We start from the raw sequence: 56,389 nt of genomic DNA, 5'->3' as shown, positions 1-56,389 counted from the left end.
AAAACGCTCATAAACGCTAGTACAAAACGCTGTTAAAAGCACGTTTTTCAACCAGAGTTTTCTGCCAGCAATCTGGCATCCAGAAAAAGCTTTTTTGAGCTTCAGTGTGCATGGAGCCTAAGACTTCCAAGATAAGAAGTTAGTATGTCAAATTGTTTTCTATAGTTTGCTGTCCTCTAATCCCGAGTGCAATTTTGATGATCTTTCCCTCTGCTGCAGTAGCCCGAGAGGGCGCTAATTATCGGATACAATAGATCCAGTGGGAGCTTACAGCTGATTAAGTGTCCCTCTTGCTCCCTTAGGCTCGGTTCACACTGGGGCGACTTGGGATCCGACTTGTACGCCCTCAAGTCGCCCCAAGTCGCCCCAAGTCGCTTTGCATTTAGATTACAATTGTAGTGAATTGAACCGTCTTAACTGACACTACTGAAGTCGCTCCGACTTCAAAAAAGGTTCCTGTACTACTTCTATCCGACTTGTAGGCGACTTGTACCCATTCAACTCAATGTAAGTCGCCTGCAAGTCGGATCTCTCAAGCGACTTTGCAGAGAAAACCCCTCCCTCCCCCCTCCCTCCCAGAGAGGTGATTGGCCACAGGCGAAGTCGCCTGTCATGGAGGCGACTTCAAGTCGCCTCGTAATTTGCCGAAGTCGCGCTGAAGTCGCGCTAAAGTCGCGCTGAAGCCGCGTTGAAGTCGCGGTACAAAGTCGCGCTAAAGTCGTGTTGCCCATGTGTGAACCGACCCTTACCCTTACATAGTTGGGCAGCTCAGTATTTGTTATGATTGTTACTTTATTTTAGGTACTGCAGTGTTATAACGTTTCTTTTGAAATTAAGTAAAAAGGGCCCTCAGACGTGATGCGGCTCCTTGAAGATTTCCACTGAATTCAGCCCACTGTTTCATTTAAGAGTGACAAGCCTGCTTTTATTCTTTGTAGACTGTCATTCTTTTAGGGAACACAAGAGGGCAGGCTTGCCTAGCACTGCATTATTCTATATGACGTTTTACTGCATGCACTGGAATAAGTTCCTGGGGGGGGGGGGTGTAAGGGCCACAATGTGTTTGCACGTAAAATAAGTTATTGTAGCAGTGCAATGTAGATCAACTATAGCTATGTAATGTAGGCGCTGTCTGGATAAGGCAAGCACCTGATCATTTCCGTTTGTGCACATCAGGAGCAAGAAATCTGAAGGTGCTCATAGTTATTGTGATCCAGCAGCCAGATCATACAAGATTGAGCTGCCAAACATTTCTAGTGTTCTACAAAGTGTGCCCCTTGCTTGTTTTCATCTGGCTTTTGGGGTGCTGTTCCTCCCACTGAATTCAAGGCATTATTCCTCATTCCTCAAACAAAATGATTGGCTGGGAAGCCTCCAATCCACCCTCAGCAATAATTTAAGTAGAGCGAGTGCCAGCATCATTTAATATAGCATGGTGCGTTGTGCTACCTTTATTCACCAACTGGATTCTTCTATACCAGGTGTCTCCAAACTAGGGCTCGCCAACCACATCTGGCTTGCTAGAAGATTTTTTTTTTTTTTCTGGCCCGCAGCTTGGCCCTATCCTCACAGATTGAGAATTAAAGTCAGCAGAGGCTGCCTATAGTCTACTCTTCAGCTCTCTCCACAACCTGCACCTGGATCTATAAAGGGGGACTCTGATAGTGACACTGATGGGGACCCTAATGTTAGAAAGTGATAGGATGGGAATCCTGATGTAAGGGGGATGGCCCAAGAATATTTGTTTAAAAATACCATGTGGCCCCCAAACTGAAAAATGTTGGCGACCCCTGTTCTTTTCTGATAGCTGGGCTTTGAAATTCCAAATGCATAAGCGCATGTTGTCTTTTTACATGTCAAATTGATCAGCAGATGCAAAGCAGAGCTATCAGCAGCTGAAGATAAAAGCCAAATCCTTTTTTTCTTGGTAAACGGAGAGTGGGATCTACCCTAGGAGATTTATAATATGATGGGTAGCCTTGTCGACCAATGGGGACACTCAAAAGTTCGGAAAGGCACAGCCAAGCACCACTTTTACTGGAGAAGTCAACATTTGCACATAAATCCAGCCACCTACAATACTGTATATCCATGGTTCTACTGATCTGTTTGATATGCAATTGTCACAATAGGTGACATTTTAATATGCTCAGTTTGAATTGCCCCTGGTTTTTCTCAGGTTTCTTTTTAATGCTGAAGTTCATTCATGGCAATTTTTACACAATTAACATTGCAACCAGCTTGGACCACTACTACAACGATCTTCAAGAGCTTCTGGGTTCCGAGCGGCTGCCCTGCTGCATTGTGAACACAGAACACTTTTGTATTTATATAATGAATGAAAAGCATTCTCTGATTGGAGGAGGTGGAGATTGTGAGATCACCAGCTTGTCTCCCTTGTTTGTCCATGTATAGAGCCCTTTTAATTTATTGAGAAAATGCAAAGTGTTCCCTGGTGCACAATCCGAGCAAGTGACCTCCTGTGTTCACAAAAAGCACCAGGGCAGCTGCTCAGCACAGTTCTCAGAAGCAAGTAGAGATCACAGTGGTAGTGGTGCCTACTACAGAGATTTTCAGCTTCCATTTGGATCCCACAGGTCCAAGCTGGACAAACTTAACTATGTACAAATTGCAATACCTGGAATTCAGTTTTTTAGGTTCCATGTACACATTACACAATGCACTCTCCAGTGGGATTTTTTTTTTTTTTTTATTAAAAACAAACTTAAACAATATCAAAACTGGAATACAAAATCATTTGGCTACAGCTATGTCACAGGGAGTTTTTTTTTCTCCTGGTAAATAAGAGCTGATTATTTATAATTGTCCTGCAATTAAAAAAAAAAAAAAGTCAGCTCAGGATAAAACATGAAAGACTATACAGCACCACATTGATTTATTGACACAGTACAGGCAGTTTCTTGCTATTATCACAATGGCTTTTCTTTCTACAACGATATGGCTGGCTGCACCTACACAAAGATACTGTGCTCCTATTTTCTACCCTGTTATGAGTGATGAGCTTCATTTGGGCAGTTCCTCGATAATGATCCGAGATACAGAATTCCATCCAGTGGAGGCGTCTCCTCTGGGGTAATCTGCGCACGTCCCCACCCAGATCGCGACATCCACCAGCCCTGCGCTGATCCCTTCACACAGACCTTCCACTGCAAGCAAAAAATAAATAAAAAAGGTATTCGTTAAGACATCAGTGTCAGTCATTGTACATTCTACTAGGTCCAGACCCTGTGTTCTGTTTCAAATGCTGTTTTATGCATCAACATACTTCCTTAGGCCGAGTCTGTCCAGGCGGTATGGTCACCTACTGACTTGGCACCAGTGTTAATTTTGGCAGCAAATTTCGATTTAGTTTTAGGACTAAAATGGCATTTTAGTTTTAGTCCCATTTTAGTCTTCTGCAATTGTTTTAGTCGTATTTAGTCGACTAAAAAAAAATCTCCAGTATATTTTAGTCGTCTAAAATCTAATGGGTGTAATTCAATTGTAATGCATTAGTTAACATTTCTCTACAATTTGCAAACTCATTATATACTGCTGGAGTGAAAAATCTCATATGTTATTATTTATGGTATTGAGGTATGAACATGCACTACAGACCAGTGTTAATTTTTAAATCAAATTTCAATTTAGTTTTAGTCTTTTGACTACAGTGGCATTTTAGTTTTAGTCCCATTTTAGTCTTATTTGACTAAAATGCCATTTTATTTTTAGTCGTATTTTAGTCATTTCAGTTGTTTTAGTCATATTTTAGTTGACTAAAATAATATTCATTTAGTCAACTAAAATGTTTTAATCGTTTTAGTCGACGAAATTAACACTGCTTGGCACCATCCACAGGCAGCTTAACTCTTCAATAAGATACAGATGTTGAATCCAATGCAATTTTACTAATATCTGCATTACAGCAAATGTTTTTTTGAACCTTTTGAAGTGTAGGAAGACAATGACTTTCCTAAGCCCTGTCTGCAGAGTCTGCACTGACTGAGGGATAATTGAGGAAAATAGGAGGGTCTAGCTAGGACTGAACTAACTAGCACTAAACAGGAGTTGAGGACCGAGGGAAAACCAAAATCGCATAGTAAACAAGTTGTAGTGGCCCAAAACCACCACTAGATATCAGCATACTGCAGAACAATAAGCTGATTCAGTTCAACACAACAAATAAAAAAATACATCAAAATGGGGCAGAACCAACTGGTTGACCTATTCTGAAGTTGCTCCAGTCCAGCCACATGATCTATCCTGCACCGGCTTGAGTGAAGAGGAGGGATTGACATCAACGGTGGTGACGTAACCAGGGGCAGACTGACAACTCATGGGGCCCCCGGGCAATAGGAGAAGATTATGGGGCCCCCGGGCAATAGAAGATTATGGGGCCCCCAAGCAATAGATTATGGGGCCACACAGTATACACACACACACATACAGTATACACACACATACAGTATACATACACAGGCACACAATATACACACACAGTATACACACACAGAATACACATACACACACATTTTTACATAGTGTCCCTGGTTTTATTGAGGCTGGCAACCCTGATGGGGCCCCTTAGTGGCATGGGGCCCTCGGGCAGTGCCCGAGTTTCCGAATGGTCAGTCGCCCCAGGACGTAACCCATAGGTTTACATTGTTGGTGAACTCTCCTCTATACTGAAGCTGGCACTGGGACACGATCATGTGATTGTAGCGGAGAAACTTCAGAGTAGGTAAGTATAGGCAGCTTTCCTTTTACAGTGTACATAGAATAGGCTTATGCCCCGTACACACGGTCGGATTTTCCGATGGACAATGTCCGATCGGAGCGTGTTGTCGGAAATTCCGACCGTGTGTGGGCGCCATCGGACATTTTCCATCGGATTTTCCGACACACAAAGGAGATAAAATTTTCCGACAACAAAATCCGTTGTCGGAAATTCCGATCGTGTGTACACAAATCCGACGGACAAAGTGCCACGCATGCTCAGAATAAATAAAGAGATGAAAGCTATTGGCCACTGCCCCGTTTATAGTCCCGACGTACGTGTTTTACGTCACCGCGTTTAGAACGATCGGATTTTCCGACAACTTTGTGCGACAGTGTGTATGCAAGACAAGTTTGAGCCAACATCCGTCTGAAAAAATCCTAGGATTTTGTTGTCGGAATGTCCGATCAATGTCCGACCGTGTGTACGGGGCATTAGAGTAGGGGTGGGAGTAGATGTAAGTCTAGTTAGCTTTTGACTTGCCTGCCACTTTAATTTTCACTTTTGTGAAATGAATTTATGTGTGCCCAGATTAAAAAAAGTTTGGACAATTTTTCATGCTCTTATTCTACCTGTAGAAGTGCGGTGGATGTTTATGGTAGAGTTGAACTCCACACTGCCTTGGTCCAGATATATAATGGCCTCGATGGGGAGGGGTCCAGAACACTCGGCTCCATTGAAGGTGAAGTACCAGCGCTGGCAGCAGGCGGTCTTACACTTCAGACGCAGAGAACCGCTGAACACAACTCTCAGGGCACTTTGTGAGCGCATCTTCGTGAATGTACATTCCTGAGAAAAAGAACAGAGCAAATAAAACCCCTCATCTCATGTATCATTGTATTGTGTTTTTTTTTTTAATCAGAAAAAAAAGATTATTTTTCATAATGCAAAATACATATCATCCAGTGTACAATAGCAAAAGAAAAAAAAAAAAGAGTAGATCAGTACATAATACAGCATAATTCGTATACAAAGATATTCTGCCGGCCAATATAGTACATAATGAAAATATGTAAACCAGGACAATAAAGACTGACATGTACGTAATAACACAACTGAGGAACCCAACGTTCGACCTAACCTAACCCTCAGAGCCCTGAGGGTTAACCATGGACAAACATGACCTACCAAGTCAACCATACTATAAGGCAGTGATGGTGAACCTTGGCACTCCGGATGTTTTTGACTTACATTTCCCATGATGCTCTTGCACTCTGCAATGTAGTTCAGCATCATAGGAAATGTAGTTTCAAAATATCTGGAGTGCCAAGGTTCACCATCACTGCTATAAGGTATGGAGTTCTATGTAGAACCTAGTCATCCTCTTTTCTGGGTCTCCTGAAGAGTTTCACCCCTGAAGAAGCCGGTCTCTAATCCATGTATCATTGTTAATCAACTGTTAATCTCTATTTTTTAACAAACTATGGCAATAGTCATTACATTATGTGGTCCATTCAGGGGATCATCATTTTCTATCTGGCAGACATCCAGACCTGTCAAAACCAGAAACATGGCTGCTTTTGCTGACTTGCTTGGGTGGCCAACTCTGCCTTTCCTTCTGAACAATTGTGTAGATCAGGTTTCTGACTTTTCTGATCTACATATTTGTTCTAGGCCAGTGACTCCAAAAGTATTTAGCCCCATAAACACTATTAGATTTTCTGCAGATTTTTGTATTGAGATTTACCAACCAAACCATTTAATATGAGGTCAAACCTTAAGAGTTTCAATTTGTATGCAATCAGACAGGCTTTTGCACTACATGGTTTTGGTAAATCTTAAGACAAAAATCTGCAGAAAATCTAATAGTGTGTATCAAAGCTTTAGTCAGTGAGCCAGTAAAACAGCCAATTTGATAAGCATATTCAAAAGGAGGTCAACTCCTTGTTGGACAGGATGCTCTTCTACTCTGAAGCCTTTTCTGTTGCGGTGAGATCAGCTCTAAACACTTACAGATTTTTATTCATGTGTGATGAATCTCTGTGTATTGCTCTTTAGGGATGAGCCGAACACCCCCCGGTTCGGTTCGCACCAGAACCCGCGAACGGACCGAAAGTTCGCACGAACGTTAGAACCCCATTGACGTCTATGGGACTCGAACGTTCGAAATCAAAAGTGCTCATTTTAAAGGCTAATTTGCATGGTATTGTCCTAAAAAGGGTTTGGGGACCCGGGTCCTACCCCAGGGGACATGTATCAATGCAAAAAAAATTTTTAAAAACGGCCGTTTTTTCGGGAGCAGTGATTTTAATGATGCTTAAAGTAAAAAAAAAAAAAGTGAAATATTCCTTTAAATATCGTACCTGGGGGGTGTCTATAGTATGCCTGTAAAGTGACGCGTGTTTCCCATGTTTAGAACAGTCCCTGCACCAAATGTCATTTTTAAAGGAAAAAATCTCATTTAAAACTGCTTGCGGGTTTAATGTCATGTCGGGTCATGGCAATATGGATGAAAATCAGTGAGACAAACGGCATGGGTACCCCCCAGTCCATTACCAGGCCCTTTGGGTCTTGTATGGATATTAAGGGGAACCCCGCACCCAAATTAAAATAAGGAAAGGTGTGGGGCCACCAGGCCCTATATACTATGAACAGCAGTATACAGGCGGTGCAAACAAGACAGGGACTGTAGGTTTGTTGTTAAGTAGAATCTGTTTGTAATTTTGAACATTTTTAACGTGTTTAGCTCCAGCCAAAAAATCTTTTCTAAGCTTTTTGGAAAACATAGGGAAGGGTTATCACCCCTGTGACATTTGTTTTGCTGTCTTTCCTCCTCTTCAGAAGATTTCACCTCACTTTTTTGTCCCAATGAAAAATGTTTTTTGAAAATTTGGGTTTTTTTGTGGAACAAGGATTGGAAAGCATCAGTGGAAAGGAGAAATTGTTTTCCCATATTAACTCTTACAGGAGAGAATTTCCCTTCCTAGGGGTAGATTTCATCTCACTTCCTGTTGTCTCCTTCCGTTTGCAAGTAGGAGTCGTTTGTAAGTTAGATGTTTGAAAGTAGGGTCCTGCCCTATATACTCAGCAGAAATTTGGGCCTTAGGTGTTGCTGTGGCCACAACACTGTAAGCCCTCACAGGGCCCTGCTGTGAAATATTAGATCAAGAATTGTAATTACATGCCCCTGTTGAACAGGAGCTGAAAAATTAGGCCTTAGGCACTGGTGCTGGTGCCACAACACTGCAACCCCTCACAGACACTCTAGTTGGAACGCAGGAACGAGCCCTGCTGCAAAGTATTGCTTCAAAAATTGTAATTACACGCCCCTGTTAGACAGGGGCAGAAAAATTGGGCCTTAGGCACTGGTGCTGGTGCCACAACACTGCAACCCCTCACAGACACTCTAGTTGGAACGCAGGAACGAGCCCTGCTGCAAAGTATTGCATCAAAAATTGTAATTACACGCCCCTGTTAGACAGGGGCAGAAAAATTGGGCCTTAGGCACTGGTGCTGGTGCCACAACACTGCAACCCCTCACAGACACTCTAGTTGGAACGCAGGAACGAGCCCTGCTGCAAAGTATTGCATCAAAAATTGTAATTACACGCCCCTGTTAGACAGGGGCAGAAAAATTGGGCCTTAGGCACTGGTGCTGGTGCCACAACACTGCAACCCCTCACAGACACTCTAGTTGGAATGCAGGAACGAGCCCTGCTGCAAAGTATTACATCAAAAATTGTAATTACACGCCCCTGTTAAACAGGGGCTGAAAAATTGTGCCTTAGGCACTGGTTGTGGCGCCCAGAACCAAAAATGTTCTTACAAGCTATCAGCGTGATGATTGAGGAGGAAGAGGATAATTACTCAGGGATAGTCACTCAGCATCAGCATAGGCAGTCTTTGAAGGGATCTGAGATTTCAAAAAAAATTATTCGGTTACATCAGCATCAGGTGCTTGGTAGCTGGTGGTGATCCAAGACTCATTCATTTTTATGAAGGTCAGCCGATCGACCGAGTCGGTGGACAGACGCACCCTGTGATCGGTTACCACGCCTCCAGCAGCACTGAATGTGCGTTCCGAAAGAACGCTGGATGCAGGACAGGCCAGTAGCTCAATTGCATACTGTGCAAGCTCTGGCCAGTGATCCATCCTCAAGACCCAGTAACCCAGAGGATTTTCGGTGGGAAAGGTGTCCAAGTCTGATCTTGCCCCTAGGTATTCCTGCACCATGTAAAACAGACGCTGGCGATGGTTGCTGGAACCGATCATACCTTGGGGCTGCGGACCAAAAAATTGTCTGAACGCATCGGTCAGACGGCCACCTTCTCCACCGCTCCTTCTTTGACTGACCGAAGCCTCAGCAACACGTTGTCCAGAAACAGGAGTTTGTAACCTCCCAGTCTCTGGGAACGCGTTGCACAGACCTTTCTGCAAGGCCTCCCGAAGATGTTTCATCCTCTGCTCCCTCTGCGATGGCAAGATAAGGTCCGCAACCTTACCCTTGTAACGTGGATCAAGGAGGGTTGCCAGCCAGTATTGGTCCTTCTCCTTGATACCACGAATACGAGGATCCTTACGCAGGCTTTGCAGGATCAGGGAGGCCATGCAGCGTAGGTTTGCTGAGGCATTCGGTCCGGAGTCCTCTGGGTCACTAAGAACGACATGGTCCGCAGCCACCTCCTCCCAGCCACGTACAAGTCCATGTGTTTCTTGGGACTGATCCCTTAAAGACTGCTGCTGATGCTGAGTGCCAGGCTCCACCTCCATACTGACACAATCTTCCTCCTCCTCCTCTTCCTCCTCGTCCTCTTCCTGTGTGATCGGCGGGCACGCAGGAACACTGTCTGGATAAAGGGGGCCTTGAGAGCTAAGGAAGTCCTCCTCTTCCTGCCTCTGTTCTGCCTCAAGTGCCCTGTCCATTATTCCACGCAGCGTGTGCTCCAACAGGTGGACAAGGGGGACAGTGTCACTGATGCATGCACTGTCACTGCTCACCATCCTCGTGGCCTCCTCAAATGGTGACAGGACAGTGCATGCATCCCTGATCATGGCCCACTGGCGTGGGGAAAAAAAACCAAGCTCCCCTGACCCTGTCCTGGTGCCATAGTCGCACAGGTACTCATTGATGGCCCTCTGCTGCGTGTGCAGCCGCTGCAGCATGGCCAACGTTGAGTTCCACCTGGTGGGCATGTCACAGATTAGGCGGTTCTTGGGCAGGTTAAACTCCTTTTGGAGGTCCGTCAGCCGAGCACTGGCATTATATGACCGGCGGAAATGCACACAGACTTTCCTGGCCTGCCTCAGGACATCCTGTAAGCCCGGGTACCTGCCCAAGAACCGCTGCACCACCAAGTTAAGGACGTGAGCCAAACAGGGCACATGGGTCATTTGTCCCTGTCGGAGGGCAGGTTGGTGCCATTGTCGTAAACCACCATTCCTGCCTTAAGTTGGCGTGGCGTCAACCACCTCTGAACCTGCCCCTGCAGAGCTGACAGAACCTCTGCCCCAGTGTGGCTCCTGTCCCCCAAGCACACCAGCTCAAGCACCGCATGGCATCTTTTGGCCTGCGTACTTGCGTAGCCCCTTGAACGCCTATGGAGCACCGCTGGTTCCGAGGAAGAGGCCATGGAGGAAGAAGAAGAGGAGGGGGTGGAGGAGAGAGGTGTGTCACAATCAGCATTTTGGAGGCGTGGTGGCGGAACAACCTCCAACACTACTGCACCTTGTCCTGCATCCTTCCCAGCTGCCAGCAGAGTCACCCAATGCGCCGTGAAACTTAGGTAACGTCCCTGTCCATGCCTGCTGGACCATGAGTCAGCGGTAATATGCACCTTACCGCTGACCGCCCTGTCCAGCGAGGCATGGACATTGCCTTCCACATGCCGGTAGAGAGCCGGAATCGCCTTCCGTGAGAAAAAGTGGCGTTTGGGTACCTGCCACTGAGGAACCGCACATTCCACAAACTCACGGAAGGGGGCAGAGTCTACCAACTGAAAAGGCAGCAGTTGAAGTGCTAGCAATTTTGCCAAGCTAGCATTCAACCGCTGGGCATGTGGATGGCTGGGAGCAAACTTCTTTCGGCGGTGCAGCAGCTGGGGCAGGGAAATTTGCCTGGTACAATCTGACGTCGGTGTACCAAAAGCAGATTGCCCACAAGTACTTGGCTGTGACACACCTAATTCTACACCTTCATTCCTCTCACTGCAGGTCTCAGAGAGGACTGAAGGTCTAGTGGGGTTGGAAATCTCAGCTGATGAGGAGCAAGGAGAGATCCTCTTTGTTCTTTGGTGTGGGTCTTTTAGATACGCTTGCCAACGAACTGCATGGCAGGTCAACATATGTCTGGTCAAGCATGTGGTACCCAAGCGGGAGATGTTTTGGCCACGCGAGATACGCTTGAGACATATGTTGCAAATAGCAGCGGTGCGATCTGATGCACTCGTCTCAAAAAAGGCCCACACCAAAGAACTTTTTGAATAACGCGCAGAGACTGCAGCGCCCTGCACATGTGGAGCTTTGGGGTGTGATGCAGTCAATGTGCTGCCCTTAGGCTGGCCCCTGGAGGGCATCCTGCCTCGTTGGTGATGTGCCGCCGCCTCCTCCTCCTCCTCCTCCTCCTCCTCCTCTCTCCTATCAGGCACCCACGTTGAGTCAGTGACCTCATCATCCCCTCCCTCCTCATCACTGGAGCAAACCTGGCAGTATGCTGCAGCAGGGGGAGCATGACTGCCAGATTGCTGTCCTTCTTGGGCACCCCCTCTGTCCGTGCTCATGTTACTGCCTTCATCGAGCTCAGTATCGTCATCAGAGCCTTCCAAACGCTGGGAATCCTCCTGGAGCATGTACCCAACACTGTGGTCAAACAGTTCGAGGGAATCCTCATGAGGACATGGTGGAGCTAGGGAAGGAGTCACTGATGACATTGAGCTGAGGGAAGAGGCCGCTGCTTTGCCAGACAAAGCACCCTGGGCATGGGTGAGAGAGGATGAGGAGGATGAGGACGGCTTGGTCATCCACTCGACCAAGTCTTCCGCATGTTGCGGCTCAACACGGCCAGCTGCCGAAAAAAAGGCCAAGCGTGTCCCATGGCCACGTGCTGATGAGGATGCACCGTCTCCACGACCAGCACTAGACACAGAGCCTGCTTGCCCTCTCTTATTGGCTTGTGACTGTCTGCCTCTCCTTCTTGGCCTTCCAGACATACTAATGGCCTGTAGCTGCACTAAGCTGGGATAGAACACCTGTAATTTTCTTCAGGTAGCTTTATATACTGTAACCAGACAAGCCTGCCTGTCAGTAGGAAGATAACAGGAACGGATCTAGCTGAACACTGTGAGCAGGACGCACTGTACTAAATGTAAATAGTCTAGCTGCCTGACCGTGGTACTAATAGGATCAAATAGAACACCTGTAATTTTCTTCAGGTAGCTTTATATACTGTAACCAGACAAGCCTGCCTGTCAGTAGGAAGATAACAGGAACGGATCTAGCTGAACACTGTGAGCAGGACGCACTGTACTAAATGTAAATAGTCTAGCTGCCTGACCGTGGTACTAATAGGATCAAATAGAACACCTGTAATTTTCTTCAGGTAGCTTTATATACTGTAACCAGACAAGCCTGCCTGTCAGTAGGAATTTAACAGGAACGGATCTAGCTGAACACTGTGAGCAGGACGCACTGCACTAAATGTAAATAGTCTAGAAGATAACAGGAACGGATCTAGCTGAACACTGTGAGCAGGACGCACTGCACTAAATGTAAATAGTCTAGAAGATAATAGGAACGGATCTAGCTGAACACTGTGAGCAGGACGCACTGCACTAAATGTAAATAGCAGGAACGGATCTAGCTGAACACTGTGAGCAGGACGCACTGCACTAAATGTAAATAGTCTAGAAGATAACAGGAACGGATCTAGCTGAACACTGTGAGCAGGACGCACTGCACTAAATGTAAATAGCAGGAACGGCTCTAGCTGAACACTGTGAGCAGGACGCACTGCACTAAATGTAAATAGCAGGAACGGATCAAGCTGAACACTGTGAGCAGGACGCACTGCACTAAATGTAAATAGTCTAGAAGATAACAGGAACGGATCTAGCTGAACACTGTGAGCAGGACGCACTGCACTAAATGTAAATAGCAGGAACGGATCTAGCTGAACACTGTGAGCAGGACGCACTGCACTAAATGTAAATAGCAGGAACGGATCTAGCTGAACACTGTGAGCAGGACGCACTGCACTAAATGTAAATAGCAGGAACGGATCTAGCTGAACACTGTGAGCAGGACGCACTGCACTAAATGTAAATAACAGGAACGGATCTAGCTGAACACTGTGAGCAGGACGCACTGCACTAAATGTAAATAGCAGGAACGGATCTAGCTGAACACTGTGAGCAGGACGCACTGCACTAAATGTAAATAGTCTAGAAGATAACAGGAACGGATCTAGCTGAACACTGTGAGCAGGACGCACTGCACTAAATGTAAATAGCAGGAACGGATCTAGCTGAACACTGTGAGCAGGACGCACTGCATTAAATGTAAATAGTCTAGATAGAAGATAACAGGAACGGATCTAGCTAAACTGAATACAGTGTATATATATATATATGCAACACCTGGGATGCATATATATACACAATACACTGTAAGTGCAGCTAACTGACTGACTGTTCTGCCTAATCTATCTAACTCAAATCAAATGACACTGTCTCTCTCTCTCTCTATCTCTCAGCACACCGGAACACACACTACACAGGGCCGCCGTGCAGGCGGCCTTATATAGTGTGGGGTGTGTACTAAATCCCCTGAGCCATAATTGGCCAAAGCCACCCTGGCTTTGGCCAATTACAGCTCTCTCTACTGACGGCGCTGTGATTGGCCAAGCATGCGGGTCATAGTGCATGCTTGGCCAATCATCAGCCAGCAATGCACTGCGATGCCGCAGTGAATTATGGGCCGTGACGCGCCACACGAATTTAGCGCGAACGGCCCATAACGTTCGCAATTCGGCGAACGATCGAACAGCCGATGTTCGAGTCGAACATGGGTTCGACTCGAACACGAAGCTCATCCCTATTGCTCTTGTGTCCAGACAGACTTGTTATTGTGTACCTGCCTCTGTAAGGCCTGATTCATACATATGCAGGTTGCAGTTTGCATAGAAGTGGGTCTACAGGGACAGCTCCAAAAAGGAGGCAAGGATTGCAGCAAAAACTGCCTTTTGTATTCTGCTGGGCCACTGAGGTTTGAAAAATGTCTAAGTGGAGTTCGCTTTGAGTAACTTTTATAACTTGTTCTATATTCCATCTCTTTACTGTTCACTTTGCACTGATTTAACTAATTGGTGCCCCCTTTGGTTCCTAAACTTTATTTGCTTTACTTTTCACATTTTTTATGTTTTCATGCTATTCACATATTTTGTAATTGTATTTTTATACAAAATTATGAATTACAATGCCTTACTGCTACTTTTTTTAACATGGAGGAACCCTTGAAATAACTTTTAGGTCTCAGGTAACCCCTGACAATATTTACTATATCTACAGCTCATAGTACATTAGTGTGGTGGCCAGTGGGAAGAATGTTCTTTTTTTACAGATCGTTAAAAAGATCATTGATGTCAGTGGTAATTTATCTGAGAGGCAGAATATGCTCCTTGTTTAACAACTTCTCATACATTGCTAGACTTTCAGTGGTTATACCAGGATGATGTCTGGTAACGTCATCCCATTATTTTTTTTTTTTTTTTTAGAGCCAGTGATCAGCTCTCTTGTAATAGCTATCAGAACGGCTGACTTGCCGCTCGATTGCCATTACAAGCAGCAGGTGGGGACATCGCCCCCTCCGCGGCTTGCTCGGGCTCTCCCCTCCCAGTGGAAGACCCAAGCAACCAGCCGGGGCATTTGCCGGCTGGCCGGACTGCCAAGTAAAGCCATGATCGTCTTTGATCCACTGTTGATAACAGTAACCTGGAAGCGATGACATGACATCACTTCAGGTTTACTCCGAAACAATCGGCTCCATTTTTTAAAACTCAAAAGCATTCAAAAACACCGATCTTGGTGTTTTGAATGCGTTTAAGTGCAGAGAAGGGATCTCGGGATTTATTTTAAAGCATGACATGTTTGATATCTATTTACTCGGCATAACATCATCTTTTATATTTTAGCAAAAATTGGGTTATGTATTTTTTTTTTTTGCATTAAAATTCAAAAACATGTATTTTTTCCCAAAAAATTGCGTTTGAAAAACTGCTGCGCAAATACCGTGTGAAAAAAAATAATTGCAAAACCCACCAATTTCTTCTCTTGGGCCTCTGCTTTAAAACATATATAATGTTTGAGGGTTCTAAGTAATTTTCTAGCCAAAAATACTGATTTTTACATGTAACCAAAAAGCTCCAGAAAAGGCCCGGACTAGAGGTGCTTAACGGATCCCTGGCACCCACTGGAGGAACCCTAGTTGAGAACGGCTGCCTTATTGAGTAAAGGTAATGAGGTCATAAAACCAACTGCTTAAAGCACACTCACCGTGATTTTGCCTAGGTCTATGCCGTAGTTTAGGGCACTCCAGGCGCACTGCTTGTAGTTAGGTGTCCAGGGCTCCACCAGGCTCTCTCTCATACATTCTCCTTTCTCTCCTCTCGCACCATCACGTCCCGGAATGCCAGGTGTTCCGGGAATTCCGTTAACTCCTGGAGTACCATCTCGCCCAGGAAGACCCATACTGCCTTGCAAGCACAATCCATTGTACTGTAAAATTCAAAGGGAGGGTGAAGGAGTGGTGTTTAGTTACAATATGCATACTGTTATAATATTAATTAGTTATAATCAGTGTACGATTTTCAGTGCACGATTTTCAGTGCACGATTTTCAGATTCATGTTTGATTGAAAGTTTATGGGTCTTTCAAAGAGCTATAATAAATAACATAAATGAAATATATAGCTTAATAAAAGGGAACATGGGCTTTGCCCATGTAGGGCAAAGCAATGTGTTAATATTATTTTCCACATCCCTAACAACATAAAGGGGTTGAGTTACTAAAGCTGTAGCACTCAGAATCTGGTGCAGCTGTACATGGTAGCCAATCAGCTTCTAACTTCAGCTTGTTCAATTAAGCTTTGACAATAAAACCTGGACGCTAATTGGTTTCTATGCAGAGCTGCACCAGATTTCGCACACTTCAGTTTTAGTATAAATCAGCCCCTGTATACTGTACTTCCCTTTACTTTTGCTGCCCGACATCCAGTTCCACTTTGGAGTTAAAGATACACATGACTGATTACACATGACTGTGACAGCCCTGGGCTAATCACCAAACATTAGCGCTTCCACACTGCTCCAGACTTGGAAGTAATGAGTATTTCTATCACTTCTGATGTTGAACAAAGGGAAGCTAATGCTGGCATTGGAGCCTAGGCAAAGCACAGGGTTGTTTTAACTGTTTTACTAGGATGGATAAAGAAGCAATTACAGAAGAGCTGATATTTCTTTCCAGGTAAAAGTTGTGCTCCAGGCGCCGTCCAGTGCTGGTCACATGAACAAAAGCTTAGGAATTTGGTCCTACAATCGTGGCTTCAATGAAGGATTAAAGGTAAGGATGGCTTATGCTTCCCTTTAGCAGAGGTTATTTGATCAAATGCCAGCAGCAGCATTTTATCCAGAAAAGGTAAGCATATCCATCCTTTTGTAGCACCCTTGTCCTAAACAGGGCTGCTTGTAAATTTAGTTGTGCTCTAGGTGGTAATTAGCCTGGCTAATTTGTAGCCATGATCAAATGGTTTTCTCCTAAGCTTGAGTTTAATTGTGATACCTCTCTTCTGCCAATAGGTGGCACTGTTGCATTTGACATTAGGATGATAGATTGCAGTGAATTCAGGTTATGAGTAGATATGTTGTCTCAGCCAATCAGCAGGAGTTTTCTTTGGCCGCTGAGCATGCTGGGATAGTCTATTTATTTGGAAGGAGTCAGGGGATCGGGGTTCTTTCCACCCGGGCTACGGCCTGGGTGGGTGTGTGTGCAGAAGCAGCAGAGGTATACGCCTGAAGCCTGAGGCCTAGCCACGTGTGAAGGGGCTCAGCCTGAGGGGAGCCTGATCGTTGCCAGGAAGCATAGATATGATATGATATACTTTATTGTCATTGTACACATACATACAACAACATTTTTCCGGATACTCTCTTTACAGCAGCAACAAAACATTTCTCAACAAAACCACAAATACATATTCCTAGCACATGTCCACATATCTATTTAAATATATCAAAATATAAAATGTTATTTAAAAATAAAAAAAATATATATTTTTTTTTTTTAGAATTCCACATAAAATTCCTAAAACACTGTACCTGATGGGGTTATGGACAATACAGCCTTAGGGTAAAAAACTATGCTTTAAGCGATTAGTGTGCGTTTTAAGTGTCTTATATCTTTTCCCAGATGGCAATGGGACAAACACACTGTAACCTGGGTGGGTTGGATCAATACTAATAGCTTTTGCCCGCTTTTTTAATCAGCTGGCATATGCTGTGTCCAAATTCGGTAGCTCTGTTCCTACGATCCGCTGTGCTGTTTTCATGACACGAGACGGGCACTTCTTATCCTCCGCCCTGCAGCTGGCATACCACACTACAGTGCAGTGGAGAAGAATACTCTCAATGGTACAATGATAGAAATTGACCAGAAGCCTTAAGCGCAATCCAGCCTGCTTCAGTCTCCGAAGGAAAAACAGTCTCTGCTGCACTTTTTTCACTAGAAAAAAAGTATTTTGAGCCCATGACAACTCCTTTGTAATAGGCACTCCCAAAAATTTAATAGTGTCCACCCTTTCCACCTCCTCACCACCTATATAAACCGGGCAATGATTGATCTTTCTTGATCTCCTATAATCCACTATTATTTCTTTAGTTTTTGCCGTATTGAGTATTAAATCATTTTCTCGACACCACTCAACCAAATGTTTCATTTCCTGCCTATAAGCTGTCTCATCATCTTGTATGAGTCCCACTAAAGTGGTGTCATCAGCAAACTTCACTATAGTGTATGGGAGTACAGTCATGCGTAAACAATGTAAACAAGGCCAGACTTAACACACATCCCTGTGGTACCCCTGTATTCAAAATAATAGTGTTATGCCCTGTACACACGAGCGGACTTATTGACCGGACTTTTCCGACGGACTGAATCCGGCGAACAATCCGACTGTGTGTGGGCTTCATCAGAACTGTCGAAAATCTGATGGACTTCAGATTTGGAACATGTTTCAAATCTTTACGTCGGAACTCATCCGGACCCAGTTCTTATCTAGAAATTCGCTCGTCTGTATGCTAGTCCGACGGATGAAAACCGACGCTAGGGCAGTTATTGGCTACTGGCTATGAACTTCCTTATTTTAGTCCGGTCGTACGTCATCACGTACGAATCCGTCGGACTTTGGTGTGATCGTGTGTAGGCAAGTCCGTACATTCGAAAGTCCGTCGGAAGTCCGTCAAAAGTCCGTTGAAAGTCCGTCAGAAAGACTGTCGGACCTTTGTTGCCGAAAAGTCCGCCCATGTGTACAGGGCATTAGACATCTGATCTCCTATTCTCACCATTTGTGGCCTGCTTGTTAGAAAATCCATAATCCATGAGCGCAGCAATGGACATAGGACATAGACCCAAAGCTTTTAACTTTTTCACTAATTTGTCAGGAACTACTGTGATAAATGCAGAGCTAAGCATAGGAGAAGAAGTTGCCAGAGGGTCAACCACTCTTGTTGCCAGAGGCAGGTGTCAAAGGGATGGACTTCTGAAGGAGTACCAGAGCAGACGCTTCACTAGCCGGGGACAGTGGAGTAAATGGGAAGGCTTCAGTGGAGACTCATCCAGGAATACAGTGGGTAGCTGTAAGTAGAGCTTGAAGATAAGTACTGTGGGTAGATGTGAGTCAAGCCTGAGGGATCCAGCGGGTAGCTGAGAGTCCGAGGAAACCAGCGGGTAGCGTGGGTGAAGCTTGAAGAATACAGTGGGTAGCTGGAAGTGAAGCTTGAGAAGTCCAGCAGGTAGCTGGGAGCTAAGCTTGAAGATCTACAGTGGGATATTATGAGTGAAGTTGTTGCCATAGGAGACAGCAGTTGCTACAAGATACAGATTGCTGCATTCAGCTTAAAGGCCCTTTTTCTCTATTGCTGTCTGCCTAGTTCTATTTTTGTCTGCCGAGTCTGCCAAGTTGCTATTGCATTGCCTAAGGGTCCTATGCCCTAACCTTCTCTCCCCTGTTCCTGTTAAGAGAAATAAAAACTCTTTGTTCATTTTTAAAAGTGACTGGCACCCATCTTTCCATCTTGCACTACACCCACCATGCACCCTGAGGAGCAATGTCAGCTCTCCCTGACTATGGGGGACACCACCGGGCTATTAGAGGTTGGGGAGACTGCTACACTTTCATTACACTTTATGCATCCTAACAAGAAAGCTAACATAGTTTTCTGTTAAAACTGAAGTATATCACAGGAACATGATGATTGTACAATATCCAGGTTAAATTGCAATGGAATGTGCATGGCAGCACTTTTCCTCGAGTGCACTTAGCTAGAAGTCTAAAAAATGAAATGCTATGACCAGGGCTTTTTTTAGCAGGAAAAGAGGGGAACACAGTTCAGGTTCCTTCAGCCCTGAATGTATGCAATGATAAGGGGTACTGGGGCTGCTGTAGGGTCTATTGATGCTTGCTACTGTGGGATCTATTGTTGCTGGAGAGGTGTATTATTGCTGGTGGTAGTTCTATTATTGGGGGAGAACTTCTGTTGCTGGAGGGGGTGTGAATTGTTGCTTGGAGGGATCTACTGTTGCTGGCTGCTGGAGGTCATATTCATGCTGGCTGTTGGGAGATCTATTTTTGTATTGCTGCTGGAGGTCTGTTGTTACAATGGTGGATCTATTGTTGCCAGAGGGATCTATTTTACTGCTTTTTGTGGTATCATTAACACATTTCATAATAATTACTTAGCACCACAAAATGATACTTGGTTCTGTATTCTCTAAAAGTGGTGGTACTTGGAGGTGGGTAGAGAGTGGAACCAAGGGACGGTGCTTGGAGGTGGGTAGGTGGCAGAGACAGGGGGTGACTCAGAAGGGGGGAGTAACTGCACCTATTCTCTGAGAAAAAAGGCCTCACTTTGACTAAGGCCAGGACTTGCCGAAACACATTAGAGTTTATGTCTGTTTTCTACTCTGATTTACTGCAGTAAAAGATCGGTTGGACCAAAACTGGATGTTATCATTGAAGTATAGGTCCACTTTCATAATAATGCTTATAAAAAAATATTAATAATTTTTCAGACACTATAAATACCATAGTTTCTATCTACTATTTTGTGTACTAGTGTCTCCCACAAACTCATTTTGCCATCAAGTTGCTGCAGAAGATGTTGGCCATATATAAATTAATCAAAGGGTTTCTTTTTCAATCCACTCAAATTTTTGTAAACTGTTCCAACCCAAACATAGAACTTCAACACTGAGGTTATTATCGAGCTGAAATTGGGCCTGACCTGCCTTCTATGGATTGATGGGATGTGTTGATTTTTGTCCTGGATGCTGGAGACATAAGGAATTACCTTGTGTTGCATTATGTGAGCTGGAAAATGTGAGTCAATTAGCTGTGAAATAAGAAATAATGAATAGAGCTGTATAGCTGCCAGAAGACAGAAAAGGAATTTGAGCCTATAAGCGGGAACCAAAAAAATTGCTTCTGACTCCCTGAGCCAAGATATAAGCATGCGTCCATAGAGTGTCTGGTGCCAGAAAGGCCTTTCACTGACTGTATGCATTGTGTAGCCATGGAAATATGTCTGCTTGGAGTAGCTGCAGGGATCTGAATCATTGTTGCCAAGTCATTTCAATGCATACAGTCTGAAAGAAACTTTACTGTGATGTAAGGTCAATGCCAACTCTATATCAAGGGAAAATGTGCTCTTCCTACCTACATACAGTAACTCACAAAAGTGAGTACACCCCCACATTTCTGTAAATATTTTATTATATCTTTTCATGTGACAACACTGAAGAAATGACACTTTTCTACAATGTAAAGTAGTGGGTGTACAGCTGATATAACAGTGTAAATTTGTTGTCCCCTCAAAATAACTCAACACACAGCCATTAATGTCTAAACCGCTGGCAACAAAAGTGAGGACCCCCCCAAGTTAAAATGTCCAAATTGGGCCTAATTAGCCATTGTCCCTCCCCGGTGTCATGTGACTCGTTAGTGTTACAAGGTCTCAGGTGTGAATGAGGAGTAGGTGTGTTAAATTTGGTGTTAACGCTCTCACTTTCTCATACTGGTCACTGGAAGTTCAACATGGCACCTCATGGCAAAGAACTCTGAGGATCTGAAAAAAAGAATTGTTGCTCTACATAAAGATGGCCCAGGCTATAAGAAGATTGCCAAGACCCCGAAACTGACCTGCAGCACGGTGGCCAAGACCATACAGTGGTTTAACAGGACAGGTTCCAGTTAGAACAGGCCTCGCCATAGTCAACCAAAGCAGTTGAGTGCACGTGCTCAGCGTCATCTCCAGAGGTTGTCTTTCAGAAATAGACGTATGAGTGCTGCCAGCATTGCTGCAGACGTTGAAGAGGTGGGGGGTCGGCCTGTCAGTGCTCAGACCATACACCGCACACTGCATCAGATTCGTCTGCATGGCTGTTGTCCCAGGAGGAAGCCTCTTCTAAAGATGATGCACAAGAAAGCCCGCAAACAGTTTGTTGAAGACAAGCAGACTAAGGACATGGATTACTGGAACTATGTCCTGTGATCTGATGAGACCAAGATAAACTTATTTAGTTCAGATGGTGTCAAACGTGTTTGGTGGCAACCAGGTGAGGAGTACAAAGACAAGTGTGTCTTGCCTACAGTCAAGCATGGTGGTGGGAGTGTCATGGTCTGGGGCTGCATGAGTGCTGCTGGCACTGGGGAGCTACAGTTCATTGAGGGAACCATGAATGACAACATGTACTGTGACATACTGAAGCAGAACATGATCCCCTCCCTTCGGAGACTGGGCCGCAGGGCAGAATTCCAACATGATAACAACCCCAAACACACCTCCAAGACAACCACTGCCTGCTAAAGAAGCTGAGGGTAAAGGTGATGGACTGGCCAAGCATGTCTCTAGACCTAAACCCTATTAAGCATCTGTGGGGCATCCTCAAACGGAGGGTGGAGGAGGTCTCTAACATCCACCAGCTCCGTGATGTCGTTATGGAGGAATGGAAGAGGACTCCAGTGGCAACCTGTGAAGCTCTGGTGAACTCCATGCCCAAGAGGGTTAAGGCAGTGCTGGAAATTAATGGTGGCCACACAAAATACTGACACTTTGGGCCCAATTTCAACATTTTCACTTAGGGGTGTACTCACTTTTGTTGCCAGCGGTTTAGACAATGGCTGAGTGTGTTGAATTATTTTGAGGGGACAGCAAATTTACACTGTTATACAAGCTGTACACTCACTACTATACATTGTAGCAAAGTGTAATTTCTTCAGTGTTGTCTCATGAAAAGATATAATAAAATATTTACAAAAATGTGAGGGGTGTACTCACTTTTGTGAGACACTGTACATTCATATTAATGGCAAATGCTATTTACCTTTTTATTGATGATTCCTGGCAGCATATGAAAACGTTACAGCTATCTTGGCTTGAATTATCTAACAATTGCTTTAAAGTTGAACCGTAAACAGGTATTCAGACCTCACTTATAGGTATTACCTATTTATGACTGTACAGCCTGCCCAAAGGCCTGACATAGGTTACTCAATGCAGCACCCTTATCTCTGCCAGTCTCCAACCTCCCATCTGCGGGGTCGGGCCATGCAGAATATTTTGGGTGAGTGCACTGAGGTTAGTCATTATTAGCTAATGCTAGGCCCAACACATAGGGTTAGAGCTAGGTCTGGGCTTTGCAAAAAGGTGAATGTTGGCCAGTGGGCTATCAGAAGATGGTGTTAGCTTACAGTATGTATTTACAGCTTCAATTGGGATGTTGGGGCAGAGGGAAGGATAGGTTTAACTATGGTCGCACTTTAATGTGAACCAATGTTTTGCCCAAGCAGGGCAACGCAACATCTTCATAATGATACCAAACACCTCAGCTGCACGTTTACCTTCCTTTCACTTTTCTTTGCTACATTCAAGAATCAAAGCACTCCTGATTTGGAGCTTACACAGTGCTGAGGACTCTTTCCAATCCAATGTAAGAGTACTGGATGTCTGAGTAAATCCCTACAAAGTGAGGGGAATTTTTCTTTTAAATAGTTGTCATGGGAAATTTTGAATCCCCCTCACTTTCTGTATTTGTGACAATGGTCACCACTACAGACAGAGAGGGTGACTCTTCCCAAAGGGGTCACAGACACAAATAGAAACTTGATAGGGGATCTAACCCTTCCCTACTTTACACCATTCACTTTAATAGGGGAGAGCTTAAAGCGTTTGTTACCCCAATACTTCATTCTCCTGATATGTGCCTGCTGTACCATGTACTTGTATAAGAAAGTATCCTTTTCTCTGTGTATTGCTTCCTTTGTGTGAAATCCCTGGTGTTGTGTTCCTGCCAGTCCCTCTGCTTTCCTATTAAAAACTGACCACACTAAGCAGGAGAGCACATCATGGTCAGTTCTCTAGCTCTCTCTCCTCCAATGATCAGACTTGTCCCTGCTGCACACCCATTCTCTGGGTTCTGCTAAAAGCTGGCTATGGAAAGCATGCTTGAGGTTCTTCTAAATGGTAACCATGAAGGGCGCACCTGGGGTTTTGATAAGTGCTGGCCATGGAAAACACACCAGAGTTTCTTGTAAATGCTGGCCATGCTGACTGAAGCTCTGACAAGACATACCTGAGGCTCTACTAAATGCTGGTCATGGAGGGCAGCACAAAACAATCTCCTGCGCTCAGGAGCTTAGTCCATGTGTAAGTGGTGTAGCCAACCCTTTGGATAAAATATGGAAAGTCAAAGGTCTTGCTGCCCTCCTCAGAACAATGGGTGTCCTTAGAGCCGAAACAGTATATACTGTATATATATTCTATATGTTTCAGCTCCATGGAGGGCACACCAGAGGTTCTGTTAAGTACTGGGAATTGACAACACACCTGAGGTTCTGTTAAGTGCTGGCAATGGAGGGTACACCTGAGGTTCTGCTTCAGGCAGCAATAAAGCCAATGTCACATCAGCGATTCTCATCAGTGACAGCTTCTAAATAGGGTAGGTTCATATTGGAAGGTATACTTTATTTAAAAGCTGTTTTTTTCCATTTAAATGCATGCAACTGCATTCAAATGTAGACTGCTGCATCTGACAAGAAAAGCTGCATTTGACCTGGTCTACTAATAGCCAGCCATGTGGGCATACCTGAAGTTCTGCTAAATGCTGGTTATGGAGGGCACACCTGAGGTTTGTTAAGTGCCATCTGTAAAGGGTATACCTGAGGTTAAGCTAAGTACTGGCCATGGAGGATACACCTGAGGTTCTGCTTTAGGCAGCCCTAAAGCAACCATACATGAATGGAAATTTGGTGGGCCCGTTGACATGAGCCCAAATACCTCTATTTGTTGATCCTTTACCGGCTTATTGAGTGCGATCAGCTGTCAAATCCTACAACACTCTTAATACATAAGGCTCCTAAACACTAAATATATTACATGAGAAATTTGAACTGCTCTCCATGCATTTTGCAGAGCGTCAGACCATAAAATGGGATGAGAACAGTTGTATTCTCTAGTGTTTTATTGTTATGGTGCCTTTGTAGGATAAACAATCCTGCTTCTTTAAGGATTAGTCTCAACGTTGCAGTGCCAGTCAAATTGATTGACAAGATCTGATGAGACCCAATGTCACAATGTGAACTGCTTTGCACTTCAATGAGCAGAATTGGCGTGCCTGGTGTAGCTGAGTGAATCACTGGAATGTGTCAGCACTAAAATGGGGGAGGGGGAGGTTAATCCTCATCTGTATTTTCAAGAATGACTCTACTCTGTAAAGATTTTAAAACTGAACTCTAAGCAAATATAAAATACACACTTTAATGCAGTGCTGTCATCATTGTTACATTATTAAATGTATTTTATGTTTTTAAATGCAAGCAGGATAAGTACCTGAATTTGATCTGGTATGAGCCTCTTGCAGCTCCTGTACAGCAGGGCTGTAGTGTGAGAAGAAGAAGCTGCACAAGCAGCAATCAGTTCATGCTAAAAGCATGCTGATAGGAGGAGAGAGTAGGGTGAAAGAGAGGTGAACTCATCTGTGCTTCTTCTCCTTTCACTGCCCAGTCACAGGCTGGAGTGAGAAGGATGACCTAGGCTCAGAGTAAATAAGGAAACTGAGGATGTGTATCAGCAGAAAAAATGTACTGCAGGGAAAATATCTGAACTAAAAGTGAATATTGCAAAAGCCGGTGTTATTATTTTATCTTTGATCTCAATTTTTAACTTTTCTGACTTGAGTTCTGCTTTAAGGCCTTATTTTCATGTGCAGTAGATTTTACCGCCCCTCTGAGAAGTAAATATGCACATATGATATACACTATATTGTCAAAAGTATTGGAACACCTGGCTTTAGCAGACATGAACTTTGAGGCGGGGTTCAAATATGTGCGGCTGCGGTTTCCAGCCTGTGGTCTGGTGCGTTCCTGTCCGCCGGTTCAGTTCCAAATTTTTGCCTGAATTTGCGCATGAACTGCACCCAAAAACGCACAGGTCCCCTTTTGGAATTTGCACCGCGGCCTCTCTGGACATGTGTGAAGCGCTTCCATTTAGAGCTGGTCACAATCGCATGTCATGCAAATTGGATGCAGTGAAAACCGCATCCAATTCACCCATATGTGAACCCAGCCTAATGACATCTCAGTCTTAGTCCGTAGGGTTCAATATTGAGTTGGCCCACCCATTGCAGCTTTCACAGCTTCCACTCTTCTGGGAAGGCTGTCCACAAGGTTTAGGAGTGTGTCTATGGGAATGTTTGACCATTCTTCCAGAAGAACATTTGTGAGGTCAGGCACTGATGTGGGCAAGAAGGCCTGGCTTGCAGTCTCCGTTCTAATTTATTCCAAAGGTGTTCTATTGAGTTGAGGTCAGGACTCTGTGCAGGCCAGTCAAGTTCCTCCACCCCAAACTCACTCATCCATGTCTTTATGGGCCTTGCTTTATGCACTGGTCCAAATCATTTGGTGGAGGGGGGATTATGGTGTGAGGTTGTTTTAGGGGTTGGGCTTGGCCCCTTAGTTCCAGTAAACAGAACTCTTAAGAGGTCAGCATACTGAGACATTTTGGATAATTTCATGCTCCCAACTTAGTGGGAACAGTTTGGGGATGGCCCCTTCCTGTTCCAACATGACTGTGCACCAGTGCACAAAGCAAGGTCCATAAAGAGATGGATGAACGAGTTTGGGGTGGAGGAACTTGACTGGCCTGCACAGAGTCCTGACAGAACATCTTAGGGATGAATTAGAACAGGGACTGTTCTGACCTTAACCTGATAGAACACCTTTGGGATGAATGTGAAGACTGCGAGCCGGGCTGGAACATCAGCGCCTGACCTCACAAATGCGTTTCTGGAAGAATGGTCAAACATTCCCATAGACACACTCCTAAACCTTGTGGACAGCCTTCCCAGAAGAGTTGAAGCTGTTATAGCTGCAGAGTGTGGGCCAACTCAATATTGAACCCTACAGACTAATGCCCTGTACACACGGTCGGACTTTCCGACGGAAAATGTGCGATCGGAGCTTGTTTTCGGAAATTCCGACCGTGTGTGGGCTCCATCTGATTTTTTCCATCGGAATTTCCGACACACAAAGTTTGAGAGCTGGATCTAAAATTTTCCGACAACAAAATCCGTTCGCGTAAATTCCGATCGTGTGTACACAATTCTGACGCACAAAGTGCCACACATGCTCGGAATCAAGCAGAAGAGCCGCCGCACTGGCTATTGAACTTCATTTTTCTCGGCTCGTCGTACGTGTTGTACGTCACCGCGTAACGTCTTGACATTCAGAATTTCCGACCAACTTTGTGTGACCCTGTGTATGCAAGACAAGTTTGAGCCAACATCCGTTCGGAAAAAATCAGATGGATTTTGTTGTCGGAATGTCCGATCGTGTGTACAGGGCCTAAGACTGGGATGTCATTAAAGTTCATGTGCGTGTAAAGGCAGGCGTCCCAATACTTTTGGCAATATAGTGTATTTCTTGCACATAGAATTTCTGTGTTTGAGGAATATGTCCTGTGTGCATGCGTGTGTTTGCGGTGTTGCACAAAATCATCCCATCATATACTCAAGTACAGCCGCATACAGCCATTCTCTTCTATAGACCCGCTGTACACAACACCTGCCACTCCTTGTGCACCATCCAAATGCCAGGATTTTATGCTAGAGCATATTGTAAGTCAAACCACAAACCTTCCATGTGTATGAGGCCTCATTTTGAGACGTTTGCACAGATTGGGATCCCTGTTCTGCTTCCTCTTTTCCATGGCAGCAGCCAGTACAGTACAGGTGTTCACATTGTCAGCCTGAACGGTTTACATTTCATTAAATATAAGTTTTGTGGTTGTTCCATAAATGTACATGTGGACTACATTAAAGTGGAATTCCAGCCAACTTTTTCCCGTTTGGGATAACAGTTTTTATCGCTGTGTGTCATAACGGAAAAGATTTCCTCTCTCTTCCTAAGCGGCAGACTACCGTTATCAGGACAGGAAGGATATGATGGAACTCTCCAGAGTAGTGACATAGATAGCAATGAATATTCAACAGATGTTCTAAACCTTCCTTGATCTAGAAGTGTTTTTATTCATTTCCCTTCTTGGAGCAATTTTTCCCTTTAAAGCCTAAAAGGTAGGTACACACGGATTTAAAGTAGGCAGACAGACTTCTGCTGAATGGAACTGCTGGAAAACCTTCATTTGATCAGCTGCTGCAGCCAACCCACTGCAGAGCTGATCAGTGTATTCTGACGGACAATGGAGGAGTCCCCTCTGTCAAAATACATTAGCACGGTGGAAAGAGTTTCTTCATCCACCTCACTTGCGTGTATACCAAGCTCTAGTTTACCTAAAATTATAAGAAAAAAAAAAATTAGGACAAGGGACAGTACTTATATTCAATGAGAATGTAAGAGGGACCTCGTGGTTGGCTGATTTTGGTGCCCAAGCAAAAGGCCTAACCCCCACTCCAGTCCCGGTAGAACATGATCCTACAAGCTGAGGTGGACCCCTCCGCCATTGTGTGCCTTGCTCTTTGCTGTAGGACTCCTCATGAGATCCCTGGCCATAGACCTTAAGGAATGTCCATACAATGGTGAACTTCGCTGCACTTTACTGGTGTTGTTCAGGGAATGGCAAGACAGTCACATCACTAGGACATAGACTACTGTGCAAAAGTTTTAGGCAGGTGTGAAAAATGGCTCTAAATGTTCTAACTCTAATGCCCCGTACACACGGTCGGACATTGATCGGACATTCCAACAACAAAATCCTAGGATTTTTTCCGACGGATGTTGGCTCAAACTTGTCTTGCATACACACGGTCACACAAAGTTGTCGGAAAATCTGATCGCTCCAAACGCGGTGACGTAAAACACGTACGTCAGGACTATAAACGGGGCAGTGGCCAATAGCTTTCATCTCTTTATTTATTCTGAGCATGCGTGGCACTTTGTCCGTCGGATTTGTGTACACACGATCGGAAATTCCGACAACGGATTTTGTTGTCAGAAAATTTTATAGCCTGCTCTCAAACTTTGTGTGTCGGAAAATCCGATGGAAAATGTCCGATGGAGCCCACACACGGTCGGAATGTCCAACAACAATGTCCGATCGGACATTTTCCATCGGAAAATCCGACCGTGTGTACGGGGCATTAGTGTTACAAAACCCAGGACCCTGCCTTCACTATATCTGGTCTCCCACAGTACACAGAACATGGAAATGCAATTATTTTGGTAAATATAAACTGCTAAATACCTTTTCTCATCAGCAGTATATAGCAGGCTTGTGATTTCTATCAATGTCTGGTTAAAGCTTGTAGGAGGAGTTTTCATTTTCCTCTGACTGTCTTATGAGGCTGCAGGACCCCTGACCCTCTGCCTGGACAGTGCTGATTGGCCCTGTGCTGATCACATGCACCCCCCCCCCCAAAAAAAAACCCCTCTATAGCAAAACACACCAAACTGAGCATGTGCAGAGTGTCCCCAAGACTTTGTTTTATTAGGAGTTGGATTGGGGAGAGTAGAAGAAGGGGAGGATCAGAGAAGACAGGATCAAACAGCCTTTTTACACAATGTGGAGGATTAATACCTTAGGTTCCACAGTGAGTTGTAATAAGCATGTTTTAGTGCATATACAGACAGATTTTACTGTTGTGGGTTTACTAACACTTTAAGAATACTTTCAGAAACAGAAGTGTTCATAGTTTACTTTTATCAATGACCTAAATGGAAAGTAAATGAACAGAAGAGAAATCTAAATCAAATCATGGATGTAGGCTGTCTCAAATCCCTCTGTCTCTTCATGTAATTCCAGACATGATGTTGAGATCAGGGCTCTGCGGGGGGCCAAACCATCACTTCCAGTACTCCTCATTCTTCTTTACGCTTAAGATAGTTCTTAATTATTGACATTGGCTGTATGTTTGGGGTCATTGTCCTGCTGCAGAATAAATTGGGGGCCAATCACACATGTGACTCTTATGCTACAAAATCCCTGATTTTGTGCAAGTGTACAAAGTGTGCAAGTGTAATAATTAATGCTGGTTTGAAGCCAAAGGATAGTCAAACCAAATATTGATTTGATCCATATTTTTTTTCTGCTCGCTCACTTTGCATTTTGTAAGATGATAAAAATAAACAATTAAAATATATATTTTTGAAGGCATTCTCACTTTACTGCGTTTCTTCACACCTGCCTAAAACTTTTGCTCAATACTGTACATTTCGGACTCAGTTGACATACACAGTCAATTAAAGTGGATGGTCTGCAGTAGTCACAAGTGAAAGCACGTGCAGCACCTCACAGCCAACTCCCTACAGTCTTTCCTCTGCCCCGGGTCATAAGTACTCAGGACTGTGCTCTCTGTAGACACCTCCTTGCTTTGTACACCTCTCCTGGGAACCCTCCAGGCAAGCAGCCTCATACAGGGATCTCCAGCCTGGCCTACAAGGCCTTACGCAATCCGCCCCACCTCTGTTAGGGACTGAATGACTACAGCCAGCTCCTCCTCCATACAGGTCCACTCCAGCCGACCTCCTGCTCTGTCCAGGCCTACGTGTGTGGACCACATGCGCACAAGTGTGACGTATTCAGCTATCATGCCCCAAGACTCTCTGTGTCTAGCTTATATAGGGGTTCTGACTCACCCCTGACATCACTTGAGGAAGGGCTCTACCTAAAAGGGGCCTAACATTTAGTGTCATTACCTGCTGTACCGGACACTATTCTGGTATAGGGCCACCTAGTGGCAAAGTGGCTAACTGTTCTTGCCTACAAGAAGTGTACCTTGAGCTGCTGGCTGCTCTTATAGTTGAAGTTCAAAGTCCTCTGCCCTCCTCCATACCTCTTCAGCTATATACTCCTTCATTCATAGAAGCCTTGTTTTATCTTCCATCAATGAAAAGCGATCTACGAAAAGAGGACGGGTGGATGAATGAAAAGTCTTCCTCCTCCATTCATAGAGCAATTTTCATTTATGGAAGCTATAGTATGGCTTCTATGAATGGAGGAGGGGGCAGAAAGGGTGGGCACAGTGAAGAGTGCCTATCACATTTTAAAGTGGAACTAAACCCTCCTATCATTTTCAGCCGAGGAAGCTGCCATCTTGGCCACTCTTTAATCTGCAACTGCCGTGATGCTGCACATGTGATCCGTTATGACACCAGCCATTGGATGGTTTGACAGTTTGGTTGAGAGTACAACCAATGTGACAGCTAGCATTTACAGCATGCCGGAAATGTTAACTGTTTTTTTTTTAAACTATCAAATTGATGGGTTTACTTCTTCTGTAAGCACTCTTATTAACCCCTACCACACCGGAAGATTGTGGCTGCAGAGGCACAGGACTTCGGACTTTCAACTGTATAAAAAAAAAAAAAAAATAGGTAATCTTAGTCATTTAATTACTGTCATGGCACTGAGAAATTAACCCAAGAGGGACACAAATAGCAGTAAAAGTCACAAAAGTCTGACAGAGGTTTTCATTTTTTCTTACTTATCTGGAAAAAGAAAAATCACTTTAAAGTGAACCCATCAGGGGAATTATAGATGTGTGCTGCCATTGCTGATCTTTTCTCCTGAAATGTTTTTGTTGCCTGGCTGTAATGCTGGCCCATTGGTTTCAATACTTGGTTTCATTGATTTCAGTCACAGTAAATATGGGTGTGGTAGGGTCTTTTAATGGCTTTTTTTCCAGTACATTATAACCTTGGATTGCGGGTAACGTGGTTTACGAGAGTTTCGCAATACGAGCTGTTTTTAAAAAAAATCCTGACTCGGTTTGCGAGCGTTGTCTCGCAAGACGAGCAGGATTCAAGCCTCTGAGGTGTTCAGTACCGCATTTTGCGGGGGCGCTGGTGTTGGAAACACTCGGAGCAGCTCTGAGATGCTCGGAGACACTCAGAAACACTTGGAAACACTCTGTTCCCCCAGTGTCTCCGTGCATCTCCAAGCGGTCTCTGAGCTTCTCCGAGTGTTTCCAAGTGTTCCCCCCCCACCTCTGGTCACATGTGGTACTGCATACACTAACAGTGACACTGGAACTATATATCTGAGTTTCCATTGATTCCTATGGGGAAACTCGCTTTGATATACGAGTGCTTTGGATTACAAGCATTCTTCTGGAATTGATTATGCTCATAATCCAAGGTATTACTGTACTTGGGAGTTCTTCCTTGGCAATAACCTGTATTATCTCAATTTTGAAGCATAGGCAATTCTAGGAAAGGTGTAAAAATCTGCAAGTATAAAGTGTGTTTCACAGATCATCGGAATGTGACTTATTATTCAGACTGAATCATAGTATCTGAGACGAGCCCACGTCCAGTCCTAGTGTAGCGGTGTCAGGAATGCTGGAGTGCACAAGCCGTGTCACCATTAGCTCTGTCTGTTGCGTGAGTGCTTTGTTCTCAGCATTGTGCAATGAGCTAGAAGTGTATAGAATTACTGGTGTGCGGCACTATGACTCACAATGGCCACAGGCAACACTACGTGCAACTTTGGATAATAATTAATACAGGCTTATATCAGAAGGCAGGCAACAACATGTAGCATGCAGTGATTCTTAGGGACCAATGAGAAGTCATCTTTTGTTTTCCTCACTGTTCTAAACAGCTGAAAGCTGTAATCTTATTGGTCGCTGGACTTTGCTGCATGTTAAATGTCATTGCTAGTCTTTGTACTGCTACTAGATTTCCAGTATATTATTTCACCAGCCATCATGATTTTTTTGTATAAGAACAGGAAAATAAAATGAGAAATTCATTTTATAGTAAAAACTGTAGTCTTATGCCGCGTACACACGACCAGACTTTCTGTCAGAGTAGACTCTGACGGTCTTTCCAACAGAGTTCCGATGAAGTTCCGCTGAAACAGACTTGTCTACACACGATCACACCAAAGTCCATTTGTTTAGAATGTGATGACGTACAACGGGACTAGAATAAGGAAGTTCAATAGCCAGTAGCCAATAGCTGCCCTTGCATCGTTTTTGGTCCGTCGGACTAGCATACAGATGAACGGTTTTCCTGATAGGATTTGAGTCCGTCTGAAAGATTTGAAACATGTTCTATTTCTAGGTCCGTCAGAATTTTAGAAAGAAAAAGTCCAATGAAGCCCACACACGATCGGAATGTCCGACGGAAGGATTCAGAAATGCGTACGCTGACATTACTCATTTGGGGTCAGTGTTATTTATTTACACTTTAACCACTTCAACTCCGAAAGTTGATATGGCACTGCGTTGTTTTAACTGACAATTGCGCGGTCGTGCGACACTGTACCCAAATAAATTTGATGTCTTTTTTTCCCCACAAAATAGAGCTTTCTTTTGGTGGTTTTTGATCACCTCTGTGGATTTAATTTTTTGCTCTAGAAACAAAGACGACCGACAATATTTTTTACCTTCTGCTCTGAAACACATATAATAAAAAATGTAAAAAATCAAATGTTTTCATCAATTTAGGCCAATATTTATTCTGATACATATTTTTGTACAAAAAATCCCAATAAGCGTATATTAATTGGTTTGTGCAAAAGTTATAGCGTCTACAAACTATGGGATATTTATTTTTTTTAATAGTAATGGCGGTGATCAGCTACTTATAGCGGGACTGTGATATTGCGGCAGACAAATCGTACACCTGACACTATTTTGGGGACCAGTGTCATTATTACAGTGATCAGTGCTAAAAATATGCACTGTCACTGTACTAATGACACTGACAGGGAAGGGGTTAATATCAGGGGCACTCAAAGGGTTAAATGTGTGCCTAGGGAGTGTTTACTAACCGTGGGGGGGAGGTGCTCTTACTACTTGAAGACATGGATCGGTGTTCCTGCTTCACAGGAACACAGGATCCATGTCTTCTGTACTCACAGAATGGCAGTCTGCCTTGTTTACATAGGCAGACTGTCATTCTGTCTGAGTACTAAGCGATTGGCAGGTCCGTGGGACCCGCTGATCGGCTCCTGCTGTCTAAAATCACAGTGCTAGCACCCAAAACCTAGAAGTGCAGAATTGCGTATTTATACGTGATTTTGCACAGAGCAGCCGCCCTATAGCAGTAAATCTGCTATGGGGCAGTCGGGAAGAGTTTAAAGTGACTCTCACGAGTGACGTAATCGAATGGCCACTCCCCATGGTTATATAAGAGATGTCAGACAGCAGGGGCATCACAACGGAGGAAGTCAGCCTCAGGACAAGTGCAACCTTTTTTGTTTTTAGCGGGTAACCGGCGGCGAGGAAGAAGACAGCTCTGAGCTATTTTTTAATAAAGGAAATGTCAAAAACCGTCTCTTTTTTTTTTTTACATTTCACTGCCTTTTTGTGAATGGGTAGGGGTACCCGATACCCATTCACATGGGGGGGGGGGGGCGGGGTCTGTTTTTTTTTTTCCTTGTTAAAGGGGGCTTCCAGATTCCGATAAGCCCCCCGCCTGCAGACCCCCGATAATCACCGGCCAGGGTTGTCGGGAAGAGGCCCTTATCCTCATCAACATTGGGCCAAGGTGCTTTGGGGTGGGGGAGGGCGCAGAGCCCCCCTGTCCCAAAGCACCCACCCCCTATGTTGAGGGCATGCAGCCTGGTATGGTTTAGGAGGGGGGGTGCTTGCTCGTCCTCTCCCTTTCCTGACCTACCAGGCTGCATGCTCGGACAAGGGTCTGGTATGGATTTTGGAAGGGACCCCACGCCATTTTTAAAAATTGGCGTGGGGGTATCACCTCCAAATCCATACCAGACCGAAATTCGGTCTGGTATGATATTTGGGGGGGACCCCACTCTGTTTTTTTCCTGAATTTTTTTTAGCTGACAATTTTTTTTTACATTTAGCTGTCAGAAAGGAAGCCCGCTGATAGCTGATGACTCATTGGTTGGTAAGAATGCGGTGGCCGGCTTCCCGCCCACTCCTTAGAAACCAGCTATATACAGTGAAAAAAAAAAAAGCACACATATTGCAAAACGCAAATCGTGACAAAATCGCTGGAAAATCCGCAGTACTTGCGTTTTGGATGCGGGTCCATTAAAGTCTATTACATGGAAACGCTGCATTTTGCAGGAAAAAAAGTCTCCGACCCTTTCCAGAAACGCAGAGGCACAAAAATGCATTGATGTGAACATGTTCCATAGGAGCCCATGTTAAAAAAATTCCATGCGTTTCTGCAAAATGCAAAAAGCATCAAAAAATGCATTAGTATGAATCGAGCCTAAATGTTAACTTGTTCTACATTTTTTTTCTATATACAATCTTTGTTATTTTTATTCCCAAAGAACTATGGGTTAGCAAAAGAGTAAACCAAGTAGAAGCAACCTATGTAATTTTTTTACTTTGATCAGAAGTTTGGACTGAGCTGTTTAGTGCTGATGTATTTACATTCCAGCTAGAGCTACTGAGTTCTGTAGACAATAGGCTTAAACCTCTTAAAAGTGTACCAATACATAATCACATTAATGAACTGAAAGTTGAGCAAGGAATGCATTTTGTTATCTTTTTAATTCTGAAAACAAATATGAACGCTGTAAGATATGAAATCAAAGAAAATTATGCCTGAGTTATGGGAACGAATGGGAAAGTTCGAATTAAATTCTGCTGATGTATGGCCATCTTAGATGTTGCCATCCTTTAACAGCAAATGCCTGAACGAAGATCTCAATGCAGTGTCATTATGTATTATTTTAATGTTTTAATATTATTTTTATTATTCTAATTCAAACCTATTTTTCAACCGGATTTTACAGGTACCACTTGTGAATGATTGCATATAAAAACACTTTATTTGTTCAAATACATAGGGACTGATTTACTAAAACTAAAGAGGGCAAAATCTGGTGCAAACACACAAACAAGAGAGAAGAGCGCACAGGTTCTCTGTTGTTTGTGTGTTTACAGTTTCCAGTGCACTCTGATTGGGAGAGCAGCTATTGAAGATTAACCCTTTCAAGGCTGGAGTTATATTGAATTTTTGGACCCTCTTCGGGCAGGTCACCTGTGGCATTAGCATAGTTGCCAACATTGTAAAAAAAAAATGTGGGGACACTTTTGTGGCTGTAGGTGGAGCTGTCCAATAATTAGGGGGCGGGGCATTCGTCAGCAGGCGTGGCCTAGGAAAAATAGACAAGTGCGGCGCGCGAAGCGCGGCGCGGCGAAAAATGGGCGTGGTTTACGCGAAATTGTGGGCGTGGCTTAAATGAGCGTGGCTCTAGAGGGTGTGGTTAGAGTCTGAAATGAATGAGGGATGGAGAGGGGGAGAGAGGGGGAGAGAGAGGGAAATGACGGAACAGCAGCCCCAGATCCTACACAATAGAAATATGTGTATTCTAGAAAGTTTAACAATCAGCACATAAAGATACTCCAAACACCTGGTGTTAGCACTTCAATCATCCCGGCACCATGGTTGTTATGGTGTCAGGATGATTGAAGCGCATTATTTCTATTATTATATTGTAATATAAAATGAAATCATTCAACTCACCATAATGCCGAATCAGTGGGATCCCTGAGCGTGTCACCAGCCGTCCGTCCTTGCTTCAGATGTCCGAGCAGAGTTTGTCCTTGCATCAGATGTCCCCAGCGGAGCCCCCCCTCACACCAGGAGTCCCCGGCGGAGCCCCCCCTCACACCAGGAGTCCCCGGCGGAGCCCCCCCTCACATCAGGAGTCCCCGGCGGAGCCCCCCCTCACACCAGGAGTCCCCGGCGGAGCCCCCCCTCACATCAGGTGTCCCCGGCGGAGCCCCCCCTCACATCAGGTGTCCCCGGCGGAGCCCCCCCTCACATCAGGTGTCCCCGGCGGAGCCCCCCCTCACACCAGGAGTCCCCGGCGGAGCCCCCCCTCACACCAGGAGTCCCCGGCGGAGCCCCCCCTCACACCAGGAGTCCCCGGCGGAGCCCCCCCTCACATCAGGTGTCCCCGGCGGAGCCCCCCCTCACATCAGGAGTCCCCGGCGGAGCCCCCCCCTCACATCAGGTGTCCCCAGCGGAGCCCCCCTCACACCAGGAGTCCCCGGCGGAGCCCCCCCTCACACCAGGAGTCCCCGGCGGAGCCCCCCCTCACATCAGGAGTCCCTGGCGGAGCCCCCCTCACATCAGGAGTCCCCGGCGGAGCCCCCCCTCACATCAGGAGTCCCCGGCGGAGCTCCCCCTCACACCAGGAGTCCCCGGCGGAGCCCCCCCTCACATCAGGAGTCCCCGGCGGAGCCCCCCCTCACACCAGGAGTCCCCGGCGGAGCCCCCCCTCACACCAGGAGTCCCCGGCGGAGCCCTCCCTCACACCAGGAGTCCCCGGCGGAGCCCCCCTCACACCAGGAGTCCCCGGCGGAGCCCCCCCTCACACCAGGAGTCCCCGGCGGAGCTCCCCCTCACATCAGGTGTCCCCGGCGGAGCTCCCCCTCACATCAGGAGTCCCCAGTCCCCCCCCCACTCACATCAGGTGTCCCCAGTGCCCCCCCCCACTCACATCAGGTGTCCCCAGTGCCCCCCCCCACTCACATCAGGTGTCCCCAGTGCCCCCCCCACTCACATCAGGTGTCCCCAGTGCCCCCCCCACTCACATCAGGTGTCCCCAGTGTCCCCCCCACTCACATCAGGTGTCCCCAGTGCCCCCCCCACTCACATCAGGTGTCCCCAGTGCCCCCCCCACTCACATCAGGTGTCCCCAGTGCCCCCCCCACTCACATCAGGTGTCCCCAGTGCCCCCCCCACTCACATCAGGTGTCCCCAGTGCCCCCCCCTCACATCAGGTGTCCCCAGTGCCCCCCCCACTCACATCAGGTGTCCGCAGTGCCCCCCCCCACTCACATCAGGTGTCCGCAGTGCCCCCCCCCACTCACATCAGGTGTCCCCAGTGCCCCCCCCACTCACATCAGGTGTCCCCAGTGCCCCCCCCTCACATCAGGTGTCCGCAGTGCCCCCCCCACTCACATCAGGTGTCCCCAGTGCCCCCCCCACTCACATCAGGTGTCCCCAGTGCCCCCCCCCACTCACATCAGGTGTCCCCAGTGCCCCCCCCACTCACATCAGGTGTCCCCAGTGCCCCCCCCACTCACATCAGGTGTCCCCAGTGCCCCCCCCACTCACATCAGGTGTCCCCAGTGCCCCCCCCACTCACATCAGGTGTCCGCAGTGCCCCCCCCACTCACATCAGGTGTCCCCAGTGCCCCCCCCACTCACATCAGGTGTCCCCAGTGCCCCCCCCTCACATCAGGTGTCCGCAGTGCCCCCCCCCACTCACATCAGGTGTCCCCAGTGCCCCCCCCACTCACATCAGGTGTCCCCAGTGCCCCCCCCCCACTCACATCAGGTGTCCCCAGTGCCCCCCCCACTCACATCAGGTGTCCCCAGTGCCCCCCCCACTCACATCAGGTGTCCCCAGTGCCCCCCCCACTCACATCAGGTGTCCCCAGTGCCCCCCCACTCACATCAGGTGTCCCCAGTGCCCCCCCCCACTCACATCAGCCGTCTTCCTGAACTTCCACAAAATGGCGGCCGGCCGCCGACCTCTAGCGGCGGCGGCGGTTTAAAAAACGGGAACCGGATTTTTCGGGACATTTCCCGGGACACCACAAATCCGGGAATGAAGTCCAAGTCCCGGGAATGTCCCGGGAAATCCGGGACAGTTGGCAGCTATGCATTAGCGCAAGTACTGCATATGTTTATACACAAAAATCTGGTGCAGCTGAGCATGGTAGCCAATCAGCTTCCAAGTTCAGCTTGTTCGATTAGGCTTTGACAAAAAAAACCTGAAAGCTGTCTGGCTTCTATGCAGAGCTGCACCAGATTTTGTACGCTCCAATTTAGTAAATCAACCCCATAAAATCCATAGTCACATATAAAAGTGGCTGTAAACCCTGTACTACTACTTTTACCTAAACAGTGTAAGTTTAGAAGATATTCACTGTACCTGCAGGTAAGTCTTATTATAGGCTTACCTGTAGGTACAGTGAATATCTTCTAAACTTGCAACATTTAGGAGATATTCACTGTATCCGCATGTGCCGTCGCCATCGGCACATGCGCGCTGAAGAAATGTCTGGCTCCTGCTGTTTCTTCAGGAGCTTTGCCGTGACCGGCGGCTCCCGTGTGCATACGCGGGAGTGACATCATCGCGGCTCCGGCCAATCATGCCCGCGAACCTGGAAATAACTCCAGGAGACAGGTTGCCGGTCACATCGGTGTACGGGGACCGCTGCAACAGCTTTGAGCTAAGTATTTCATAATAGGCTAGTATGCAATGCATACTAGCTCATTATGCCTTTGTCTTGCAGGTTGTTTTTTTTTTATTTTTTTGAGAGAGTTTACAACCACTTTAAAAGGTTACAGGTTAATATATCTAATACACAGGGCTTTTTTTCAGTGGGAACGCGGGGGAACACAGTTCCGGCACCTCCAGCACTGAATGTATGTAATAGCATGGGGTGTGGGGTGTGCTGGAGGGTCTATTGATGTTGTCTGCTGGGGGATCTATTGTCACTGGTGGGGATCTGATTTTGTGTGAGGGTGTATTGTTGCTGATGGGGAATCTATTGTTGCTGGGGGGGTCTTATGTTCCTGGCTGCTGGGAGATCTGTTGTTGCTGCTGGGGGGGGGTGTCTAATGTTGCTTGGGTGAATATTTTGTTATTGGGTGTGATATTTTGTTGTGGGTGGTTCACTGTTGCTGCAGGGAATCTATTGTTTTTGGGGTGGAGTCCATTGTTGCTGGGGGAGTCTATTGTTGTGTGGGGATCTATTGCTGGGATTCTGTTGTTGCTGGCTGCAGAGGATCTATTTTACTGCTTTTGTTTTTATCATTACCATGTTCCATACAAATGATTTAGCACCACAAAATGATACTTGGTTCTGTATTCTCTAAAAGGGGCAGTACTGGTAGGGGGGTAGGGGGCGGAATCAAGGGACGGTGGTCAGAGGTGGGTAGGGGGCAGAGACAAGGGGTGACTCAGACGGGGGGAGTTCCTGCACCTATTCTCCGAGAAAAAAAGCCCTGATAATACATCACACTCTTTTGCCGCATACACACGATTGGAAATTTGGCCAGCAAAAGACCGATGAGAGCTTTTGGTCGGAAAATGCGACCGTGTGTATGCTCCATTGGACTTTTGCTGGCTGAATTCCAGCCAGCAAAATATTGAGGGCAGGCTCTCAATTTTTTGGTCGGAAAAAGTTCCTATCCGAAAATGCGATCATCTGTAGCAATTCCGACACGCAAAATTCCTACGCATGCTAGGAAACAATTTGACGCATGCTCGGAAGCATTGAACTTCATTTTCTCAGCTCGTCGTAGTGTTGTACGTCACCGCGTTCTTGACGGTTGAAAGTTCAGCGAAATTTTGTGTGACCGTGTGTATGCAAGCCAAGCTTGAGCGGAATTCCGTCGGAAAAACCATCCAAGATTTTTCTGATGGAAAATCCACTCGTGTGTATGCGGCATTAGGCTGCCCATACATGGATCAGAATTGAGCTGGTTCAGCAGGGAACAGCCGAATTTCAATCCATGTGTGACCACTCCTATTGACTTCTGTTCCATCCACCCTGTTGGATTTTCTTCGCTTGATCAGCACCACAGGTTATAGACTGCCGCTCTGATCAGTGTATTCTGATGGGGAGGAAATAACCTTGCTGTCAGAATATAATGACTCAGCGGGGAGGATTCCCACATCTACAGTGAATGTGTTGATAGGGGAATCAGGTCAATTTCTTTTGTTGCAGTTGCTGGTTGAATGAAAAAACATTGATTCATGCATGGGCAGCTTTAATTTTGCTGTCTATGTCTGTTCCATACAGTGTGCCCACCATGATTTCCACATGCAGGGTTTTTTTTCAGTGGGAACGTGGTGGAATGCAGTTTTGACACCTCCAGCACTGAATGTTCTAATGGCAAGGGGTGCTGGGGCATGCTGGAGAGAGTCTATTAACGCTGGCTTCTGGAGGATCTATTGTTGCTGGAGGGGATCTATTTTTGCGTGGCTGTCTATTGTTGCTGGTTGTGGATCTATTGTTGCTTGATGGTCAATTGTTGTTGGAAGAAATCTACTGTTGAGGGAGGGGGGTCTATTGATGCTGACTTCTGGGAGATCCTTTGTTGCTGCTGGGGTGGTATTTTGTTGTGGGGGTCAATTGTTGCTGGGGAATCTATTGTTTCTGGGCAAATCTATTGTTGCTGGGGGGGGGGGGTCTATTTTACTACTTTACTTGTTATCATTAACGAGTTCCATATGAATTACTTAGCCCCACAAAATGATACTTAGCTCTATATTCTCTAAAAGGGGAGCCACTGGTAGATGGGTAGGGGGTGGAACCAAGGGATGGTGCTCGGAGGTGGGTAGGGGGTGGAGACAAGAAGTGACTCAGATTGGGGGAGCTCCTGCACCTATTCTCTGAGAAAATAAAGCCCTGGCCGTGTATATACTTATTTACATCTCTGTATTATACATGTTTTGGATCATACTGTATACAACATAGTCAGTTGGCATCCTTGTGACGTGTTTCACAGATTTAATCCACTTCATCAGGTTTATGTTAATGTAAGCTGCAGTTTCTAAAATACTGACTTCTAAAATATCATTATCTTGTTTAAAGGGGTAGTAAAGGCTTGTGTTTTCTCACCTTAATGCATCCTATGCATTAAGGTGAAAAAACACCTTGCAGTGTCCAGCCCCCCGTTTTACTTACCTGAGCCTGAATTTCCGTGGGCGTGATCCCACGTTGCTCTCTCCACGGCTTCTCGGCTTTTCATTGGATAAATTGATAGTAGCGCAGCCATTGGCTCCTACTGCTGTTAATCAAATCCAATACATGTATGGATTTGATTAACAGGAGTTAATATGGCCAAGTGTATGACACGGGAGCGCACCTGCAAGGTAACCCCCTCGGGAGAGAGCTTCCCAGAGGGGGTTATCTATTGCGGGGAGGAGCCACGAGACACACCGAGGGACCCCAGAACAGGTGGATCGGGGCCACTCTGTGCAAAATGAACTGCACAGTGGAGGTAAGTATGACATGTTTGTTATTTAAAAAAAAAACTGAACCTTTAGTGTCACTTTAAGCATATATGGGTTTTAATGATTGGGTTTACAACTACTTTAGCTAAAAAAAAATCCAGTGCAGGAATAGCTCGAAAATAAACATCTCTTCATAAATCTCTCCCTATTGAATGCAATGCACAATGCAAACAGTACATAGGGAGTAATAAATTGAGCAACTGAGGCAGAAAATTTTTAACTGCATTTTCTACACCACATTTCACTGATGAATGAACAGGTGGCATGTAAACCGAGAGTAGAGTACTCCCCTTCTCAGCACCTTGCCTCTGGGAATAACGAAGGCCTTGGGAAATCTTTTTGTCATCTGACACATACATCCCCATAGGCTGTCATTCATTATTCTATCCAAAACAGACAGTATTCCAACTGAGATGCTGCACAATTCACCCCCCGATCACCCCCCCAGTTAACCCCTTCACCACCTGTCAATGTGTCACCCAGTACAGCAATCAGATTTTTTTTTGGTCGCTGTGCTGGTGTCAATAGTGACAAAAATCAGTGTTAGGGTAATTAGTCTTGGGCCCAGATAGGTCTAGGGACCCCCCTCCAACCCCCCTCATAAAGGTTTAACCCCTTGATTACCCCCTGTCACCTGTGATCACAGTTTAAGTGACGCAGTTTAGCTAGTTTATTTTTTATAGCGTCAGGGCACCCGCCGTATTTTACTCAATAAAGGTTTAACCCCCTGATCACCCAGCGGGTGATCAAAGTTAGGTTTTAGTGTCAGATAGGGTCTGCGTCGCCCCAGGCAGCGTCAGACTAGTGCCATTACCGCTAACACCCACGCATGCACCATACGCCTCCCTTAGTAGTATAGTGTCTGAACAGATCGATATCTGATCTGATCAGATCTATACTAGCGTCTCCAGCAGTTTAGGGTTCCCAAAAACGCAGTGTTAGCGGGATCCGGCCAGATTCCTGCTAGCACCTGCGTTTAGCCCCTCCGCCCAGCCCAGCCCACCCAAGTGCAGTATCGTTCACTGTCACTTACAAAACACAAAACACATAACTGCAGCGTTCGCAGAGTCAGGCCTGATCCCAGCGAACGCTAACAGTTTTTTTGGTAGCGTTTGAATCAGTCGCTGACAGTCAGGAGATTTTTTACCTGTGAGTCTCACTACTGTGCCAGTAAATTTAGAGACCAAAATGTCAAATCGAAGGTACAGTAGTAAAGAGGCCTACACATTTCTGAGCATGACAGATAGTGAAGAGGAAGTCACTTATCTGTCATATTCAGGCATGAATTAGAAATCCTGAAGGCGGTGATTGGTTTTTGGGGTCCTGTACGTGGCTAGACTCCCAAAAAGTCTCACACATGAGGTATCCCCGTACTCAGGAGAAGCAGCAGAATGTATTTTGGGGTGTAATTCCACGTATAACCATGGCATGTGTGCAACTTTTGCGCAAACCAACAAATATACGCTTATTGACATTTTTTTTACCAAAGACATGTGGCTGAATACATTTTGGCCTAAATGTATGACTAAAATTGAGTTTATTAAAAATTTTTTATAACAAAGTGTAGAAAATATCATTTTTTTCAAATTCTTCAGTCTTTTCCATTTATATCGCAAAAAATAAAAATCACAGAGGCAATCAAATACCATCAAAAGAAAGCTCTATTTGTGGGAAAAAAAAAGAACGCAAATTTCGTTTGGGTACAATATTGCATGACCACGCAATTACCAGTTAAAGCAGCGCAGTGCCAAATTGTAAAAAGTGCTCTGGTCATTGAGCAGCCAAATCCTCTGGGGCTGAAGTGGTTAAAGTGCTCGTGGAGCGCAGCGTGGAAGGGACATCGTCGATGGGTGTGTAGTGAATGGTCTATGTGGACAGCTTTACACCGGATGCCTGCATACTTGGATGTGCCTGTTTTAATCATCAACCATGTAAGTTTCTAAATGTTGTACCTTTATTAAATGTAACCATATTGCTACACTCAGAGGCGCCTCTCTTCACTTTTATACTCAGTTGTGACATGACGCTACTTGTATATCAAGACATCGCTTGTATATCAAGTCAAAATTTATTTAAAATGTAGCTTGTCTTGCAAAACGCTCTCAAACCAAGTTTCTCTCAAACCAAGGTTTTAACTGTATTCTTAGCTCAAAAAAGTAGCTTCTGTTGTTCTCAGCCTCTTCCAAACGCCATATTCCTTTATATTGGTGCTGCGATGCAACTCCCTATTAGAAGGTGGCTACCTTCGTTCTCCATGGTCCCAATGTATGTAGGAACGTAGCCACCCTCTCTTGCACGCTCCTGAGATGGACTAGTGACTATGGGGTTTGTAGTATGCATAGAGCAGTGCATGACAGCTGTTCCAAGCAAACAGAAGTGAGAGGGAAAAAAAGAGGTTCACATGCTCACAGAGGATGTTTCCAGGAGGTAAAAACACACAGTAAGATATTATTTTGTGAAAAATAGATTACAGCCCCATTAACTAGTGGATTTGTATGGATTATTTTTGGAGAATAAGAATTTAGTTTAGTGTTACTTTAATGTGAAAATTGTAGACACCACTTACTGCCTTAAAGCGGAAGTAAACCCATCGTTTTAATAGTGTGAAAAAATTGTTACATTCCTGGCATGGGAAAAAGAAATCACCGCTCTAAGAAGGTCAATCAAGAACCTCTCCTCCAGATTGGAAGCCTCAGGTGCCGGCGATGCTTGTAACGATAAGTTTGTGAGAAAAGTCCTGGACAGCCGCACTCAAAATGATAATCGCCTTTATTAATAGAATCAACAAAAATACATGCCACAGCAAGAAGTACAGGGAAGCTGACACGTTTCACACTACAGTTAGTGCTTAATCATAGCTAAACCTCACAGGAATGAATCTTACATATATACTAGTGTTCATTAATCATGTGTTCAGGAGATTGTTTAATTACTGTACATTCAATTAACAAACTTGAAAAAGCTGTGAGCAAAGTCAAAACGAAAACCCAGATCTGTGTAGTTCAAATAGTGCTTAAAAAGGGTTGAAGAAATTGAAAATGTAAAAAATATTTAAAAAATGTGTAATAAATATAAAAAATGTGTATGAATAAAGTGAAAAATGTCCATAAATAAGATATATACTAAATATATTATAGTGTAATAAAAAGTGAATATATATAAAGCTATGGGCTTATATCAAAGCATGTGCATTAAATGTGGAATAAAGAATGAAAAAAAATATATACTGTATATATATATATATATATATATATATATATATATGTTTATTTAATAAAAACATAATAAAGGGCTATCAACCCAAATAAAAAGAAAATATATAGAATCTGTGCTAAAAAAGAAAGGAGAAAGATAAAGACACATATTTGGATGTATGCGTCTGTGTCCATCAAAATCTTAGATGGGAATAGGATGCAAAAGTTATGTAAATGTAAGAAAAGAAATATAAGATGTGTAAAGCATAAATTGTGAGGTTAATCATAATAGTGGGACACATCCCACTCAAAGTTTAACCCCAGTGGGATTCTGGTGTTTAAAGAGAATATCCAGAACACTTCGCGCTTACAAAGCGTCCTGAATAAATCTCCCCCTCTCTTTGGGGGCTTTGTGATGAAATAAAGGTGATTATCATTTTGAGTGCGACTGTCCAGGATTTTCTCACAAACTTATCGTTACATTCCTGGCATGCCGGAAATGCTAACTGTCACAATAGTTGTGCTCTCAACCATACTGTCAAATCATCCAATGGCTGGTGTCATAACTGATCACATGTGCAGCATCATAGCTATGACTAAGCACTCCTTGTAGTGCGAAACGCGTAAGCTTTGTTCCACTTTGCTGTGACCTGTATTTTGGATGTCACCTTATTGAATAAAGGCAAATATCTTTGGAGTGCGGCTGTCCAGAATTTCTTTGATGTCTATGTGCAGCATCATGGCAGATGAAGATTAAACAGAGGCCAAGATGGCAGCTTCCTTGGCTGCAAACGATAGGAGGGTTTACTTCCACTTTAAAAGAGAAATGTTTTTTTTCTTTTTTAGAAATCATACTTATCTAGGTTGATGCAGCGTTGGTCCGATGCTGCATCAATCCCCCACCGGCTCTAAAGCCTTGTACACACGATCAGATTTTCAGATGACCATTCATCCGTTTTTTGTTGCATGCTAGTCTCATGTCGAAAGTGGAGAGGTTACTCACCATATGAAAATTCTCGTACGACAGAATACAACTTCAGAAGTGCCGTAATGTGTTGAATAGTTTTGTATGTATTCTTTCGTTTCTGAACATGTGTAGTCTTGTTCTTTCGATTTTTTTCATACAAAAAACGTACTAATTAAACCAAAATCAGACATTGTGTTCATATCCGACAAAAATTTTATAGTCCACATATCCAGCTTTTGTCATAAGAAAAATCGGAATCGGCTTTCGAAAGCACCGTACTAACGATCCGAAAATCTACAGATCAGTCATCTGGCGAAATTTTACTTCCGATTTTCGCATCGTGTGTATGGGCCTTTAGACTAAGAACCGAGCGATCAAACGCAGCTGATCTTTCGGTTCTCAGAGCTCCCTGAGCAGAGAGCTGGTGAGTGTCAGTCTCCGCTCTGTCCCCCTGCGCTCACTGGAGCGCTGAGCTGTGGAGGGGGTGGGAGCGGTTGGCTCAGCCTCTCAGCGGCTCGCTGAGAGGTTGAGCCGGGTGCCGGTCGAGGCTCCAGGGTGGATCCCGACCATATGGGCGAGATCTTTCCCCAGCCTGGACCGGCTCTGTGACATCAGCTGACAGCGGGCTTCAGCTCACTGGCTGCTGAAAACGGGTCACAGGAGTGCAGAATGAACTGCACTCCTGTGATCCACAGGAAAAGTATAGCCAAACGAATTTTGGCTGTACTTAACTCAGGTCCTCAGCTGCACCCAGTCTTCTTGTCATCACTTCACAGGAGCGGATCCGGGGGGGGGGGGGGCAATTTCCCCCCAAGAAATTAGATGTGGGTGAGTTAGTGGGCAGCTGAGAGAGCAGGTGGGTCAAGCAGCTGAGTGGCTCGGAGGGCGGGTGATAGAGCGGGGGCTCCATGGGCGGCCAGCTGGGCGAGTGAGGGAGCGGGCGGGCAACAGAGAGCGGGCAGGCCAGGCAGCTGAGCGGCTCGGTGGCCGGGTGAGAGCAGGCGGGCCGGGCAGCTGGGTGGCTCCGTGGGTGAGAGGGCGGCTGGCCAATCAGCGAGCCAGCGGGTGGGGGAGCAGAGACATGACATCATCTCTCACTGCCCACCCTGCATCCCTGTAGTTCCACCCTCACTGTGCAGGCAGCCGCGGGCAGCAGAGAGATTACATCATCTCTCTGCTGCCTGACTCTGGGAACAGCAAGAGACAATCCCCACCTTAGCAGGAAAGTGACACAGCAAGTGAAAATCGGCAACGAGTGACAGGTGACGTGGCAAGGGACAATCCGCAATGTGTGGCAAGTGACAGTCCGCAACAAGTGGCAGGTGACATGGCAAGTGGCAGTCCGCAACTTGTGGCAGGTGATGTGGCAAGTGACAATCCGCATCTGGTGGCAGGCGACTTGGCAAGTGACAATCTGCAACGTGTGGCAGATGACGTGGCAAGTGACAGTCCGCATCTGGTGGCAGGTGACGGTGGCAAGTGACAATCTGCAACTTGTGGCAGGTGATGTGGCAAGTGACAATCCGCATCTGGTGGCAGGTGGCGTGGCAAGTGACAATCCGCATCTGGTGGGAAGTGACACACTCAGGGCTCCCACTGATTCTGCATTATGGTGAGTTGAACTATTTAATTTTATATAATAATGTAATAATAGAAATAATGCGCTTCAATCATCCTGACACCATAACAACCATGGTGCCGGGATGATTGAAGGGCTAACACCAGCCATTTCCCAATAAATTGCCCGCAAAAAAATTTCTGCCAGTGCCCCTCCCTAGACTAGACTCTGTATCCGCCCCTGTCACTCCATAAGCCTCTGCTTGAATTTGTTAAAATTGGTAGTCGTGTATTTTTTTTATGTAGCACATCCCGGTTATGGACTGCATATGAACTGGGATCCCCCACTCCTACACAGCCAGGCACACCAAATTTTCACAAGCACCCAGAGTCAGAGAATAGTCTGTGACTTTGTTTTGTAATTTATTGAGGGTTAATAACTTGGATAGGGATGGGAGGTTATGGGGTGCCGATTTGACTTCAGGGAAATCTTCCTATATACACTTATATACAGTCTCCTCCACTTTCCTTCTGCACAATCACTTGCTTGCTCCAACTGAATCACACTGATTTATCTGACAGGCTCCCAGTCAGATTAGCAATAGGCCATTACAGGCAGGAACTCGCAGCCCCCTTTTTTGTGTAGCACAGTTGTAGGGAATCAGCATGTAACTCCTCCTCTGTTAAAATAAAATAAAATAAATATATGTGCATGCGCTAAAGGCTATAAATACGTGAACAAAGGATATAATAAATCTATACAATATTGAAAATTACAAACAGTGTCAAACGCCTGTGAAGAAAGTGACTAAAATCCACAATTGAATATATGAATAAATGGTAAAAAAAAAAATGTGAGAAAGAAAAGAAAAAAATCCTTTAAATAATTAACAAAAATATATAAGTGCTACTTGATAAATAAAGTGTCCGAAACCAATTCATACAAATGAATATATCTCAGTCCAAACCATTCACAAGAGTATATAAATCAAAGTGCACAATAGTGTCCAAACAAATAGCAGGCATTCCTCATGCTTGTATTTATGAAAAAGTGCTAAATATTCCTCATGCTCTTCTTAAGAGATGTGCACGTTATGGCATGCTGCAGTGCTCTCCAGTGACCCCCAATGGATAATGCGCTCACCTTAGAGCGTGTGACACAGTGGCTAAACAGTGTCAAAACACGCATTAGAGCCACTCCAGGGCTCATACAGGGTCTGCTGGTGATGATCTGTACCACGCTCAAATGGTGACATATATAAAAAAAAGGAGACTCATAGCATAATACCGCCAGGAATTTATTTGAAAAGCCATAAAAACAATCCCTGCAGGAGGGTACTCACAATGCTTGGGTGCGTCAGTGCACCATCCTATCCAAAGTATGCAATACAGATGAATCCTGTGGTGTGCGGTGCGGTGTACAATCCTCTGCCTGTCTGTGTGTAGAAAGCTCCGTCCTGTCCCTCCCCTACGCGTCTTCGGCACAGGGTATACGTGCCTTCATCTGGGGTATTGCATACTTTGGATAGGATGGTGCACTGACGCACCCAAGCATTGTAAATACCCTCCTGCAGGGATTGTTTTTATGGCTTTTCAAATAAATTCCTGGCGGTATTATGCTATGAGTCTCCTTTCTTTTATATATGTCACCATTTGAGCGTGGTACAGATCATCACCAGCAGACCCTGTATGAGCCCTGGAGTGGCTCTAATGCGTGTTTTGACACTGTTTAGCCACTGTGTCACACGCTCTAAGGTGAGCGCATTATCCATTGGGGGTCACTGGAGAGCACTGCAGCATGCCATAACGTGCACATCTCTTAAGAAGAGCATGAGGAATATTTAGCACTTTTTCATAAATACAAGCATGAGGAATGCCTGCTATTTGTTTGGACACTATTGTGCACTTTGATTTATATACTCTTGTGAATGGTTTGGACTGAGATATATTCATTTGTATGAATTGGTTTCGGACACTTTATTTATCAAGTAGCACTTATATATTTTTGTTAATTATTTAAAGGATTTTTTTCTTTTCTCTCACATTTTTTTTTTTTTGCATGTTGCATGTTACCATTTATTCATATATTCAATTGTGGATTTTAGTCACTTTCTTCACAGGCGTTTGACACTGTTTGTAATTTTCAATATTGTATAGATTTATTATATTCTTTGTTCACGTATTTATTGCCTTTAGCGCATGCACATATATTTATTTTATTTTGGCATATACACAGTATGGAACGTGGTTAGTGTGTGCAGCTGAATTAGGTTAATTTATTCACATTGGAGGCATTAACCCATTTGTGGCTCACAAGATTTTAGCACTATTTTTTGGGAACTTCTCCTCTGTTGCCACTGATCCCAGCACCACATGCAGGGTGCCTGATGCACTGGATTCCAATGGGGTTTTTATTTTTTAGAATCAAGTGATTAGAGCCAGAGGCTTTAATTGACTTAAAAGAAGGGTGGGCTCGGGGCGCCCTGAGCCCACCTGGTTGTGTGACAATGTTGAATCAATATTCACTTTGAGCAACCGACTGACCTACCGACCGGGGGGGGGGGGGGGGGGGGTCGTTTGATGGGCGGTTTCCAAAAATGAAGCACCAGCCGCCACTGCTTCACTGCCCAGCTGCCCCTTTCACCAGCCCACCCGAATGCCTCTTCACCAGCCCACCCGGCTGACTCTCTGGGGATTCTAGAGAAAGGCTGAAGACTTAAGCACACCGCTGTCTTCAAGGGAGACTGGCTGCATGTGGCAGTCTCCCCTTTTGTTAGTTCCCACAGTTTTGCTTTACTCACTCTGTCCTCTCTCTTGCTCCTGTGCCTCCATGAAAAACTTCCTGTGTGTTCTGGCAGGATCCTTCCAGCACCCGAGCTCAGGCCCAAGGCCGGACATCCCCGCCCCCAGATTAGGGGGCACCCCTAAGGGCCACGACAACCTCCTCAACACTGTATCTCCATCTTCCACCCAACTGTCCCTGCTGGCATGGCTCATGTCTATTTATGGAGTGATCTCAGCCCCTTGCCAACCTACCTCTGAGGCCCATAAATATTCAAGGCAGCTCCTCCTAACCTCAACCCTCTAATTCTAGAAGATTCTCCAACCTTCTAGACCAGGAGGAGGCACCAGAGAGCTGCCAGGATAAGTCACCCAGCCCTGAACCTTAATAAACCCCTGACCCAGATTCAAGAGACTTATTTTACCATGAGCCAGTAAATTTACCTGTATTCCTAGCACACACTAGAGGGTGCTACATTTAGTTTTATGCTTTCTTGTTTGTTTTTTTTAACAAATAGATAGTGACTCTTTATTTAAAAAACAAAAAACAAAAAAAACAATCAGTCTGCCCGTTCAGGTTGACGTGACAGTGGGGTTAATTTACTAAAGGCAAATAGACAGTTCAATTTGAAAGGGTAGTTGCACTTTGCAGTGGGATTTTCCCCAGAGTTTAGGGAATTAGGTAAAGCTTTGCTGCCTTCCATCATACACTCATGAGCAAGGCAAACATGTTGTTTTTTTCCCTGCACGTTATTGGGTATTCTTTACAAAGTGAAATGTCACTAAGCTCTGGGGAAAGTTCCTTTGAGAAAGTGCAACTTCCTCTGCAAAGTGAACAGACTATTTGCTGTTAGTAAATCAATACCTCTGCCTCCCAATAGCCAACCCACCCAGCAAGGTATAATCACTGATCACTGCTCCCTCACCACCTCCAGCTGGGGTGGAGGACATGGCCTCCCCTGTGTAATGGTGCTTGGGCTATGCAACCAATCACCGGACACAAAGACTGTTAAGTATGGTGGGAAGTAAGGTCATTTATCTGTCTAAGCACAGACGCCATCCAGCATCAGAGCTTACTCAAGGTGAACTCCTGCTCAAGGGATTTGCCAAAGCAGTGTGGATTGGTGAACAGACCTTCCTGGAGGACAGGCTTTCGAGACACCTTAACTCTCTCTTTAACTATGTAACCCTGCAACAGCAAGGTTGACCTAAAAGTTTACTAGAGTTTCTGCTGATTGTCCAGGAAACACACCAAAAATCTGCAGCAATTTCTTCTGGCACTGGAATCTCAGTGATTCATGCAACAAAGGTTCCTGGTGAAGGACAAGATGAGTAGACAACAGAACAGGGGTTAGTGTATGAATTTAGCATGTTAGGTTAGTGATTGGCTAATTGGCTGTTGTAGAGTTTCCATTACTTCCTATCTGGTGAAAAAGTTGTCCCCAACCTGTTCACCAGACAGGGGTTAAGTGTCACACTATACTGTATTGTCATAACTTGTGGCTACCTGACTACCACATCTACCTATATGGCCAAAAATATGTGGAAACCCCTCCAAATTATCGGGTTTAGAAATTTCCAGCGAAGGCTACTTTAAATGCTACAGCATACAAAGACAGTTTAGACAACTGTGTGCCCCCAACCTTGTTGCAAGAGTTTGGAGAAGGCTGTTTCCTGTTCCAGCATGACAGTGCCTCGGTGCACAAAGCCAACTCCACAAAGACATGGTTTCAACACTATCCACTAGACTAGAGGAACCTGAGTGGCCTACACAGAGCCGCAGACCTATGATACCTTTTAGAATAATAGGCACAGTGCATCAGTACCTGACCTTACAAATGCTCCTTTAGCTAAATGGGCACCAATTCCAACAGAAACACTTCAAAAACTTGTGTAAAGACTTCCCAGAAGACTGGAGGGTTGTAATATCTGCAAAGGGAAGCGAGTGGGCAAGCTCATTTTAATGTCCATTGTTTCGGAAAGGAATGTCCAATAAGCTTGTCCTGTATATGTGGGATGGTCAGGTTTCCACAAAATTTCGTTTTTTATTGTATAAGCAGTGCTGGAGGGTTAACTGTTGGAGCATTAGCTGTTAAATGGAAAAAGTGGGGATGTATTAAAGCCCACTAAGAATGTGTGTCCCAGCTGTTAACTTTCATTTATTTATTATAGATAGTTATATAACTCCATCAATTTATGCAGTGCTTTATATATATATTATTCATTCACATCAGTCCAGCCCTCAAGGAGCTATGGTCCTCAATCTAAGGTCCCTAACTCGCATACATACTAGGCCCAGTTTAGATAGGAGCCAATTAACCTACCAGCATGTGTCTGGAGTGTGGGAGGAAACCCAAATACCCAGAGGAAACCCACGCAGGCATAGGGAGAACATGCAAACTTCAGGCAGATATTGTCATGGTTGGGATTCAAACCAACGACCCCATTGCTGCTAGGCATAAATGCTAACCACTTAGCCACTGTGCTGTCCATGCTCTCTATTTCTCTGTGATATATGAGTGACTATATGAGTATAGAATGGCCAGTACCCTAGAAGATTCATCCAAAAAAATCTCACATTTTTCATAATGACCAACAGAATAAAAACTATACCTGATTCGTCAATTGCTCATGGGCCAGTAATGCCAAAGTGGACATTATGTGCACCCTTTGAGATCACCTCTACTAATCTGTATCAGAGGCCTCCTTGGGCTATGACTGTGCTCACGAAAGTCATCAGACACTTGTCCACATATTTCCCTAGAGTGCAGCACCCTAGGCCCAATCTAGGCTCACAGACCCGGGTGCAGGTCCTGTGTCAATGGTAGGCCCACCACATCTTCAAAACTACAGCTGCTGTATACGTCTACCATTGCATGTTCCATTTTAGCTCTTTGTGAAAGCTGATATCCTACAGGAGAAGGTTGGAGATGCTCAGAGGTAAAAAGAATGGATGAAAGAAGATTTCACTCACTCTGTCCAAGATTTCCAGGTCTTTCTGACGAAGGGCTCTTTGTTTCACCTTTAGGTTGTCAGGCTCAGACAGTGAAGGGAGAAGAAGACATGATGTGCCCAGAAGAAATGCAGTCCAGAGTGACAACATCTTAGGAGAGGAGTAAGTCCGGGAGCTTGGAAGAAGTTTGCAGCCTCAGTGCTCAGTAGAGCTGTCTTCAGAGCAGTGAATGGATGGAGTGAGGGGGGAGAGGGCTGCAGCTGAATCATACACTGTCTGCTTCTACTGAAGGACTGTGTGTTATTACATCTATGGCTAGTCAGCCTCTAGGGGATATAGGAATGTTCAACTCTTCAATCTGAACTCCTCACCATGTGCAAGCGCAAAGGACCAACAAACCTTTTTATTGTCATTTAGATCACAGCAGGATGTGCACACAGAGTTACTATAAAATGCTTGCATCTTTCCAATATTATTTCGGAGGTCACAATAAAGGAAATTATCTACTTTTTTTTTTTTTTTTTTACACAAGGTTGTCACTAAATTATATATTGCTCACACATGGCATGGGTATATGTGAAATTACACCACAAAATACATTCTTCTGCTTCTCTTGAGTACGGAGAGACCACACGTGTGAGACTTTTTGGGAGCCTAGTTGCATACAGGACCCTGAAAACCAATCACCGCCATCAGGCTTTCTAAGGGCGTAAATTTTTTATTTCACTCCTCACTACCTATCACAGTTTTGGAGGCCATGAAATGCCAAGATAGCACAAAACCCCTAGAAAAATGACCAAAAAAAAGGCATGTTGAATATTTTGCAAATCTCGCTTTTTGTCACAAAGTTTTGAAAATTGAAAAAAGAAAAAAAAAATACATTTTGCTTTTCTTTATTCATTTTCCAAAACAAATGAGAGCTGAAAAATATTCACCATGCCTCTTAGCAAATACCTTGGGGTGTCTACTTTCCAAAATGGGGTCATTTGGGGGGTTTTGTGCTATCTTGACATTTCAGGGCCTTCGAAACTGTGATGGGTAGTGAGGAAGTGAAATCACCATTTTACACCCTTAGAAAGCCTGAAGGCAGTGCTTGGTTTTCGGGGTCCTGTACGTGGCTAGGCTCCCAAAAAGTCTCACAAATGTGGTATCATTGTACTCAAGAGAAGCAACAAAATGTATTTTGGGGTGTAATTTCACATATGCCCATGGCATGTTCGAGCAATATATCATTTAGTGACAACTTTGTGCAAAAAAAAAAAATGTTTGTCATTTTCTCGAAACTTGTGGCAAAATATAAAATATTCCATGGACTCAACATGCCTCTCAGCACATAGTTTGGGGTGTCTACTTTCAAAATGGGGTCATTGGGGGGGGTTTGCGCTATCTTGGCATTTCATAGCCTCCAAAACTGTGATAGGTAGTGAGGAGTGAAATCAAAAATTTACGCCCTTAGAAAGCTTGAAGGCGGTGATTGGTTTTCAGGGTCCTGTACGCAACTAGGCTCCCAAAAAGTCTCACACGTGTGGTCTCTCCGTACTCAAGAGAAGCAGAAGAATGTATTTTGTGGTGTAATTTCACATATACCCATGCCATGTGTGAGCAATATATAATTTAGTGACAACCTTGTGTAAAAAAAAAAAAAAAAAAGTTGTAATGTTCACGAAACTTGTGGCAAAACATAAAATATTCAATGGGCTCAACATACCTATCAGCAAATAGCTGGGGTGTCTACTTTCCAAAAAGGGGTCATTTGGTTTTTTTTTAACTGTCTTGGCATTTTATGCACAACATTAGAAGCATATGCCACACATCACCCACTCTTCTAACCACTTGAAGACAAAGCCCTTTCTGACACTTTTTGTTTACATGAAAAAAGAACATTTTTTTTTTTGCTAGAAAATTACTTTGAACACCCAAACATTATATATTTTTTTAAAGCAAAGGCCCTACAGATTAAAATAGTGGGTGTTGCAATTTTTTTTTCTCACAGTATTTGTGCAGCGATTTTTCAAACGCAATTTGTTTGGAAAAAAAAACACTTTTTTTGAATTTTAATTCACTAAAACTCACTATATTGCATAACTGTTTGCTAAAATATAAAAGATGATCTTATGCCGAGTACATAGATACCAAACATGACATGCGTTAAAATTGCGCACAACTGTGCAGCGGCGACAAACTACCTACATTTTTAAAAGCTGAGATATGAGATTTAAAAGCCTTTACAGGTTACCACTTTAGATTTACAGAGGAGGTCTACTGCTAAAATTATTGCCCTCAATCTGAGATTCGCAGTGATACCTCACGTGCATGGTGCAATTGCTGTTTACATATGACACGAGACTGACGCTTGCATTCGCCTTTGCATGCGAGCATGGGGGTGTTTTTTTATTATAAATATCCGCTATGATAGCAATAGGTAGTGACAGGTACTCTTTTTTGAAAAAATTGGGGTCTATTAGACCCTAGATCTCTCCTCTGCCCTCAAAGCATCTGAACACACCAAGATCGGTTTGATAAGATGCTTTCCAAATTTCCCAATGGCGCTGTTTATATCCGGCAAAACCAAAGTCATGAAATGCTCGTAGCTTCCGGTTTCTTAGGCCATAGAGATGATTGGAGCCTTTCTGGTCTCCGATTAGCTCTATGGTTAGCTAGCAGAACCACCGGCTGCATTCTCAGGTTCCCCGGTTGGACAGGAGAGCACGAGAAAACCATGGAAGATGGCAGGTGGGGGCGGGGGGGAATGTTCCCTCCCACTGCTTGTAAAAGCAGTCTAGTGGCTAATTATCCACTAGAATTGCTTTTACATGAAACCGCTGGCTGAAAAGAACGATACAAAGTTGATACATTAACCTGCAGGCATCATTCTGATATAACCACTCAAAGTCCAGCAACATACCAGTACGTTGCTGGTCCTTGTTGGGCATATATTGTAATGTTCTTTTTTTCATGCAGCCTGTGGGCTGCATGAAAAAAGAGATTGATCGGTGGGTATGCCCACCATTAGAATACCGCCCTGCATCCACCCACTTCTAATGATGGGCATACATGCACCTTTTTTCTTTTAACTGTGGTGGTGAAATCACCTCCTGGTAAGCTGGAGATGCTGATTTACGTATCGTTAGAGTAAACCCTATAAATATAAATAAATTTGTGCTGCAGCTGAATGGCATACCTGAAAAGCAAACAATGGTAACAATAAAACATTAGCTCAATAAAACAACTTTTTTTTTAGTGCAATCTGTGCCGAAAAACAGAGTGAAAAATATATGTCGAAGCATGGGGGCAATCCGCCCCTCCACCCCTGCCCCATGCTTCAGGCATATATGCTCTTTTTTTTAACTGTGGTGGTGAAATCACCTCCTACAGCGCTGGAGTCGCTGATTTACGTATCGTGAGAGCAAATGCTGTTGCTGTCAAGATAAATAAATCAGTGCTGTAGCTGAATAGCGTACCTGCAAA

At 44.8% G+C, this 56,389-nt stretch overlaps 1 protein-coding gene across 1 annotated transcript; it reads right to left on the bottom strand.

The window, feature by feature from the left end:
- Positions 1-2,879: 2,879 nt before the first annotated feature.
- CTHRC1 (collagen triple helix repeat containing 1) lies at positions 2,880-53,242 on the bottom strand. Its single transcript, XM_073632084.1, has 4 exons — positions 52,943-53,242; positions 15,263-15,484; positions 5,350-5,566; positions 2,880-3,167 (listed from the first exon to the last, which is right to left on the bottom strand). The coding sequence occupies exons 1-4, from the start codon at positions 53,069-53,071 to the stop codon at positions 3,025-3,027; spliced, it is 711 nt and encodes a 236-aa protein (XP_073488185.1). The 5' UTR covers positions 53,072-53,242; the 3' UTR covers positions 2,880-3,024.
- Between the last annotated feature and the right edge of the window lie 3,147 nt (positions 53,243-56,389).

Source organism: Aquarana catesbeiana, linkage group LG05 (assembly GCF_042186555.1).
Source record: "Aquarana catesbeiana isolate 2022-GZ linkage group LG05, ASM4218655v1, whole genome shotgun sequence".
Taxonomy (NCBI): domain Eukaryota; kingdom Metazoa; phylum Chordata; class Amphibia; order Anura; family Ranidae; genus Aquarana; species Aquarana catesbeiana.
Note: the sequence above shows the minus strand (reverse complement) of the source record. Positions and strands in the feature narration are given on the sequence as shown.

Excerpts from the sequence above, each read along its gene's own strand:
- CTHRC1 (XM_073632084.1), bottom strand. The coding sequence starts at position 53,071 with ATGTTGTCACTCTGGACTGCATTTCTTCTGGGCACATCATGTCTTCTT. Across the intron at positions 15,485-52,942 it reads ACCTGGAAATCTTGGACAGA|TACAATGGATTGTGCTTGCA; the intron begins GTGAGTGAAATC and ends TGAATTTTACAG. Across the intron at positions 5,567-15,262 it reads TAGACCTAGGCAAAATCACG|GAATGTACATTCACGAAGAT; the intron begins GTGAGTGTGCTT and ends TCTTTTTCTCAG.